The following is a 72089-nucleotide window of genomic DNA, read 5'->3' on the forward strand; positions in this document are numbered from 1 at the left end:
GGGAATTGGCCACAAGACAGGAAGAAGCTTGTTAGCTCACAGTCATGTTGGGCAGAATCACTGATATCTATTTGGCTGTCTTGTGTCTTTGATCCTTTGGAAGGGAAGGCAATTAGCCAGCAAGCTATTTCACGAATAACGGCAAGAAAAAAGCAACAAACTTTATTCTCTTATTGCTTAGATAGAGAAGTAAATGCTTATGCTGTTAATCTTGTGACATCCACATTTGCATCTTCTGTCTGGATTACAAGCAATGGTAGGATTTATGTTAGCCACGTAGTCCCATTAATGATTATATATATTTACATATGAATGCGTATTTAACTGAAAATGTTGTTTAATATCTACTTGTTGCAATAGAATCACAATCTCTGCGCCGATTTTTGGAAATCATATTCATGCTTAAAATATACAGCTATGGTTACTTGTGGCTACTTAAGGATGTAAATTATTGTATACTAATAGTTATCCATCTATGATCCCTCTGTGGACCACTTTTCAGAATATTCAAGCAATGTTTTATTTAGAAAGTTAATGACAGTGATGATATGAGGATGACAGCAGACATCATTTACGAGCTTTATACTTTGGTTATGTCATATAGCTTTTCGTTGTTTTTGTAATCTTGCTGTTCAAATCACCACAGTACAGAGCCTGACTTCCATCAAACTTGTCAAATTAGATGTCTTCATAATATATACATTAAAAGAATATTTCAAACTTTATATTTTTAAATACTTTCAAAGGCAAATAAGGATTTCTCTTTTTCTCAGAGATGGTGAAAACTTCTAATGTGATGTATGTGAAATTAACAATGACTCTACTTTAGAAAAAGTAAACCCCTGAGGGCTCACAGAGGTCACATAAAAGCTGTCAAAAAGTCATGGCAAATATATTGGCAGATGTTATGTAAATGTAAATTCTGTCATTTATGTTCTAAACATTATCTTTCCTCAGTCTAGTGTACAGGTCCTTCACACAGTCTGCAGATTATTGGAACTATTAATGAAGCAATGATTCTGCTAGAGCTTCCTCAGTGAACTAGCTTTGGTTCTTCAAATGGGAAAATCAGCAGGCCTCTAATGCAATTAAGGGAAAAAAAACTTTTTTTATGAGTTTACATTCACTCAACTTCTATTCACACTCCCTTTTGCTCCTGCAGTTCTCATACAATTCCCTCGTCTCAGCAACAATAGGTGGAGGAAGGCAAAAAATATTTTTTCCTTGTGTTGAATGGATTGTAATGTTTACCATTATGCTCTGTGAGATATGCAGTATTTATTCAACCCACTGTCTATTTATTGAAGTACCATAACATTCATTATAAATTCATCAGTATTTCTGTGTCAATAGTGTCTCAATTGCTTCTGTGTTTTACACAAAATGCCTGCATGCCGTTGTCTTCTATGCTTCTAACAAATTTCAAGGAAAAATGTTTTCATTGTATTCCTCATGAAAAAAAAAAACATTTCTTTAAATAGAATGTCACTTACAACATAAAAATGAGTCAAAGGGAGCCAAATTCTGGCTCCAAACAGGAGTTCCCATGTAGGGACTCCAGACGTGAAACCCTAGTATGTTTCTGGAAAAGATCCCGCATGCAGCTCAGAGTAAACTTATCAATTTATGACTAACAGGGGAGTTCTGGATAAATTTTCGGCCTGGGTGACTTGAGGCCACTTGCAGCTAAAACCCTGGATAGCACTCCCCAACTGGCTTGCCTTGCCCCAGCCAGCCACTGTGATGACGTAAAAGGGCCATTGACAGGCTTCCAACAGATGGAGGAGGTGTCACCTCTGGTAGAGCGCTGGCAGGATGCAGATGTCCTGTCTGCTGATCTGTGGTCTAATCTTAGCATGCTTCTGAGAGATACGTTCACTCTCTGAGCTGTGCATGATGCATGTGCAAAACTGTTATTTTCCAACAATGTTTTTTTATTTGATACTTTGAATTTATTAAACCTAAGAATTGCTGAGAATGAAGGAAAGTTTAATTTCACAGGAAATGTTTTCCCCTCATGTGAGTCCTGAGTCCAGAGAAGTTCCTTGGAAAGAAACGTTTTCAAACTTTATGAGAACCAGAGAAAGTAGATACTAGTCAGCTGCTGATAATTATTCATTCCTAACAGTCACATTTAATTGAATAAACAATGCTTCCTAGTCATGCATTTTTCGGGTCATCAGGTCAAAGTAAAGAAGTCAGAACATATTTACATTTAACAAGCTGTAATCAGAATTTTAACTATTTCTTTCGGCCCTGAAGTTTCTTCTCCTCCTAATAGAGGACGTGCACAAAAATCAGAAAACAACAATGACCAGTGACCTGAGCTGAAAGGTAAAGAATATGTAGGACTGAATGTCTAAGCCTGGAAACGTATACCAAGAAACTATAGTATATATGAAGAGCTATGCACTCCAGATTAACAAATGAAGATGTACATAACAACAAGAAAACAAATTACAAATTATTGCTAAACACAATACAGAAAAAACATTCACACTGTATTTGACTTCTATTAAGGACAAACAGTAATAAAATTAGTATATGCTTAAAACTGAATGAATGAACTAATGAATTTATTTATATTGCTCAAACTACCCAAAGGTTATACAAATCTCTGGGACAGGATTTGTCTAATGTAAGGGAAATAAATTAGGGGCTGTCTCACCCTTTGAGCCCAAATACTTGAATTTTTTAGTCTCATTGGATTATGGAGAAAAAGTCGTAGCCACCACAATTTTAGAGTGCACCTTTGAGGGAGCTTTAAGGGCTAATGTTTCTGTCTGCATTTTCCACTTTGTCCAAAATGTTCCTAACTACATGAAATGTGTGGGAAATGGATCTAGAGTCAAGAGTCACAGTCCACTTTCCTGGATGGTCATGGCCTTTTTTTCCATCTATTTGGTCAGCTCAGGCACAATTTGACACTTAAGTGCAGCATCTTTTCTGTCTGTTTTGTCATATATTTTTTCAAATGGTGAAAATCACACTTTGTGTCCAAAACCACATAAATAAATTTGCATAACTCAAATCTGAATGTTTGCCTGCACGTCACTGGCTCTGCCACTACTAGATTATTACAATAGAACTAGCTCATACTCGTCAAGGTCAGTTAGGTCCATCAGATTTCCTAGTAAGACTTCCATGAGGCCTGCATAATCTCCAGGGGCCTCATAACAGAAACATTTCCTAACTGCCTGTCCTATCTCAAAAAAAAATCTCTTCCTACTACAGAATTGCTTCTGTAGTGGGAAGACTGTGTCCTATCCTATCTCAGATCTTGTATCTTAACTTAACTTAAAGCTAGAGTGTGGGACTTTTGTTTAAAGTGTAGCCTACATGACACTGCCCATATCCTTGACAATGGCTGTCTTACTTCACTTGTCACTGGCTAAGTAGCTTGCTGTAATGGACAAGAAAAGACAGGAATTAAATTTTAGCTTAAATTTTAGCTATAAGTCAGAGTATTACTGTAATCGTGTTATGGAGTAAAGAAAACTCCACCTTTTGGGGATGTTTTCTTCCAAATTATCAGCCCAGGATAAAGATTTGAACAGATGTGTAGCACGTCCATCAAATTCAAAATAAAAAGTCTTGGCAACCATTAATACATGGTCAGGGAAATCTAAAGCCTTCATATGGTTTTCATTCATAAGATTTTGGTGCTCATTTTGTTCCCCATTTTCATTTTAATTGCCATATGGACCTAACAACAGTGGTGCTGCCATAGGTAGTTATTATGAACATAGGACCATGTCAAACCTAAATTAGGATTCCTGACTGAGGAAATTCTTTAGTTACTGGCACTGCTTCTAGTAGTAGTAGCCTGGCAGTGTTTATAGCCCTTATTCCAACTAAGAAACTTGAATGACACCACAACTCCTTTTCCTTACACTATCACTCTTATTTCAACACCTTTCATTGCTTACTTACACTATACCCCCCAACACACACACACACACTCCCCCTTTCCTTATTTCAACTCTTCATACTCCTTCCTTCACACAAAGTTGAGCCAGCAATGCAGTTTAGCTCCCAGTCGTTTATTAAGCAATGTTGCTCATCTCATAGCTACACATGAAAAAATACAGTCTGTACCCTTTATCTATGTCTTTACATTTTCCTACATGCCTTGGACAATTGAAAAGTGAGGAGAAGATTTTCCTCAACACCATAGTGTTAGTTAAATACTCAACTGTGAACTGACTTCATGGAAATAGACGATGAAATGTGAACATGCTGTTCTCTTGCTGGAAGGATCTTGTTTGTGAGATATCCACATGCTCTGATTTACTAGAAGCAGAATGTTCAGCCTTTGCTTATTTGCACAGAAAAATATAAAACATTATTAAAAAACAGTGCAGGAGAAGTATTAAATATACTCATATACAACTTATACAGGAAGATTTATTCTATTAATTATTAAAAAACAGTCTGTGCAGGAGAATTGTCATATATAGCCTACTCATATAAATATGCTGTTCTCTTGCTGGGAGGATCTTGTCTGTCAGAAGCAGAAGCAGAATGCTCAGCCTTCATTTATTTGCACAGAAAAATATAAGAAATTATTAAAAAACAATGCAGGAGAAGTATTAAATATACTCATATACAACTTATACATTAGAATTTATTCTAAGATTAAAAATTATAAGTCATAAGGGACGGAGAAGCAAGGAACATACAAATTATTATTATTAGTAGTGTTAGAAAATATAGCACAATGGATAATAGCAAAGGTTCTTCTTCCTGTGAGCTAAACGTTTTAACTGGGAAGATGCATAGACCTGCACTGCCCCCAAGTGAATAATCGAGGGAATTAACACATTTTTTGTGTGTCACAAACAAGGCCAAATAGTTATAGCTATTGTTTTTGTGTGTTTTAGTTATTATTATTATTTGTTGTCTGCCCCGCCGGCTCAAATTCCCGTGAGCTGGAATGAGCTAGAAACATGAAACTTTGGGGAATAACTGTAAATGGTGTGCATCAGCTTCCATAGAAATATGAACTCAATCGGCCACATAGTGGCGCTGTAAATAACGCTTAAAAATGCAAACTTTGAAAGACCACAGCCCTTACACCGTAAGTCCGATTGACTTGAAATTTCTCACACAGGTGCAGCTCAATGTGCTCTACAAAAAAGCCTCAAGAACTATTAAGGTCCGCCTAGAGTTTTTGTCCGCCATTTTGAATTTTTTGAAAATCACATTTTTGACATCTCCTCCTAGACCGTAGCTCCGATTGCCACCAAATTTTCAGTGAATCATCATTGGATCAAGCTTATTAAAAGTTGTATAAAGCATGTCGATATCTCAATTACTTTCCAAGATATGGACCAATGAACTTTGAAAGGGGCGTGGCTCTGGACATAAGTGACCACAAATCAGCAACCTTAGAGCCGATCATCACAAAACTCACAGGATATGTTCAGATAGGTGCCTCGGATATACCCGGACAGTTTGATGTACATACCTCACTAGGGGGCGCTACAAGCGCAAGACAGGTGCTTAGCACACAAATTACACTATAAATCCCATATTCATTCTCCAATCATCACGAATCGCTCAGGATATGTCCTCATAAGTAAATGAAACATGTCCTGAAAGTTTCATTCAAATCGAACACCCGGGGGCGCTATAAATGCAAACAAACTGCAGGGGATAAAACGCAAATCAGGCTAAAGCTTGTTGATAGCTCCTTTCCTTTTCAAGATGTTGACCAATAAACGTGTAAAGGGGCGTGGTGAAGGACATAAATAGACAAAGATCCACAACCGTTCGTCCAATCATCACGAAACTCACAGGATATGTCCACATGAGTGCCGGAAATATGCCTTGAAAGTTTCATTCAAATCGACCACTAGGGGGCGCTTTAAATGAATCTTATCTGGACGTGGAATGGTAAATCAAGCCATAGATCAAAAAAATGCTTGTCCAGTTGTTACAAAACTTGCAGGATATGTTTTATAACAATGTTGAACCACATGTGTGAACTTATTTTGAAGGCGATATGAACCCGGGAATCGTGGTTATATTCTTTGTTATTTTTTACATCTTCAAAATCAGGGCTGTAAATCATGTGAGCCAGGCCCGGATACCTGGATGTCAGCCTAGTTTAGAATATGTAATGGTGGATATTAGTATGAAGTTGTGATGAAGTAGGGAAACACTAGAAGACAATGACAAATAAACTCACGCCAGCTGCTTCCTCTGGGTCATCTTCCTCTCAGGTGCATTCAGATCTAGTCCATTACACCAAAAGTTGTGTGAAAGTAACTACATTTTTTAAGTACAATACTTAAGTACGATTCTGACGTACTTGTTTTTTTTTAAAACTATTTTCTGCTACTTTGTACTTTTAGTTAGAATTTATTTTGCAGTACAGATTATGAACACAAACTACAATTCGACAGCGAATACATTTTGATTAACTTTAATAGGTTGTTACCTGTAAATAGCCCAATCTTTGGTGGCTGCCACATAAAAATGAGGCTTACACATGAATGTACTTATATGTCATTATAATCCAACAATAGAATATTATTCTAAAATAGGCCATGACTTTTACTTTACTTGTTTTAAGTATATTTTGATGCAAATACATTTTAAATTCTTAATATGTTTACTTAAGTACTGTGCTATTGTTACTTTTACGTAAGATCTGAGTACTTCTTCCACCACTGTCCACCACCTTTCCCTCCACCAGCCACAGATGACTTTGAGGAGGCCCCTTCGAACGGTGTTACATGTGTTATACTATTTTGGCCTGTAAACATTAATTCAAATCCATCCAAAGTCATATCTGACCAATCTGAAACGATCATTTAACATTCCCACTTGAATACATAATCCTTTGAACAAAATACAAACTAAACAAAAGTGATTAATTGCACACATCTGTGCATCTTCATTGCAAAAGAACTCAGTTTTAATTTCCAGCACAACATACTGTGCTACAGACCATACTGCACCCCTTTGCGCCATTATGGTTGCGTTGTTAAGATCTGACCCATGTAGTGTTTATTCTCTGCATTCACTGAGAAAGTAAAATGCTTCAAAAACATATTATATATAAGTGGAACAGTTATTTATAACTTCTTGCTAAATTTGATTGCAAGTTTGTCCGAGTTTTGCCGGTATCATTGTAAATTGTTGATATGATCCAGCAGCAAAGGTTTGCAATTTCTCATTGTGTATAATTTATTCATTCTGATTCAACAGCTACATTTCATCATACAGAGATTTGTAATATTCAGCCCTGTGCCTGGGGATCCTTAACACCAAGGTTCTCATATTCATGTCAATCAAAGCTGTGGTCTCAATAGAGACTTGTGAGAGATGCCTGCATGGGCCATGGGTCCCATTAGCATCCATTTTATCACATATATTCATGGAACCAAGTTGACTTTGAAGTTAAGTCTTGCTTTATATCAGAGATACATTCATTATATAGCCACTAGGTGGTAGGCTTTAATTGATGATAGTAAAAGGATTGAACTCGCTCTGTATAGGCTACCTTCAACTAAGTACGTTTATTTTGTGCAGATGTTCAAATTAAACTATATACTCTTGGATGTCACATTCACATCTAAATCGTAATCATGAAGTGACACTTATGCATACTTGATGAGTGACTTAAATACATCCACTGAGACAGAGGAAGCATCTGTCGTGAGCATAGACTGTAGGTCGTGAGCACCAATCAAGAATGATTGACATAAAGTAAGAGCAATACAGGTGCATAACTGTCGACAGAGACGCATATTTCAGAAAAAACACAGTGCAAAATAACGTTGATGTACATTTTGGGATCGGTTATAGATTCCAGACAACCCTGAATCGGGGGTGTTTTTGTTACGGCAACGTCATCGATGTATGCCATGGTTAAAATCCTAAATTCACCTTTACGGAAACGGAACACATGGGGCTCCAAACCAAGCGCATCTAACGTGCTCTAAAACAAACGTAGTGACGTAACGTCTTTGTGTTGGCAAATCACGGTGTACGCTGGGCGGGCATTGTGAAGCTGTAGTTGAGTGTTAGCAGCTAACTAGAGAAAGAAAGCTAACTAATCGTGAGAGTGGAAGTGGAGCTAACGTTAAAGGAAAAGGCAACTGTCAAAACAGCAAGGGGAGCAGAATTTTTTTTGTTGTTAAGTGATAATTCTGTTAGACGACTACATGAACAGATTTGTAGTTTGTTAATCAAAGACCGTGTTTGTCAGATGCCCGAGGAGCATTTTGGATACTACATCGATTGTCCCATTTCCAAACGGAAACCATTTGGACAGACAGTTCGTGCTAGCTATTTAGCTAGCTAGCTAAGTGAATAATCCAGGAGACTTTTCATTGTCACCTATAAACCCAAACTGAATGTTTTGTCTGTCATGAGTCCGGCCGGGTGCTCCCATGTGAACGGTTATAAGGTGGATAATTGGAAACAAAATCTTCGAGTCATATACCAATGCTTTGTTTGGAGTGGTACTGCTGAGACGAGGAGACGCAAGGTAAAAACACAGCAACTGCAACGTTAGCTTTAGAAACAAAAGTGAAATAATTTTAACGTGGCACAGACAGACATAGAACCGGGGTGCAAATGATGCCCCGCATGAAGCACAATCACTGAACGGGGGGGAACAACCTTACGGTCTTGATGAAACTGTACTCTTGCAGCAGTAATGTTGCTAGTGCAGGGTTAGGGTTAGCCAGCTAGGTTATCACCGGTATGTTAGCTAGCAAGACTGCTTGGGGAACTGCGGAGACTGGTTGCTTCCTTGCAATCTTAACAGCAACATTTAATGTGTCTTGATTAGCGCAATCAGTCATTATTCAACCCTTTTTGTTGGGAGTCAGTTGACGAGGTTGGCTGAGCGGTTCAGTTTGGTATATGACGAACAGTTAGCTGGATGGCTAAACTTGGGTTTGAATAGAGTTGTGGCCATGGGCTAACACATTACCACACCAAATGGTCCCATTGTGTGCGCACACACTGGGTCCACCGCTTTGCGGTTCTCACCAGGGTGTCCCAGGGCAGTGTATTTTTTTCTGCTCTGGTCAACCACTCACGAGTTTGGATGTTGGGACGTAAGCTGATTCATTTATTTGCCGATTTCTTTTTGGGCTCATCCCACACCTGCTCGGCCTCCACTGCTCCGAATAGCTCTCTACAATATGATGTCATCAGTTTCTCTCACTTCCCCACCCGTTCTCCTGCTTTAAAAAAAAAATGACCATAAACTTTTTTTTGCGCTCTGATGTTCAATTTTAAAAGCCTAGAATCGTCTATTTTACTGTGGATTAGCAACAATTTGTAGGTTGCTTGACTGTTGTCACAAGAAATCCATGCTTCTCTTATGTATGTCATACATTTTTATGTCGTTGTGATTAAAATAGGTGCTTCAGGGTGATGCGGGATGGACAGAGCTGGTGAGTTGACGCTTATCCCCTCCTCATCTTCACTGACATACTTCACATGAATTACAGCTGGCTTGTTTTCTCCCCTCTTGCTCACATACCCGTGTGCCTCAGTGTCTTTTCATTTAATGGACTGAATATTAGATGTAAACCTACTTAGCGGAAGAATTCGGCCCCATCCCTGAATCTGCTGTGATACACTCTTACAGCCAGAAATATTACTAAGTTGTGAGGGTGGACAATGAGCGGAACAACCATAGCTCAGTTACACTGCCAGCATGTCAAAGCAAATAACTAGTAACTTACAAAATGGTCAATGACCCTTTTGTTTATACACTATATACAGTGACATGCTTTGGTTGGATGCAGTGTTAACATTGTTTTTATTGATGCTTTAAATACCCTCATGTATGCAGAATTGAATAGTGCAAGAGAGCATCTGAAAATGTAGGAGACAAATGTAAAAGGTTATCAGGCAGTGCAGTGGGTGGCACTGCAACAATTTTACCAGCCATTTACTGAATGTTGATTTTGACTGTGTAGTTTCTTTCTCACACTCTACGTGACAAGAATGAGATCAACCGGAGCTCACTCTCTCTGTCTGTCTGTCACGTAAATAAGACTGGCCATGGGTACTTTCTATTGCTCACCTCTAAGCAATTCACAATGCTCTGCACAACCCCCTAGATGTGTTTAGCAGTTGCAAACCTGGCCTGCTTACTTTTGGAAGAACTATTTCTGTATCACTTTCAAAGCCTCACTGTCTCAGTACCACCGCTACCAACCTCACAACCGCAACCCTTTTTGCCAAGATGATGTCTTCCACAACCAGTGGGTCAGCAGCAACCACCACTTTTTGCCAAAGGTTTACCTCTGACACAAACACTCTTTGTGTCTCTGCCATATTGAGATAAACACAATGACAATACATGAGGGGTATGGTAAAATTTCTCCACACTAGGCCTTGCTATGTGTCATTGAAAAATAGCTGTGTATAACTGGTAGTGTGTGAAATAGAGACATTTTAACTGTAACTTGGACAGGTATATTTTTGGCTGTAATGCATGTGGAAAGAGAAGGGACATGCCTCTTATTTTATTGAATTATGCTAGAAATGCAGCTGTGTATATATTTTCTCCATTTTCTGTGCTTTAAAAGATTGTTCCTAGAAAGTGGTCGTGCTGTTGCATTACTAAAAACAGTTGTTGACAAATGAAGTTCATTGACAAATAGCATTTATAGTCAGTTGAACTTATAAGAGCCATCCTTTTTAGCGTTGCGCATGATGATGTCGTTTAACAGCTGTCTAACATCTGTTATGGTGTGTACCTAGTGGTTCCGCTCTGCCCATCTTGACCCTGATGCTGATGGGACAGGTGACTGTTACAGAGAGAAGGGAGACTACAGTGGCTCCTGAATGAAGTGTTCTCTCTACTGCCTAATTGCACTCCATGATGGCTATATGGGAGTATGATCCTTGTGTCTCACACCCCCTTCCCTAAGGCTCTTTTCCCAACCTACCCAATCAGACATGCAGAGCAGACTGCTGCTTCAGTGGTACACAGGCAGTGCAGTCTCCTGAGGTGAGGCACGCTTGGTTTTTGTTCAGCGCTGAATTATGAGCTAGAAGACTAGGTCCTGGTATCTTAACATTGTGGAATATAAAATACATGTAACAAATACTGCAGCGGCAGTGATGTTGAGGGGTACTCTGAATGTTAGGATGGCTGATAAATTAAGAGCTTATCACTGCACTGCTAACCTCATATTTGTCTTACAATAGTATATTAGTGGAAAATACACGGCAAGCACGGTAGTAAAATAGGCACCTTCTGCATAGAGGAAGCTGAAAGACATTAGCAATCAGAGACTGGGGGGTGGGGGGGGCAAGATGCGTTTTGACATTGTATTCAGACTTGGTTTCATTAGCCAGTGCCTTTCAGCCTAAATTGCTGTTTTTCACCACCTCTTTGTTTCCTCATTTCTTTTTCCTTTTCTGTAGTCTGTCCTCAGCAGCCTCCCCGCAAGCTGTCATCCTCTCTACCTCGAGCTAAAATCAATTCCCAGGCAATGTGCAGGGACATGAGTGGAAAATCTGTCACCTGCTCTGCATGCGCAATCTAAAACCCACGTGGGTAACAAACGGCAGAATGAATGTCAGGGAGTGAGAGAGGGTTTGCAGGGATGACATCAGACATCAGCAGGCTTGGGATCTGCTATCTTTTATTAGGAAACATTAGCATAAGAATTTATTTGGCATGTTGGTCCTAGATGAATTGCCCCATTAGCTTGGGATGAGCATGTAGGTTTACATCAACACAGTGTGAGAGAGTGTGTACTTTCACGCCTTCACCCACTGTCAGTTTGTGTCATGTAATAAAAATCAGCTCCATTTCAGATTGGAGGAACTATTTTACTGATGTACTTCCCCCTTCTATCTTCTGAGCAGATTTCTTGTGTTTCCTCTGTTAATTGAGATTCGTGTTCCACCAGATTGCCATGTGCCATTGAAGCAGACTTGCAGAGGGATGTCAGCACCGCTCGTAGATAGAAACCTGCCTTTGCTTTTTTAACAGTTGAATTCATTCATCTGTAGGCCCAACTCCCGTCATATTCAAAATGTAAAGTTTCTGAATGGCTATGGTGGTGGAGGGGTAGTATGAATATTCATGAAGGTCATGTTTTATTTTGTGAGTGTGTGTGTTGCTGCTCCAACCAGCAGCACACACTCTTTATTATCTGTAAGGGGAGGTTTTATGTCAGCTAAAACACTGCAACCATGAAGGAATCTGTCATGCAGTTAAACCAGAGCTATTCTCTTAGGCTGAGTGAAAACTAGATGAGATGGAAGCAGGGAGGGTGGGGTTGGCAGAATTTTTACAGCTTTGAAGAATTTGCTTTCATTTTGATTAAAGGGTTAAGGGTGGTGATTAGAGAGCTGTCTCAACCTAACTTTTTATTTGTGATAAATCATATATGATCAGATGAACCATATCCCCCTTCCCCGGCTTCTGCATGTGATGAGGGAAGAAATAATTCGCTTGATGTTACTGGGAATGACAGAGTTAGGAAAATGGACATTTTTAAAGGATGACACATTTACTTCCTTCTGTCACTCTCTTCTCCCTCCTGTTAAACCCCCACCCCACACACCCCACAGACACACACACACACACACACACACACACACACACACACACACACACACACACACACAGACAGACAAAATGCACTGAGGCACAGCTAATCCCGGAGAGCGGCTGATTCCTGTGCTGTGAGCAGATCTCTTTGTCAGATCGGTCTCCCATCACATCAGAGGCCTGCGCCCTGACTCATCAGCATACGTTTGTAGCATCAGGATCTATTCCTCCAGCCTCTTCATAGCCCTTGCTTGTTCCTCTTCTGAGCTCACTCCCACGCTTTTTCTTCCTCCTTTTCCTTGCTTTCGTTTTTTTTTCTATTTGCAAACCTGGTTCAGCCCACTGTTCTCATTGCCTTTTGATTATCCCATTAAATGTGTGCCAAACATGCTTGTATTGTTTATCATTTAATAATAGTTATAAATAATTTAATTAAAAAACACTGTAGTTGTTGGAACAAAATATTCACTGCATTCTGTTTTGTTTAACTGCCATACTAAAATATAATTTTCTTTTCACAGAGGTTTTCATCTAAATTTTTTGATCCTTTTGAAATTCATAGCCAAGCCTCTAATCCTCTCATTTCCCCCTCTTCTCATCCTGTCCTTCTCCCCTCATCCCTCGTCCTCATAGACAACACTCACAGTGGGTTTGGTGATGTCAGAAGTTGTCCCCCATCCTGACCTATTTCTTCCGTGTCTGTGCGCTCCCTGTCACTCCCTGGTCTTGTCTAATGTGGCTTTCAGCCTGTCAGTCACTGTGGCTGTGGCTCAGTGACTCAGACTAAACAAATGGCACGAGGTCTTTAACCTCCGCCCAGAGTAATCGTAGGCCTGGCGTGTCACCTTGTGGCGTCCCTTTCACATGTTATTTTCTCCCAATCTTTCAGCTTCAGAGAATCTAGCCTCCCATAGCCATTCAGCATGTTATTTAACAGTACGAAGGTGCTATAACGTACTTGGAGTCGTAGTCATTGCACTGACTGCACTGGGTGTGCTCTGCCACTGTGCTTTCATCCTTGCAGTTTATTTCAGATTGGACATACTAAATGAGAGAAAATGCTTCAGTACAGCAGCGTTTTTACCAATGACTGAGAGCTTTGTCTCTTACTATACTTTAGCAGTTTCCCACTAGGGAGAGCAACCCTGGTCAAGAAGATACATCGTTGACATAGGCACATAAGGGAAATTAGTGGTAAAAGAGGTGGGTGGGATGCTGGTAATCGACAGTGTTAAATTTTTGTCTTCAGAGCAGCAATGGAGAAGACTCATGAAAAATACACTGACATGGCAAACAATGGTTTTTGGGAGTATTATAGCTTATACTATAATATAAGCTATAATAACCCTGTGGTCACCATGCAACCCTAATAAGGCTTGGTAATGGTTAGTTTAAAATTTGAAAATGTGTGTGTGCGTCTGAGGACGGGCATGACTTTGCATTTTGATTAAACTCTGCGTAATCTGCATCCATCTCTCCTTTTAGCCCCTCCTCCCTTGACAAGTTCACTGTGACTGAGTCCCTCTTCCATCTCTCCCACTGACTGATTTCTTGTCCTTTGCCATCGCTTCAACTAGAGACAGTACTTCTCATTTGATTGTCCAACAGACTCTGGAAGGACATCACTGCCACAAAGCGTGCCGATCATGGCCTGAGCCAGCCAATGAGGCTGCTGTCCGGCCCTCCCTTAGTACCACCATCTGGCTAATGAGCTGTCTGTCACTCTCCTGGTGCCGGCCAAGCCCCAAACCAAGAGGCAATCAATCTATTCTAGTGTGGACACTCAATTATTCCCTATTGTTAAAACTGTGGGCCCAAGTGACAACTTTTCCCGGGACTAGGCATTTGGTGTGGAAATGGTTCTGTCCTTTGCAAGATAATTTATTACTTGGATCTGTTCTGTATATACTCACTTTTAAAGACTCTGTAGTACACTAATAGCCCCACTTTTCTGGAGGGTAATGTTCAAGGCACTGAGAATCATGATTGGTGCTATGGGGGATAAGGAAGAAATCAACTTGTCATCTGATGAGCTTTGTGTCCAAGGAGACCATTCAGAAGCTCTGTGCTATGGGTGTCAGTTACATCAATGGTCCCTCGGGTGTGTGTGTGTGTGTGTGTGTGTGTGTGTGTGTTTCGGTGGAGCAGGGTGGTTGTGGGCATCTGGTAGCTGCAAGGTTTGACAAATGATCACGGAGCCTTTTGTTAAGCTGGAGCTTAACTGTTAACCATCTGTGCAGACAAACACACTGCCGTCTGCATGATCTTCCCTCTTGCCGTTCATGTTTGTCAATGTTTGTACTTTTTTTTTGTCACCCTTAGTGAGTCAACACACTAGTGAATTGGAAATGCGTGTTGGCTTGGTGCTATTGTACGAGGGGGCTGTACTGGACAGCCAGAATGGGACCAAATGATTATTGCACCCCATAATATTAGTACCAGATTGTAGTATAAACCATCATTTGTCGTTGGATTTTTGTGAGTGGAAACCTTTTCTTTTTTTCTCTTAAACCCTCTGATCTCTGGAAATCAAGACAAAAGCACCGCCAGTCTCTCCCCTATCAGGTGATCTGAATCAGATTGACACATGCATGCAAACCCTTCTTTATTCCACCAACTTACACAACTTGCACAAACCCCTAAGAAGCATTAGGCTACCTTATTTATTTATTTATTTTAATCACAGCATCAAAGCTACTCCAATGTGAGTATCTCAGTTTCCATCTGCATTTTCTTTTGTTTTATTTCTTTTCCTGGAGATGGCAAGAAGCCAGACTCCATAGGGTGGGCTCCGGGTTTAGCTATAATGTCTTATAGCTGTGTGTGAGCGTGTGAGGCCAAGCTACACAGTCCAACAATCCCTCATCTCACCGACAACTCGGATTAATTTGGATGAGGTGGGAATACATTCTCGTGCAAAGACCACACAGCATGTCCTTGTCAACAGAGGTTACGATGAGCTGATGGGGGACAGAAGTGAAAAGAGAATAGAGTAAGATTCATATTGTGTGTGTGTGTGTGTGTGTGTGTGTGTGTGTGTGTGTCTCTCTCTCTAGGGCTGCTTAGTGAGAATGCGTTTTGTAGACCAGGCATTGTCATGTGGAGATAGTGGAGAGTGGACGTAATAACATCATCTTGCCAAGACACTGAGAGGCTGCAGGGCAGCCCCACGGGGTCAGTCGGCAGCACGGTTCTGGAGCATCACCATCAGTCTCCTTCCCTAGCCTCCTTCGGCTTGCACACATTAGACATTGAATCAGAAAGGACTGTGTATGGAAGGGTGTTTGAGTACTCATAGCAAATGTCTCGTGTCTTTTTAAGAATATTTATAATGTGAAGTACGCATTTCAGCCATTGTTAATTTTGTTGATGTATGAGCGTGTGTGTGTGTGTGTGTGTGTGTGTGTGCGCGCGCGTGTGTGTGTTAAGGAGCATGCTCAGGCTTATGAGTGTGAGGCAGCACGGTGAGTCACTGCTCTCATATAGCTATGCCCTCTCCTCTGTATTGACTTGCTCTCCCCTCCCCTCCGCAGTCTGTCCTTTGCAGCAGCAGGAGCGTGCTCAGTAGAGCCAGACCTGTGTCCACATCATAATTGACGTCGTCATTCTCCTTCTCAGTTACAGCTCATCACATTACTGGCTCTGTTTGAATATATGAAAGCATTAACCTAAGTGCTGTGGGTGGAATAATGCAGTCCGAGTGAGAGAATGCAGGAGGAGATGGAGAAGCGGAGTATGGGTGTTACTTTATTTAGATTTATATGTATGCAGGAAGATTCATTCTGTAGTTGTCGGGCGTGGGTCAGTGTTAGCTGACGGCCGCTCACAGACTCGGTGGACCCACAAAGCATTATCTTCACTTGAAAGATGTACAGGAGATCTGTTCATCCAGCTAATACCTTTCTTCATCTGTTCTTTCATCAATCAAAGCTTTGCACATTAGTGTGTCAATTCCCTAGACGTGGAGCCCAGCCTAACTTGCCCCAAAGAGCGCATCCCAGATGGGAGATGCAAACTTCTGCAGCGCGAACGTGAGCCCGCTACCTGTACGACACTTGTTCCAGTCATCCGAGCCAGCGGCTGATCAATAGCTGATCTGATAGAAGCCCTGGGCGCCGAGAAATAAGGGGCTGCTGACTGCTGAGGGAAAAGACAGCCCATGGTGTGCGAAGGAGAGAGCACAGAGAAGCTGTGGTGGGCTGGGGCAGGAATAGATTTTCTGCCTGCTAAAGAGGTGTTGAGGCAGGGGAGGGTAAGGAGGAGGACAAGGCGTGGCATTGGCAGGGTTTCTTGTTTTTAACTTGGAGTCCTGGTGCAATGCAACATCCGTGCTTAGGTAGGATAGGCCTAAAGAGGCACATGTGGCCTGTCTTTTTACCTTTTGCAAGTACATGTAGGGTTTCATTTATACAAGTCCTGCTTCACACAGTCTCTTTTTATCTCCTCTGTGCCCTTCTTTTCTCAGCATGTCAGTGACACAAGCTCTACCGTAGAAGTTCCAAGAGTCTGCTATAAATGTCTTTAACAGTCAATGTAACAGTGAATCCCTTTGTGTCTTCCCATTACTCATCATATATCCCTGTTGAAAAAGCACCCCTCGCTGATCTGGTGCTGCCCCTTCTCTCACACACCCATTCAGAGCTGGCTGGCAAACAGACAATATGAATAAAAACAGAGCTTAGGGTCTGCCACCCTGAATATCCCAGCTACTGCAATGTCATCACAATCTAGCACACGGCTAACTAATGCTCAGCCAAAACACAGACCTGACTGTGAGTTTTGCGGCCTGTCTCTGCAGCAGCGCACAGTGGCATATGTGTGGTGTTTCATGTAAAACCCATATCCCTAGCAATATTGAATTACCCTCTGTCAACCCGTCCGTACAAACAGAGGTCTGCATGGGACTGGTCTAATCAATCTTGTACCCACCTGCTGGTGCAGAATTTCCAACCATTTCCGCCCACTCCCACAGAAGAAATATCCTAATTTTGCAGAGATTCAGATCTGTAATCATCGCAACATTTCTTTGGTCTATTTATTTATTTTGGTCAAAAATCTGTCGTTTTCCTCTACAGATATGTTTTTTTAAATCTAAAAAAGTTTAATATTATATGTATATAACAGTTTATTAATCCACATTTGGAACTTTTTAAAAGGTACATGAATTGATTCTATATTTGTGCTGTTTCCCATAGAGATACCAGATGTTTATGATTAATTGGTGTTGTTGTATTGTTATATAGAAAAATGATGTGGATTAGGGATGGAAAGTTTGTTTAATTTATGCGTCAAATCGACGGCGTAGCCCCCTACCCTACACCGTAGCCTGACGTGCACCTCCTCAAAAATGTAAATACACGTCGAGTTGACGCGACTGTAAGCTCTGTGATTGGTCGGCTGGGTAGCCTCGCAATGCCTCCGAGCCGACCGGAAGTTCCCGTGCTTTGAAGTAACTTTTACTAGTGGCCAAAGCGGCGGCTGTAACACAGTGGATCGATATATTTGGCCGTCACAACTCGAGCGAAATGACTCGTCTCACTATCAGAATGAGATCCATTCGGTCGATAACATTTGGAAAGGCTATACCAGCCGCACGTTTACAATTTTACCCCCATTCATGTTGGCGGAGCGCTAAACCGGAAGTTAGCCTGCTCGGCCGGTAAAAGTTAACACAGTGGATGCTGTGGCGCTACTGCCTACTAGCGTTTGGGGGTGTTATTGCAGAATGACGGACACGCGGACGCACAAGTATAAATGCCTCCTGCGTAGGGTCTACGTGCGAAGCTACATAGGCTACGCACGTAGACCCTATGCAGGAGTATAAATCAAGCTTAATTCAGGGTGATTCAATTACAAATTGAAATGGGCCAGATTTTAAAATCAATCAGCACTCTATTTAAAACCTTTTTTTATTAGCTTTTGGTAGTGACTAATTTTAAATGCAGATAAATATAGTAAAAGTATCAATGTATATTGTTGTTGAATAAAATATTTTTGGTCACATCTGACTCAGGCATATCACAAAGTACAGAAACAGAGTAAAGAGCTATCAGTGCTATCATTGGACAGAACCATGGAAAGTGGCAATAACACTAACCAATAACTAATGCGTTGTGTGATTAGAGAAATTAGGGCTGCACAATTAATCTAATCGTAATCACAATTGCGATGTCATGTGCAGTTACATAAGCGCAAAAAGTGTGCGATTTAATAAACAAAAAAAGTGTGTGAGACACTTGTCTCTGAGTATGCTGCAGTCTGCTCATTATCCCGCCCACACCGGGCTCTCGCATATGCCCCTAAAAACAGATAAGCCTACCTGCAATGAGAAAAATGTTTTATGAGCAGTGTGTGATTAACTTTAAAGACAACAACCTACCGTAGCCCCCCCTCCCCGCCACCGGAGCACCGAGAGAAATGCAGAGACGGAGAGACGTCGGTAGCAGCTGAAGCGGTCAGACAGAAGAAAACTGGGATAAGAGAAGGAAGGTTTGGATTTAGCTAGCAGACCATTTAACATTAGCTGTATCTCTGCCTTTTCCGACATGCTTGTCAGTCACTTTTCGTCAACCGACCAATCACAGCCTGGATGGAGCGGGACATTAAAAAAGGTTTCACTTGCTACAGCAAATAATTAAATGTTGAACAATATGATTCTTGACAAGTTAGTAAGCTACTTAGCATTAACAAATTAGAGACCAGTGTAGAGCCTTTAGCTTCCAGAAAAATTTAATGAATAAAAACATCCCACAGAAATGAAACTGCTGTAACTGGATATAATATTCAACTAGTGGTAAAAAAGTATACTATTATATGAAATTCAAATGAATGTAGTATTTAATATATTATTATCATAGTAACGATAAATTAACTAAACATTATGCTCTTTATTTAATGCACTCATGTATTGTTCCTCCTCCAGAGACTCTGCATTAGAAAGATGTGCATTTAGCCGGTGCCAGGTTGCCGGTGTGCCAGTTTGTGCTGCTTCTTGCCACCTCCTTTGTAGAGCAACTTCCTCCCCTTGTTCTGTTGTACATCTGTTTTACTAGTTATTGTTATAAATACAATTTAACTTCATTCAAGTTGAGAAATACACATTTGAAAATGTCAATATTTCGCGCATTCCTTGATAATTAAGCAAGTAGACTCTTAGTACCATTTGTTCCATTATAATCAAATCGCAATATTGTCCACAATAATGGCAATATGACTTACCCTAATAATGATTGCACGATAAGTTCAAGTAGGAATTTCTCCTGATCAATGAAGGGACCGCTTCCTTTGCTTTGGAGGAAAAGTCCCCTTCTGTTGCCACAGAAATGAAATCTGTCACCACATCAGTGATTTGTGCTTTTAATGCAGTGCATTTCAGAAAATGCAGCATTCTGCTTGTGCTCAAGTCAGTCGTGAGAAGACCCAATTTAACTCGGAATGCAGGCATCTGTTCCAGAAGATCAGTGACCTGCCCTGTAGTCCAAAATTTAGGCCATTCATGTGTTGGAGGATGGCGCTCAGAAAGTAGACTTTCGGCCATGAAGTTGTCGTTCAGCATTTCATTCAAGTGCGTTTCTGTCTTTTTGCACTTGCTACTGCAGCGGGAAGTTATTAAGTCCTCTCTGAGACTCAGTGCTTTGCCATTGCTCAGCCACCTAACATCACTATACTAAAGCAGATGGTCACAAAGGAAAGCTGTTGTAGCTCTCTCTTGGTCCGTGGATGTCCGCATCACCAGGGTAATACAGCCATCAAACTCTACTCTACTTTAGTGTCCCGCTCCTGTGATCCCATGGGAAAGTTTGTCCGAAAAGTTGGGTTTTCTCAATGTGGGGTTCCCGTATCTTATATTCTTTAACGAACACTAAGCACTCACTGCAAATTAAACTCACTGGTTTACCATTTGAAAAGTACTTGCCAGTCCAGGCAGGGTTAAACTGATGAAGTTTAATTATTTTGTCATATCAGATTTTTGTATGCTGGGCCACTTTTACGTTGCTTCTGGGCCTGATGGGCCGCTGCTTGACTAGGTCTGGTTTAATCGTTTTAAATTTTGAACAAAAATGTACGTTACAGACTAAAGAAAGAGAAAGAAAGATTTATTTGGCAGTTAAGTTGGATGTACACAGTTTATTGGAGCACAAAGCATATATGCATAGTAATATCCTACTATTAAACTGAATGCCTACTTCCAACCGTATAAGTTTGGTATATGGTACAAACTAAAGCAACATTCAGTGTTTCCCACACATAGGCTTTACTTTGGCGGGCCTTTGAGGGAGATTAATAGCTGCCCAAGTAAATTTGGCGAACCATTTTAAAATCGTTTTTGATTGCAGCGCATATTCGCTCCGCACATCCACTCACTCACTCACTCACTCACTCACTCACTCACTCACTCACTCAAACACGGACAACAGACCCGTCTGTGAATTGAATGGTTGGTATCCCATTTTTAAAACAGTTCTTAGCAAGCATGTAAGGAGCCTAGCTAATAAGGATAGCTATGTTAACTTTGGAAAACAGCTGTCAAAGTTAGCACGCTGTGTAACTGGTAGTCTACAGGTGCGTTCGAGATAACTGGCTGACTTTCGCCGACTTGATAGATGGGGGAATAAAAACAGCGCCGTCAAGTCAGTGACGTTTTGCAGCGCAGGTGTTGTGCCGAATTCTGCATGTCTGCCATGAATTGCAACGCTCTTTCATACTGAGAAAAGAGGTGGATGCAAATTTCAGCAGGTATCCTACAACATCCGTTTTGCCGAATTATGCATTCAATTATTAAGTTCCTTTTCAGACACTTTGCTGTTCACATTGTTTGAACGCGGTTAACACCACATATTTTTGCTGAATCTCAAGAAATGGTAGCCTCTATTTACTAAGTATAATAATACGTTAGCGAATGTTAACGTTCATTAAATATATGCAGATCATTTATCAGTATTGATGAACCCCACAAAGAATAGTATAGTGTTTAAAAGCCCCCCTCCCTCCCCCCCGCTGCCACAGTCATGCTGTCAATCTGTGGGAAACACTGACATTTGTGTTGGTTCATGTGGGAACCACAAGCTCCCAAACAAAGTTTCTTTAGAAGATTAATCTAATCTTTTATGGCCTTGGATGTTGCGGTTGTGAGTCATCCTGTGAGTTATGTTATGAGCTAGTCATTGCTTTGTTATATCGCATAATGTATTAGTTTTTTAGTTAAGTAGTCGACTCATTTCACAGACAGAGTTCGCGTTATGTGTTATCCAGAGAGAAGAAGGAGGACAAACTGACTGGCACAAACTCGTTTATTCCTCTGCAACAATACGCTTTAAAGTTGTTCAGATGGTGTCAGGTAATACCATTGTTTCTAGTCAAAATATAGCAAAAGGCAGACAATACAGTACTGGGCCTTTGAGTTCATGTCAAGTAGCTTAAGCTAGGTGTGTAGGAGTGTGTTTGTGTGTCTTATGAGCTAGTGTCACACAGTGTACCAGAAACTGAAAAGTGAAATATCTCTCCAGCCAATTGTTTCTTTCTCATTTAGTTTCTCTTTACCTTCATGCCTTCCTTTCCCTCTGTCTTCCCTCTATGAGTGGGTGTCTCATTGCGGCAGGTGTGCACCCTGAAAGGCTTTGAATTCGATCACTCTCTTTTGGCTTTTATTCAATTTCTCCCTTTCAAAGCAGGCTTGTGGACTACTTTCTGCCGCACTTCCTTTCACATTACCAAAATAAATGGTCAGTGAAAGCACCGAGTGCAAAAGATTTTGCATTTGCTGATGGACTAATGTTTTTTAAAATGACCCAATTTATGGCAATTTAGTATACAATCTGCAGTGTCAGAAGTGAAATGGCACTTTGAGTATTCCTTAAACTACCTTATCACATCTTCAGATGCTCGTGCCGGGCATCACGTCCATCATCTCTTTATTCCTTAAAGCAGCTAGTGAAACGCTCTACTCTCGTATTCTCCATCACGGTGTCATCTGAGACAGCTCCACCACAATTTAGGCTCCACGTTTAACAGCCTGTACACAGCTATACAACCATATTGCCTGTATGTCTGTGAGGCCTATGCTGCTGTGTTCATTAGCTTGAGTGTTATCAGATGCCTTCACAGTGAAACCTGTTAGAGAGGGATGGGGGTTGTGTGTTAAATGTTAGAGCTCTGAGACCGCTGTGCTCTTGAGACCTTCACAATGCAGGTATCAAGAGTCAAACTTATGTAGACGTGCGCCTGCGCTTGCACATAGCACCCAGAATTTGTGACAGTGTTCATGGTATCCACACTTGCCTGTAACTCCTCTACCCTGACTTCCTTAAATGCCCCTACTTCTAGACTAAAAACCCTTCTGGGCTCCCCTTTTTTCTGTTTGTTGTACATTTGTTTCATATGTACAGTGTACACACAAGGGCTGCAGCTAACAATGATTTTAGTACTCAAAGCTTCTATAGAGTATTTCATCGATACACCCCCCTCTCTCTTTTATTAGTCCTTTCGTAGTGTGTCATATAGCAAACATCAGGCGTACATCGACGTACTGTAACATTACAGAGTTGTTGTTGTCTTTTAGTTTAAAATAATCCCATACTTTAGACACTTTCTTTTTCATCCCTCGCTATTTTCTCTCTCTTCCTCCACTTTGCAAACAGCGCCATCATAATCACGTCGTGTCCAAACAGCATAAGCGCGATGTGCAACAGTAATAAATGTCTGTGCAGAACAGTACACTATATAGTTATATGGATTAAACGCATCAGCCATTTAAACAATATTCAATTTGAATATTTGTTTCTTCTGTATTTACATTACATTGCATGTTTTCTTAATGTACAAATAAACCTTTCACAAAGCATTTTCATTTGTTATTTAACATTTCATGTTGCCTTGTTGTAAGCTATTTCTCAGAACATTTTTAACAAATGCTTTCAAAAAGTGATGGGGACAAAATCAGCCATTTAAAACGGTTGGGTACATGTCCCCAGTGTAAATGACACTTATGGAATTGTGCACGGGGGGGATGTGTGTCCTGGTGCAGGCCCTGCAATTCTAATATTCAATTTCTCCACTTACCTCTGGGTGCTGTAGTCAAACCAATTACCTAAACTCCAGCCGCTGTTAGTGTGCTTCAGACAGATTCTGCTCGCCTTCTCTAGTGTGCCTGCCAAGCATTAAATCCCATCATGCCCTTCATGTGTTAGAGGGTGAAAGATTCAGTGTGGAAATATGTTGCTATTTAACTGCGCTGGATTTGTCAACAGTCCCAGCAATCTTTCGTCTGTCTTCATATCAGGTCTATTCGCGCACCGTGTCCTCTGAAGTGTTTGTGTGACTGACTGGAAGATGGAAATCAAATTCAACTGGCAGGGAGTTCCACTCTGTCTGCCACTCTGCATTATATCTCAGGGCTCTGTCTTGCTGCAGAGGATTTTCTCACTACACTACTGACTGTCCTCTCCTTTCCCCAACCCCCTTTCTCCCCTGGGTCTTTCCCTCCAGGCCAAGTCGTGCATCTGTCACATGTGTGGCGCCCACCTGAACCGGCTACACTCTTGTCTCTACTGTGTCTTTTTCGGCTGTTTTACGAAGAAACACATCCACGAGCACGCGAAAAACAAGAGACACAATCTAGGTAAGCCACACTCTCACTCCCAGAAGTTTAAGAAATCATTCTGGAGCAAGCCTAAATTAACAAACTGCTTTGTGGTATTAATTAAAACAGCATATCATAAATCTCCAAATAAAAAAAAAACAACACGATTTTATGAGTTGATAAATGATAATATTAATATTTTGTCCCTCCCTACAGGTAAGGCTCAGTCCCATCACGTCAGTCCTCACATTCACATGCACCCTTATGGCCCACTGCAGCATCAGCTATTATCAGTGAAGGATTATAGCATTACTTTGGGCAACTTCCTCCTCTGAGCAGACAGGGAGCTGAACCTCTAAACGCAGCACATTACAATCCTGGTGGGGAGCGCCTTATCCAGTCAAATGTCATGGGTTTAACACCCCACTTTGTACAGCAGCAGGGGAGGGGTAGACATTGCTAATCCACAGCTACCAGAAAGCCCAGCTTCAGCCTTACATTCTAATTATGCTAAATAAGACAATGACACTAATGAGCAAGATTTTGATACTACCCTGACGAGGACAACTAAACATGGAAGCAGGGGAGACGGGAGGGTGGCGTGGTAGTTGTCTGAATGGCTTTAATTGATTTAATGCATTTCAACAGTTGGGTTACACACACACACACACACACACACACACACACACACCCCAAATGCAGTGTTAATTAGCTTTGAGCTTTCCACAGGAGCCTCTCTGACACAGGCACTCTGTTCTTCTCCACCTCTAATCAAATTACTCCAAACTCCCCTGTCTCCCAGACCGCAAGCTCCCTCCTCAAGACGCCTTTTTTTACATCTTTTTCATCTCCTTTTCCTAACAACCTCACTGCTCAGGACTCCTTTCGTATCTTCTCCTTTTCTTCCACCACCCCTTCCTCTCATTCTTTGCTCTCATCCTTCACTTAAATTACCAAGATTTATCTCTGCCTTGTGAAGTACTTAGAGTCCACATCTTCTTCCTCTCGCTGCCACTTGCACTGCTCTCATTTTTCTCTCTTAACCGGGTTTGCTTTTGTTGCTTTCTTGAGAGGGAGAATCCTATTTAGTGCACAAATGTGACCGTGGTTTACCAGAGAAAAGAACGACGACATGGAAAGATGATCATGCTTTTCAAATGTATTTGTTATTCCACCCCACATGATGTATTTCTTTGTGTGTTCTCCTATCTCACACACATGCAGACTCAACGTAACAACATAACGTACACCAGTCAGGTTTTGTACATGATGGATGTATTAGATCACTTTCTCAATGTGGATAGCACCAAAATGCGAAAAAAAAAAAAGTCCTGTTAAGCTAAAAATAGGTTGTCACGGCAACAGAGCTGAGGTATTGTTGCGGTGGAGTTTGACAATGGAAGAGGATGGTGTGTTAGTTGAAAGCCCAGGTGGGGGTGGGAGACAAATGCATGTATTTCATCACTGCTCCCCTTCACATCTCTTATAATTCTTCAGCGCATGCAATGAGATAGATACGTATTGCTGCGAGCGGGAAATGCAGGGGCAGAGAAAGCACTTGTCCTGAGGCTGGCTGTGTCAGTGAGGTCGGGCAGTGAAATAAAACCCAATGTGTGTTACTGTGGTGGAAAAATCTATTTGTAATTATGGTTCCAACTCTCTTTTTTTCCCTCCTTCCAGCGATAGACTTATTATACGGTGGAATATATTGTTTTGTGTGTCAAGACTACATATACGACAAAGACATGGAGCAGATTGCCAAAGAGGAACAGAGGAAAGCCTGGAAATTGCAAGGTATAGCGTTTTGTTTTCCGTCAGAGAACTTTGCAGCTTTTGAAACAAGGCCGCTTAAATTTCTCAGTGCTGTCACATTTGTGTTTCTTTGTATCCACAGGCATAGGGGAGAAATACACAACGTGGGAGCCGACCAAGAGGGAGCTAGAGTTATTACGACACAATCCAAAGCGGAGGAAAATCACTACAAACTGTACCATAGGTGGGCAATAGACTGCACTGATCCGTCTGTGCAGCTATTCATCTCTATATACTGTGTGTGCGCGTGTGTGTGTGTCTCTACAAGTGCCTATGGCGCAAGTGTACTTGGGGTCACTCTTGCATTTAAGTGTGATACCAAACGACAACAGGACCGGGCAGCCCCACAAGCAGCACACTGCGAGCGGCAGAACACAGTGTTCCCTCTCTGATAGATGCACATCACAGCGGGCCTGAATTTGTCTCTGTCTCCTCAGAACTTGTTTTCTCTCTGAGCTGTTTTCTGTTACTGTGGTTTCTTCCTGCTATCTCTCTCGTGTCTCTGATTTAGTACATGTACCTTTAGCTGTTTGTATCTTTCCCTCTGCAACTGTCTCCTGCCATCCTTCACCCCCTTGTAAATTTAAAGAGCTTGGTTGGCGGCCCTGATTGAGCAGTATACTGTGTGCGTTTGTGTGTGCGCACACCAGGACCAGTCTGAAGTGTTACAGCGCTTGCTGAGCGCTCTCTTCCAGAACCAAACCCTGCTCAATTGGATTAAACCCAAGACTTGACTGTGTCTCACCTGGTCTACTGGCCATCGCTGGAGGACTGTAGCTTTACTTTCACTCTAAATGAATCCATTCACAGCTTTGGGATCTGCTCCAGGATACATGCGGTTTTGCTGGCAGACGTGACCCAACACCATATTGTCAACTTTCCAGCCACACACACACAAAAAAAAAATCTGTGTGCCTGTGGCTTTTAATTAAACAGACACATTGCAATGACTGTACTACCAAATCCTCACATTATCAATTAAGCTACCAGTTCTTTTTCTGATTAATGGATTAAAGGTTGAGTATGTAAGTTTTAGTGGCATCTAGTGGTGAGGGTTGCACATTCACGTGCTCCTGGGATGGTTCCCTTTCCCGAGTTCTGAAGACGTTCTTCCGACTTTGGTGTGTTCATGTGCTCTTTAAGTTGCGATGTGGAATCAACATGGACGCTACTACAAAGATGTGTTGCATTATCAGAGCGTATAAACAACAAGCAAACATCTATGAGATCTTACATCAATTTAATGTCTAAATTCAACAACTAAAAGGCTGTGAAAATTTTCAACATATGTTCCTCTTTTAATATCTTTATAATATTTTAATATCCAGACTACGCCTGGCAAAGTAGTATTTGTTATTTTATTATTATTTATCAGATTATTCCGACATCACATGAATGCACCATCAGTCACCGCTCACCCCTCCCTTTCTAAGCGTGTAGGAGGAGCTATGGTGGCTGGTCGACTCTTATGCTAAATCATACATGTGGACCTCTATTTATCCAACATGATGACTACTACTATCGTTACTTCTTCTTGTACGTATTCAATGTAGTGACAAAACATGTTCTGTAGAGCAGTTTTTCCATTTGGGCTACAGTAGAAACATTGTGGCCAACATGGTGATGTCCATGTAAGTGGACCCACGGTGTATGTAGATTGAGAAATTTCTTTCTAAGGTAATAAAAACATAACTGTTCATTATGTAAGGTCTTTATACAGCTCTGGAAACATAGTTATGTATATTATATTGCATATCTGTCAATTGATCCTTCTAAATACACTGCTCAAAAAAATAAAGGGAACACTTAAACAACACAATGTAACTCCAAGTCAATCACACTCCTGTGAAATCAGACTGTCCACTTAGGAAGAAACACTGATTGACAATCAATTTCACATGCTGTTGTGCAAATGGAATAGACAACAGGTGGAAATTATAGGCAATTAGCGAGACACCCCAGTAAAGGAGTGGTTCTGCAGGTGGTGACCACAGACCACTTCTCAGTTCCTATGCTTCTGGGCTGATGTTTTGGTCACTTTTAAATGCTGGCGGTGCTTTCACTCTAGTGGTAGCATGAGACGGAGTCTACAACCCACACAAGTGGCACAGGTAGTGCAGCTCATCCAGGATGGCACATCAATGCGAGCTGTGGCAAGAAGGTTTGCTGTGTCTGTCAGCGTAGTGTCCAGAGCATGGAGGCGCTACCAGGAGACAGGCCAGTACATCAGGAGACGTGGAGGAGGCCGTAGGAGGGCAACAACCCTGCAGCAGGACCGCTACCTCCGCCTTTGTGAAAGGAGGAGCAGGAGGAGCACTGCCAGAGCCCTGCAAAATGACCTCCAGGAGGCCACAAATATGCATGTGTCTGCTCAAACGATCAGAAGCAGACTCCATGAAGGTGGTATGAGGGCCCGACGTCCACAGGTGGGGGTTGTGCTTACAGCCCAACACCGTGCTGGATGTATGGCATTTGCCAGAGAACACCAAGATTGGTAAATTCGCCACTGGCGCCCTGTGCTCTTCACAGATGAAAGCAGGTTCACGCTGAGCATATGTGACAGACGTGACAGAGTCTGGAGACGCCGTGGAGAACGTTCTGCTGCCTGCAACATCCTCCAGCATGACCGGTTTGGCGGTGGGTAGTGGTTGGTGTGGGGTGGCATTGATGCTATGGACTGGCCCGCCCGTTCCCCAGACCTGAACCCAATTGAGCACATCTGGGACATCATGTCTCGCTCCATCCACCAACGCCACGTTGCACCACAGACTGTCCAGGAGTTGGCGGGTGCTTTAGTTCAGGTCTGGGAGGAGATCCTTCAGGAGACCATCCGCCACCTCATCAGGAGCATGCCCAGGCGTTGTAGGGAGGTCATACAGGCACGTGGAGGCCACACACACCACTGAGCCTCATTTTGACTTGTTTTAAGGACATTACATCAAAGTTGGATCGGCCTGTAGTGTGGTTTTCCACTTTGATTTTGAGTGTGACTCCAAATCCAGACCTCCATGGGTTGATAAATTTGATTTCCATTGATAATTTTTGTGTGATTTTGTGGTCAGCATTCAACTATGTAAAGAAAGGAGTATTTAATGAGATTATTTCATTCATTCAGATTTAGGATGTGTTATTTTAGTGTTCCCTTTATTTTTTTTGAGCAGTGTATTACACTGAACCTTTAAATGGTTTCACTTAAAAATGCCCATTTAAATTTTCTGAAGCCCAAGGTGACATCTTCAGATGCTTTTTTTTTCCTAACCACTTATCAAAACCCAAAGATATCAAATCTACTATCACATAATACAAAGAAAAGTGGCAAATTCTCTTTATTGAGAATCTGTAACTAGGTTATATTTGGCATCTTTGCTTCATATATGATTAAATAATTATCTAAATATCGATACTGTATGTTTGGTTCTTTTTGCTACCACTTCATTTATGCTCTCTAATTTTGTTGAGCGCAGCTAAAATTTAGTCAGCCCATAGAAACAGATCTTTTTTAGTGCAGATTCCTATTCCCTCCACTGCCAGAAGGGTGAATGATGTCATGTTTTATCTTCGCTGCCATGTTGTCCTGACACTTTTCTTTGTCTCCTCTTATCCTGCAGGTTTACGAGGGTTAATAAACCTGGGCAACACGTGTTTCATGAACTGTATTGTTCAGGCCCTAACACACACACCGCTGCTGCGAGACTTCTTCCTCTCCGACAGACACAAATGCGAGATGCAATCTAACTCCTGTCTTGTGTGCGAGATGTCGCAGCTCTTTCAGGAGGTACGATCCCCAGTGTGCCTGTGTGAACTTGTTACATAGGTTTGTATAATCCCGCAAAGAGAAGAAGAACTTGTGATTTAAAGATTAACCATAATTTGAGGTTTTATTTAACGATATAATACAAAATGTTCTCTCGCAGTGTAACCCACTGCAGAAGGCTGAGTCACTGTTGTGCTCTTTTGTTGAGTCCAAAGAGAGAGGCAGAGAGGAGGGGAAAAAATCCTGCTTGAAAGGAATGTACAGAGCCACATACAAATGAATGAGCAGAGCGCAGTAATTATACTTTTATTGAACCTGATCAGTCCATGCCAATTATGTTGCACTGCCATTTTTAGCCTTTTTAATCCCTGTTCTTTGACATAAAAGCTAGCGTTTTACATCTAACAAACTCATCGGCCCTGAATGTTATGTAATTTCTGCCTGGTCTGCTCCCACACTGCCTCGCTTTTTTTTTTCTTACACCCTCTCACTTCCCAGTATATATGGGCCCACAGATGGCAAGTGGTGCTATAATGAGTTGAGTCATCCCCCCCCCACAACACACACACACACACACACACACACAGAGCCCTGCCCTGTCTCACTTGGCTGAACCGTTCAGCTACATAACACACAAAGGAGGTAATCGCTCACCTCTATCACCCAGGGAGGCAGACATTGATTGAGTATTCAGCTGTGCGAGTGAGAGAAAATTCAGGGTCAGTCATACAAGAAAAATTAATCTATTTAAACACTCCCTAACACACATTATCATTCCAAAGTCTTTCTCCCGCCACACCTTTCCCCATTCTCGAATTTCATCGCTTACTTGCACCCTCTACCTTTTTTAACCCGCCTCCATATTGTCATCAAAAGCTGTCTTTAGACTTTGCAGACGCACGCAAACACACACACACACACACACACACAAACACACACAAACACACATACACACACAGCTTTTTAGATGTGAAGGTGAGAGACGCGGCACTCTTTGATCAGCCACTCTCTCTGTCTCTCTCTCCCCTCGTTTCTTCCTCTTCTTGTAGCGTTGTTCGTTTGTCAACCACCTTCAAACTGCCGAAAAGGAGTTTGCAAGATGCAGGATATGTCAGCGTGGCATGTCCCCCACCTGCCACCCCCACTCACAGCTCAATCCGATTTCAGAGAGAGCTGTGGAGAATAAAGCGAGGAATGCACGACATCTACATGTAGAGAAATGAGAGCCCTCTCTGGCGTTAATGAGCTCTGGTTGGAACTTCAGATGTTTGCGCCCTGCCAACTCTGGCGCTCTGCTCAGATGTTACTTTTCTTATGCACATCTCCTGACCCTGACCTGGATTGTCACTCACTAGATTTCCCATGGCAACCCAAAGACCACAACACTTCACAGATGGATGTTTTTTTTTTTTTTTGCTCCAAACGCTCCCACTGTCAGCCACTTTATCTTCTCTCTCTTGTATCTTACAGCTGTCCTCTCTACGGATGCGCTTAGAGCTGGTGCTGTTAGGTGACATGCTGGAATTCATTCATATCTGATGAAAAGTAGCAGTTAAAAGAGTCAGAAAATCGCCTTGACTGAGAAAACGTTTGTGTTACGGTTTCAGTAGTGAATCATAGATGGCGGTGAGCAATGTAGCTGTGAGAAATTGGCAAAGAGGTGATAAAATATAATGCTCCCAGTAACACCTGGGAAAAATAGGCTAACCCTCCTCTCCTCCTCCTCCTCACCCCCACCACCTCTCCCATCTTTCTTTCTTGCTCTCAGTTCTACTCGGGCCACCGTTCGCCCCACATTCCCTTCCGGCTGCTGCACCTGGTGTGGACTCATGCGCGTCACCTCGCAGGCTACGAGCAGCAAGACGCCCACGAGTTCCTCATCGCAGCATTGGATGTACTACACAGGCACTGCAAAGGGGACACCATCAGTAAGCTATATAACAAAATATCACTCCCAGAGTTAAAACATCCTAGTATGTTGTCTATAAATCTAGTAAGTTTAAAGGGTTTACTCTAGATTTTTTTTTTTTTTTTTTTTTTTTTTTTTTTGCATGTGCATCTTTTTTATATTTTCTGTCAGGCCAGATTGAGAGGAGTGTTTCTGGGACTGGGCCACCTACTGTCTCTGATCCAGCATGTGGGGGTCGCACCTTAGATCCACCCACAGAGCACAGTGCCTTACTTCACTGGAAACATACTGAAGGAGAGTGACAATGGTGTGTACCAGGGGAAGGCAAGCAAGCAGTGTGAGGAATGTCAATAGGCCCTGCTGCAGTGCAATAACTGGCTGATTCACCCACAGACCCAGCAGTGAGGCTTGCTTTGGTTCGATGTAGGGAATCCAGAGAGTTGTGAAGGGGCAGGGAGGGTCCGCTGCAGGGGAATGGTGAAGTGAGAAAGGGGGCCAGACAGTCCTTCAGAGGTGCTAAAGAGGTCGTTGGTGTTGGCTGTGCGTGTATTTATACTTTCTGCTCTTTGTGCAGGAGACGACAATGGGAAGAAGGCCAACAATCCAAACCACTGTAACTGCATCATTGACCAAATCTTCACTGGGGGCCTGCAATCAGATGTTACCTGTCAAGTTTGCCAGTAAGTTTGTGTGTCTGTCAATTGTGTTTGAGAATTTAAAAAAGTCTAAAGAAACAAAGGACAATTCAAAAAGTGGAAAGTCCCACCTGAGGTGTTTGCTGTATATTCATTTAGATGGAGCATTACATCACCACCTATAGCCCTCCTCCCTCTTTTCCTACATGTACTCATCCATCCATCCATCCTTGTTGTCCTCTGATGCCGTAGTCACCTCTCACAGCTGGGATGATCAATGTGGACCCCACTCGTCCTCCCAGAGTGGGTGAACCACTGGTTGCGTCCTCCCACTGCTCTTATTTAAAGGCCTGGCCCCTGCAGAGCTGCTGTAAGGGGGGTTGTCTAGACAGCAGCACAACCCAAGCGTTGCCTGCCTGCCCCCTAGAGCTGTCCTGTCACATTAACACTAGCACGCTGCACTGAACTGCAAAAGCACCTCGCCCAAACTAGCAGACAAGCCGAACTCAGCTTAGTGTGATGTTTACCTGGCCTCTCACTGAAAAGAGACTGCTGATGTAGAAGTTGTGATGCTGTCTTCGGAATCATTAAACAAATCTCCTGTCGTCTGCAGATTACTTATGGGTAAGGCATTTAGCAACAGAAAATGCATTCCCAGTGAATCCCAAAGGCCTTTTTAAACAGAAATGGTACCATACTGGTGCCATATAACTGCAGGGTTGCTCTCTCACCATCATAAATGAGTGCCCACGTGCCTTAATAGCCACCTGCTAATACCATTGGTTATGTAGACTCATCTAATAAACAGTGATCATGTGCGGCATACTGCATGCATTCTACACTGAAAGCCTCCATTTTGCCCGGGCTGCAGTCCATCAAAGTCATCGGGTTGTAATAATAAAAATTCCTTATGTAAAGCCAATTTTCTCTGATGTAACACTTCATTGAATTGCAAATGGACCTGGAAGAACAGTGTAGACATTATGCACATGCACACACTCCATCTTCCAGCAGAAAACATGATCAGAATCTCCAGAGGTTGTGTGAATGTAAGTGTATGTATTGTCGTCTGTGTCATCATCATTTCATCATGACCTGTATTAAGTGACACACAAACCTATCCACAACCACGCACTTATTTGTTTATTAAATGTCATAAACTGACCTCCCCCCCCCCCCCCCCCCCCCCCCCAGTGGGGTTTCCACCACGATAGATCCATTCTGGGACATCAGTCTGGACCTTCCTGGGTCATCCACGCCTTTCTGGCCTCTCAGCCCTGGAGGGGATGGCAGCACAGTCAATGGAGAAAGCCACCTGTCAGGGTCCACAACGCTCACAGACTGCCTACGCAGGTACAACTTCCATCTCGGCACCTGGTAGCTTATCTTTTCCCTACCTGTCAGGTTGTCTTTTCTCTTTCCCTGTCTGAACTACATTCCTAATCATCTAGGTTGTAGAATATATAATAGCGCTAAATCAGAGAAGCTTCTTGCAAACCCCCCCCCCCCCCACAGATTGGCTCCCTTTCATATACAGTACTACTATTAGCTAAAACATACATTAAAAATGAATCATGTTCATAACATTTTTGAAGGAAAAAGATAATCGCCACATTTACTTTTCTTTCAATACTCCACCCCCCAAATTCACGGGTATCAGTTGTCTCCAGTTGTTGTCAAATAAATTTCATTCATGCCTCCACTTGGGGTCACATATGGTATCAGATCAGACGCAACAACCCTTTTATCCCTGGATCTCATCTTCAGCCATCACCAGGTTGGCAGAGCAGGTGTGACCTCTTCATTCTTGCAATTTCTTTTCCCTTTCTCCTTATCTTATTTCATTCCCTCTCCTCTCCACTTAACCCCCCCACCCCCCACCCCCGTGCCCTCACTATCTACTTCCTCACATTCGTCTCATCCTCATCCTCCCACTCTTTCTCTCGCCTCCTTTCCTCCTTTCCTTCTGACTTTTTTTTTATTTTTTACTGCAGCTCCTCACACACCCCTAGTTGCTGCAGCAAGTCTCTTAAAGGTACAGAGCTGGTTGGTGCTGTTGCCGTGGTGATAGAGGCGTTGGCAAGACCAGCAGGGCTCTGGGTTGGGTGGGCTGACATACAAAGTGGCTGCACCAAATTTAAGTCAGTCATGGAACTAGAACTAGATGTAGAAGAATACGTTTCACTTCCTATCTTGTTTGCCCACATGTTCTCTACCCTTACTGGGATTGGACGATATGGCCAAAAATGTTATCACAATAATGTTTTTTTTACATCATTCGATATTGATAATTATCTCAATAAATGTCAAATCCTTATTTTGTTCAAATTTAAAGGCTAATTTTTGCTCCTGAGTGAAAATTGAAGAAACCAGATGGTTATTTGTGGTTTTAAACTATTTTTTTAATGGTCAGAACGTGACAAACACTTGATACCAAACAGTGGATCACTTAACAAATCGGAGGTAGACATTGAAAACAATTATGATAAAATCTTTTATCAACATATATGTCTTTTTTTCAGTCCCTTTTCCTCAACAAAATAAATATCTTAATAGAAAAATTAAGTGGTAATTTGTTCATGATTGAATGAATGAATGAAATCAAACATTTAATGAACATTTACTATATTATTATTATTGAGGAAAATTTTATTGTTATAATTATCATTATTTTTTTATTTCCCAGCCCTAGCTCTTACACAAACCCTCTCTTCTTCTCTTTTATTCCAACCCTCTCATTTTCTCTGCAGGTTTACGCGTCCCGAGCATCTAGGAAGCAGTGCCAAAATTAAGTGCGGTGGTTGCCATAGTTACCAGGAGTCCACCAAACAGCTGACAATGAAGAAGCTCCCCATCGTAGCATGTTTCCATCTCAAAGTGAGTCAGCCAGTGACAGCGTGTTGCCAGCTATCACTTGTTACGTTATCTGTCACCGTCTGACAATTTGATTATTTAAGGCTACATTGAGCTCTTATCATTCACACGTCTAATTTTGTCCTTACTCTAAAACAGCTGATACAGTGGTGTTCTGTAAATAGGGCTGTGTGATGCGGTTTAAACAGCCATGCAAATATAGATGCTTTATTAATTTATTTTTTTTCCTATTTAGTTTAATTGCATAGCGCGCTCTCTCTCTCTCTCTCTCTCTCTCTCTCTCTCTCTCTCTCTCTCTCTCTCTCTCTCTCTCTCTCTCTAAAAATGAATGAATGAATGATTAATTGATTGATTGATCCATTTTACCTTGTGTGTATGCAGCCTTACATCTTATGGAGGCAAAGTTTTGCAGTGACTTAGTTGTCAGGTACATTGCTTGTGCATAGATTCGAGTCAGTTGTTGGTGCATTTGCTCCTATTGTGTAGCCCTTTCACACAGTGTCCCAGGACACCTCTGATTTTAATGGCTAGTACAGTTCTCCACTGTCTATGTTTTATTTATCATAACAGCATTGGAGGCCCATAATGTATTTATGATATTCATAGGAAAAGACTGCATGATTGTCTTAGATCAATCCAAGCCTGTGATTATCTTGTTGTGAATGCGTAAATGTATGGCAGCCAGGGTGGAAAACATGCATTTTCAATTTTCACTAGCTGCGTTTTTGTTTTGTAATGATGCTGTTATTTCTAAATATGTTTCTTCTCCCCTCCCCCCACGCTCTCTTTTTCCATTTTTCTGCCCCTTCCCCCTCTCTCTCCTCTTCCATCCTCCCTTTCTGGCCATCCCCAGCGGTTTGAGCACTCTGCTAAACTGCGGAGGAAGATCACTACATATGTTTCCTTCCCTTTAGAGTTGGACATGACGCCCTTCATGGCATCCAGGTAGGCCTCCACCTCTGGTCCTGCCAGTGTTCACATCCAGACAGAAATACACTGATGTTTAAAAAAACAAAAAAAACAAAAGAAAACCCTGGAGCAGCTCATTTAACTGGTTTATTTGTAGTTGATTTATTTTATTATGTTTGCACTTGTATGATACACTATACATACTGCACACATCTGCATCAATGCCAAAATATCATTATTAAATGCTCCCTATGAATATGTACTAGTGTCAGTAGAGCATGCAGCAGCAGTCTTGCCCCACCCGTGACTGTAGCATCCATTCAGCTCTGTTCAGAGACAGAAAGATCATTAGAGGAACAGGCAGGCAGGATATCAGCTTTCATAGATGGGGTAATTCTGCCACCTAGTGGATTGATGTGCCGGTGTAGCATGTTTACACACACACACACATGCAGCATTATAAATGCTAACATCTTGGTGTGCCTCTTCTGTCCCCCGCAGTAAAGAGAGCAGAATGAACGGGCAGTATCAACAGACTGTTGATGTATTAAACAACGACAATAAGTGAGTACCTTGGGAAACGTGTGTTAACAACAAACTGATTTGTTAACACTCTGCCACTTCACAGCAGCACTGCAAATGGGACATAGTAAAAATTTCTCCTTCAGCACAGCACCACATCCTAATGACCTGAAGCATCCGACTGTGACTTCCCCAAATTAAATCAATTTGAAGCCTATTAAAAGCTGCTTAGTTTTCTTCATCCATGGCAGTTACAGTAGCTTTCATATTCCGGGACATTTACGTGGGAATTTACTGTCTTAAACACCATGACACATTGCTTGTAGTAGACACAAGAGTCAGTATGCTCTTTGGTGAGGCTGCTAATACACACAAAAAGATCCCAAAAGAGCAACAGTGTGGGGCTTAAGACAAACGAAGGCACCCATGTGTGGGGAGGATAATAGGGGTTTATGATATACTTGTGTTAAAGTGAAGTCGTCATTGTCTTTTTATTTCCAGGTATTCCTTGTTTGCGGTGGTCAACCATCAAGGCACATTAGAGAGTGGCCACTACACCAGCTTCATCCGCCAGCACAAAGACCAGTGGTTCAAATGTGATGATGCCATAATCACTAAGGCCAGCATTAAGGATGTACTCGATAGTGAAGGGTAAGAATGGAAACAGCACATTAGCAGTACAGCAACATTTTATACAGTATGAAATCTAAATCCAAATTTTCTCTTCCCGTCCCCGCAGGTATCTCTTATTCTACCATAAACAGTTCCTTGAGTATGAGTAGTCTTTGTGACCACTGACCATGAAGAACCACTGCTTCTAATGAAAGAGTCAAGGGACTGGGGGACAAGATGAAACAAACACACAAACCTACCTGAAACTCTTTGACTACCAGTCTTCTCCTCCGCCTCCGGAGGACAAAAGGAAAAAGACGTGTGAAATCATGCAACCTTTCAAAAGGAAAAAAACAAAACAAAAACAAGCACTGAGCTACTTCTTGGCATCTACTTGACAAAACTGAATGAAGAGGAGAGAAGGAGGAGGAAGCATCGGGCGTCGCCAATTCCAGACTTGGGCAGAGGGAAGAGGCCCCACACCCCTCTCTCTCTCCCCCCTTTCCCTTCCTGCTGCAGGGGCAGAGTCTGAGCGTGACCGTCCGTCACGTTGATTGGGCACATCTGGATTTTTCTTACAGTATTCTGACCCCCTCCACCCATCCATCCACCCACCACTCCTCCATTTCTCTCCCATGGTGCTGTCGTTTCAACTGACCAAGCATTTAGTCATGATTGAGGGCAGTTTGTTGTCATATGCATATGGGACTGAACGCAAAAAAAAAAGAATAGAATCAATGTATTATGAACTTTGCAAGAACATTTTTAAAGGTATGGTTATGATTCTTTTCATTTGTGACTTTAGTTATGGAATACTGTATGGATCTAGTATACATCTATTTTTTAAGAGCATAGAAAACATGGGAGAGCTTAGAGACGCTGCCTTTGCCAGTTGCCAAGGAAGTGCTACCATGGAAACTAAGCAGATTTGGACCCGAGTGTGCTCATGTTCCATTATTTACTGTGTTGATTGTTTTATTTTTAAGTCTGGTTGAGGGCAGGGAATATCTATTTTTTTTTTTTTTTTAGAAATTCATTGAAATTTGAGTTTTGTTTACTGTTCTTTTCAGTCTATTATTTTTTTTATATATATATATATATTTTTTTTTTTACATTCTCAGTACTGTCATATGTCCCTCGCTGTCCTGGTACTGGAAATGTTTTTGGACGTATTATGCTTTCATTCTTGTGGAATTGTTGGTATAATGATGATGGTGGTGGTGATTAAATTGGCTCACCTTTTGCTGTTTATGAATTGTATGTTGAATGTGAGCTTTGGGTTTTGTATGTCATTCTGAAGAGAAAGACTACAATACATGAACTCCAGATGAGGTCCAATAATATGTGAGAATGCTCTGGTCTCTCCTCCTTGAACACCTTGAATGATCTGTGCAAAACAAAGCCTGCATGCCACTGGGCTCTCATGATCTTATAATATGTGAAAAATTGCCCTCAGTAATGCCTCAAGGCCCGCTGCCCATCATGATTATTGCCCTGTAGTTTAGGGATGGAAAGACGGTTCATGTGAGATGAGATGTATAGAGGGTAAAACAAAATATGGCCACTGTGCGACCACAGCCTGGCTCTGAATCCATCAGTGTTAATCTTCTCCATGGCAACTGTGTGGCTGGTGTAGACCGGTGTGGTTCGTGGTGTCTTACCTCTGCAGTGCAGTAAACCCAGTGCTCTATTCAATCAGTATGCTGTCAAGTCAGACTTTAGATTATGCACATACACATCAGGGTGTTGTGGTCTGTTTTTGTTTGAATATCACTGAATGTGTATGTATAAAAAAAAAAAAAAAAAATCACTCATGTATAAGATGAGGGCTCTAACCTATCACAAAATAATACCACATAAAAACCACAACCCCTGGTTGTTTAGCTGCTCTGTAATTGAAAACAAACATGCATATCCTTTGGTCTGCTGCAGGACCTCAGCTAGAGGGCAACAGTGGGTTTCTGAATAGTAAAATCAAAGACTTGTACAATGGTTGCACTATGGTTTTGATGTATCATGGAGCAGTTAAGGCCACCCAAGGACATTCAGGGACGCAGCTGAAACGAAAAGGAAGAGGAGAGCTTCATTATCCGTTTCAGTGATTAAACTCAGAACAAAACTGTAATGTGTATGTGCTTTATTTTGTCTTTATTTCTATTCCAGTTCCCTTCATAAGGACAATATATTTCCCAGAACTGAAGCGCTGTGGTCTCTGACCCATATGTCTCTATTAGTGGCGTTAGAAGCGGTCTGCTTTAATAAGAGCCCTGTCATACTGTCAGTGCGGGCCTACTCTCATGGTAGAACAAGGAAACGGAATGTTTTACTTACCAAGAGTTGATTGGCTGAATTGAGTGAGACACTGCAAACCTGTACTGTGGCCTTTCCACTAAAACTCTGTGATGGATTTTGGTCTTGGAGCAACTGTAGTTATGCATGATTTTATGGCGCCACTGTGTGGGCAAGCCAAGAAGTTCAGATGAGGTCTGAAAATAAACAACATACAAATCAAATCAGGATTGTGTGTATATAAACACATTTCAGACTGAGAAAATGTAAAGACAAGGAATTTATACATGAGTGAGCCTTGCAATAAGACTTTTTTTCTGTTATAACATACTGTACATTTCTACAGTAATTAGCAGCAGGCATTTACATTACCAAATTACATGTGACATGCTTAAATTTGTACATGTGATTCAAACAACTTGGTGAAATAATTCTCGAAGAAGATCTAAACTTTTAATTTAATGTAAACATGCAATATTTTAACATTAATATAAAAATGGCTTTTTATTTAAATGTTGTGTATCTTTTTATTTTTTCACAGAGAGTGGCATTTGACAATATTTCACTAAAAGAAAAAAAACTTAATGTAACTTATTACTGACTTTATTTAGTTTCAGCACAAGTATACACAATCTTGGTTTGCTCCATTAATCTTGATTCAGTATATTCAATAAGAACAGGAACTGGAAGAACATATTTAATGCAAACTTTCCACGGAAACAGTAAACCTTTAACATAGCATTTGAGCAATTGAAATAAGTCTCATCACTAAAATTACTCTAAACCAAAACACAGATGGAACAAATACTAGGTGGAAATGCAGCTATTCAAAAAAAAAAAAAGCTGCAAAATAAACTATTAGCATTGTTGTAAGAAAAGTCTTTGCTGGAAATGTAATTACTACAATAACTCCACAACAGTTGGTTGATATTGTATAACGTATGCGTGTCCAGTCTGGATTAACAGTAACCAATGACATTGTGTTCTCTAAAGTAAGGTGTTTGGTTTGTTTTTACATTTAATACTGCACACTAACACAAACTATACATTTTAATCAGGTTTAATGTAACTGAGGTGTTTGGTTTCACAGCGCGCTGGATGGTAGCCTTTATTTATTTATTTTTCTTAAGTCATCTGAGCAATGTCTATATTCATAATTCATGTCCAGAGTCATCTCTATATTACTGTTATCCTAATGAATGTAACCATGGGACTAACGCTCTTGGTCACTGTTGCTATGGAAACGCACTTGAGGTGTATCAAGTCTTTCAGCGGTAATGAGACATCACAGGCCAGGTAACAAATTCAGATTGAAGATTGGATAGGTGTTGAATATAAATATCATGGATGTGTGTGCTTCTGTGTATCTTGTAAGACAGACACATGAAGAAATTATATATCTCAAAACAACATGCTTAGAGTGGTTTGTATGTTTTGAATATATATATACATTTAAATATCAACAGTAACACATATACCTCACGTTTTTGAAAGATCAATGCGACACACACACACACACACACACACACACATTCAGGATTCTTTTTCACATTAATCATAATCTGTCACAGGCTTTGGTGTGTATGAGGGAACCGGCATATGTAGGGTAAAGGTCGAATAACTTATATAGATGGTAATCTGACTACGGCAACAGACAGGGAGTCACAGGATGGACTGTGGACTCCTGGAGCAGCAGAGTGATGACGATAAAGGAACACCAGAGCCTCTTGAGGATAAGTGTTCTAGCCCTTTTCAAATTCACATTTCTCAGGCACCCGGGGACAGAAACCACACTTGAAATGTGGCCGCCCAAAATGCCACAGAGGATGAGGAGGATGGGCGAGCGTCAGCATACAAAGTGTTTACAAGTAGCTCTCAATGGGAGGCAGCATAGGACATCTGAAGCCCATTGTATTCTCCAATCAGTCCAAAAAAAATTAGAGAAACAGAGAAGTAACCAAAGAGAAACAACAGACTGTAATACAACAAAGTGAAATTACAATAAAGTGAACATTTCTTAAAATCCAATTTTTTTACATCCTGCTTAAATGTCATTGCACTTCCTCAGTACGACCAGAATAGTGACCCATCCACTTTGTATACCTGTATTCAAATACAAGCAAACAGAGTCATTATTATTATTATTCTCTCTGTAGCTTATTATTAAATCATTTTATCATTTTATAGATGACTCTCAGATGACATAAAAAACATGAGCCACTACTCAGCATTCATATAGAACAATTTAGAATCATGCAGTCTGGCATTTTGTGATAAATGCAGCTACTGTGACAACTGCAAACTCACAGCAACATTATTACAAGGTATACATAAATTATGTAAATAAGCCGTTAATCCAGTAGAAGCCAGGATACAAAGACATTACTTAATATAATACAACATTATTGTAGTTACTATACATCTTAGCAGCACTTTGGTTAGAGTCTGACCCGCTATATCGACCGAGCCAATATGTAATATAAATTATGCATGTAGCTATAATGAAGCAGCGAGGAACACAGTGAAAAGATTTGCCCATTGACTGATTATTGACTGTTTACATTTGATGCACATCTATCACAAGTAAAATTGGTCACAGATCACATCAGACAGTTTTACTACAGAAGACCAGAATCAATAGCACTGACATTCATTACGTTCTGTGTCTGGGAAAAAAAAATTTCAGTCAGATTTGCAGTTCCAAAACTAAATACAACTACATATAAAATGCTCTGACTCCTTATACAGTCTCTTTGCCCATTCTCTGTACAGTCATTTACAGTCAAACCACCCTCCGTAGAAAATAACCTGCAGGCGAGACAGACACAAAAATAGAGGAATGATTAGGTTGCCAGTTTTAAGAACAGTATGTTGTTTCGCAGCGTATGTGCACACTGTTATGTTGTTATATTTGCACAATACGGGACTGTGGAAACTTGGCACAGGCCCTCTGCTGTAAACTGTGTATATAATCCTGGGTCTCCAGGGAAAATTCATGTCCACCAGGGGACCAATTGCAAGTGGGCCTTACCTCAGAGTTAATACACTGAGAACAAACAGTCAAACAGATTTCATATTCATTTAAAAGCACAGAGCAAACACCTTTGCAATTATGTTATAATGGATTTGTTTACAGCCAGGGAAACCCAACAATGTGTCAAAGGCAGACAGCGGATCAGTGTAGTTCCACATTTGTTTGTTATTCTTTTCTGCTGGTGCTTTGTCCTCCTTAACAAGGGACATGTTCCTCTCTAAACTCCTTGTTTAATATTTAATCATGTCATCTTCCTCTCTAAGAGCTGATTGTTATTTATTATTTCACAGAGAAGGCCGTCTGTCTGTGCACATGCAAGTCCTATCACCTTCCTCTCAGATGCTGGTCTGGAGGTCGCCATTCAGCAGAGTACTTTGGGTCTCCGTGGGGTCATTCATCATGCGAGACTTATCCTGCCGGCTATCGCTGCGGTCAGCCTCATCCAGCCCACCCACCTTCTTAAGACATAAAACATTCTGGAAACTCTTCTTGAAGTTCTCCGACAGGAAGGCGTAGAGGATGGGATTCGCGCAGCTGTTGGCATATCCCAGAACCACCACGAAAGCAAAGGTGCTCCTCAAGATGGGAGTGGTGCTGATGGTCCCCGTCACCGAGGTGACGTTGAAGACATAGAAAGGCAGCCAGCAGAAGACAAACACTGCCACCACGATGGACACCATCCGAGTTACCTTCCTCTCTGAGCGCTTCCTCTTGGAGGAGCCCACGCGGATACCTGAGGACTTCACCTTAATGATGATGAACAAGTAGCAAAGGCAGATGACCATGAGGGGCAGGAAGAAGCCCAGGATGAAGGTATAGAACATGAACGCTGTGTAGTAGGCCTCTTGAGGCTCAGGCCACACGATGGTGCAGAAGCAGCTGTCGTGCTTTGCGATGACGCCGCTGTAGATAACAATGGGCAGGTTAACCATTAGCGACACCCCCCACACTGTTAAGTTAATAGTCTTGGCCATGCGTGGCTTGCGCCACTTTGTGGACCTAATGGGATGCACCACAGCCAGGTAGCGGTCGATGCTCATGACCATGAGGCAGAAGATGGATGTGAACTGGTTCAGTGAGTCGACGGTCATCACCACCCTGCAGAGCACAGGACCAAACGGCCAGTGGACCAGCGCCAACTGGATGGCGATGAACGGCAGGCCAAGCATGAAGAGCACGTCAGCCACTGCCAGGTTGAGGATGTAAATGTTGGTCACTGTCTTCATCTTGGCGTAGCGCAGGATGACGTAGATGACGAGGGCGTTTCCGCAGAGTCCCACGGTGCAAACTAGAAAGTACATGCAGGTGATGACCACCGTGCTGGTTCTGTTGAAGCTGTGGTCTGTGTAGTTCCCGTGGAGGTCGGACTCATTGCCCTGCATGAAGCTATCATACATGAGGTGCTCCGACAGGTTCGGAGGAGACGATGGGAAGATCCAGGTGTCCATGATAGCTTACTGTCTCTCTCTCTTGTCTCACGTGGATTACAGCATCTCATCTGCACACATAAGGACTTCTGTCAGTAACAGTGGGAAATACTTGACCTGACAGTTTAATAGTAACAGTTTAAAAACAGTTTTAGTCTAATCAACAATCATTCCACTTGATCGGATTTTGACATTGAGTTTTTGTTTTCCAGAAGATCAGAGATATTGAATGTGATCTCCGTTCCTTCCTCTAGTCAGACCACTTGCTGAGAGATGTCTGTTGAACCAAATTATGTGAATTACAACACAGCACATGAGTGACGAGACACTAAACAGTAATCTCTGTGATGTCGGTCAGAACAAAAGGTTTTCCTTATAGCACCTTTCGATGTTACAGTATGATTATTTATGTCCTTTTGAAAAAAAAGAAAATGTTCTTTTTGTTGCGGTAACTATGGGGATTTTATAGATTTTGTATCTGAATCTTATTTTTTGAGAACAGACTGGACTGATAGCATGTGAAAAGAAGAGCACCTCAGCATCAGTGCCTTCTACATGAGGCCTGACATTCCTCGTGTGTGTCAGGCACTGCTACCAAGGGAAATCACTCTGCCTACGACACAACAGTCGTAAGTTCTCCCTTGGGAAATTCTTCACATGTTGCTAAATGATCGGCTGCGACAGCTAACACTGAATTCTCTGCTGACACGTTTCTTCTATTTATTATGGTGTGGGCACGGATGTAAATTAATCCCAGCCTAAGTAATTGAATGAGGGGCATCACTGTACTGCCAATAGCCTCGCCAAAGTCAGATTTAAGTGCTTGTCACTGCCAGTGCACAGTAGGCAAACGTGGCCTGACAACTTCATTTGGTGCCAATAACATAAGAGGTTTTATTATGCCAGTTTATCATTTTCACCATGGCAGCAGGACAGGGTGGACACTCCCTGGAGTCTTGTTTTTGTTTTGAATCAGCGACCACGTTTATAAAGGGGATCTTTGAGCTCAGTGAAAACATCGTCTGTTTGTCTATAAATGTGGATCGCCTGAGTCAGGTGGACAGACAGACTATTGTCTAATGGAATGGTTGAAATCCCATTGGCAGCAACGTATTTTGTTTGTGTTGCATATTGGTAAACAAGATAATTATTTATTCAGAGACAGACTACTGAAATAAAACATAATGCCCTCTTCAAGCATTTAGTAGCTCGGTTGAGGTGAACAATAAATGGAATCTATCAAAAGTCCACAAGATCACTGTTGGTATGAGTAATATTTTGTCAATATTATTTTGTGACCTGTTAAATTGCTGTATTTGAGGCAGTGTGCATACTGTGCAACAGGTTTTATTTCTGAAAAAAAGGCAAAACCCCTCAGCCCAGAGCCATCACAGTCAAAAGAAAGTGAAAAATGTGGTTTGCCATCAGAGCAACTGGTGAAATAATATTTTAATAAAGTGGCTATTATAAGTTATTTGTGTTTTGTCTTTTTCATGATGTATTTTTCATTTTTCCTGTTCAGGGCCATGAATTCAGCTCTAACTGTTGCTTTTAGCGGTCAAAAGGTAGGTAATGGATATTCAGTTGAATACATTATTACATGCACAGTTAATCATGCAAATTCAGATTATGAAAAGTAAAGTGAGAATGAGGTCAAGTCCAGGAATTTCATTGGAAATGTTAGCAAACTCTGCCCAGACACAGTTGAGGATTTTGTGGCATGATATCACATTTGCTTCAAAACACAACACATTAGCAATATCATTTTACCATTAAAACAGCACACTGGGAAACAATGCAACAACGCTATATAGGCTGGGGTTAGTGCTTAAACACATTTTTTCAACCCTAATTTGAGTTAAATGTTTACATTAATCTGGTAATATTATATCTGAACATCTGACATGTGCACCTGTGCCTATCAATCACTTAAGTATCGTCTTACCTGCAACTAGATTTTCACTAAACTACGCCACTTCTGAACGGATAGAAGTATTTCAGTCTTTACGGCAGATTCATCTTCTTCATCTGCAAATATTCCTCAAGTTTGTCTCAGCGGCATCGAAGAGGAGATCCTCTCTGCAACCTGATTTTTCCTTTTAATAAGCCCATAATGTAGCCTGCCTGACGCGCTTGGATGAAAAGGACAAAAAGGTTGGACAAGCAAAGCAAATTGGCTCCGCACAATGCTCCGATGTGCTCGTACAGTCTTTGCGCGCCGTGACTGCTTCCAACTGAAGAGCGCCGATATGTTAAAGGGGCGCGTGGACAGCGCTGAGGAGGTGCTGAAGAGACTCACCCCTGAGCGAAAGAGAGACTGTCACAGCTGTGATATAGCATATATCAAGTCCTGCATACAGATGGAGTCATACTTTTCATGGAGCACACATTTGAATGGCATCTTTAGAAATGCACTGACGCACGGAGTGAAAGACCTACAGCGCTTGTTGATCGTTGAAGTGGTCACTAAAACTTAAAAAGATATCAATTTAAACTGACAGCCGTTAACAATACGAAACACAGTAAGCCTTTTAGGCATGTCTGGATCAAGGCTCACTATAACTTTTGTTTCCAATAATCCAGCCAAATGCTTGTTTGTCAAAATTTACACTGACTTGTTTCTCACAAGGGGTCAGTGGTGATGGCCGAATCCAACTGACGCTGTTTTGTAAAACCCAGGAAATCCAGAATGCTATTCCGTTCGACCATGTGGACTTTCAGAATCAGACATGACAATTAAAGGTCCATTTATCAAAGTTAGATGACTGGTGTTTTTCTAAAAAAAATGCTTCAACTTAGCTTCCAGCCATCAGAGGCAGCACTGAGAGCAAAGATGAAGAGTAGCACTGAAATTACGCGCCGTGAAAATCCCACATAGGCCTACGCCATCTGAGCAAGTTTGATCGTTTCATGAATAAGCTAAAATAAGGTATGTGAGAAGGGATGCACGCGTCGACATGGTAGTCTCTCCGCGTTGTAGTGGTTGCTGCTTACTTACATTAGCTGCACCCAGACCTCGGATTTCCTGATTTTCTCCAAACAGATTATGGTGGCCAGTAAAAATCCCAAAGCCAGTCCTCTAAACATCCCTTCAGCATACTGTTTGTAATGATGCAGAGGCCATGTCCATGCTTTTCAACACTTCAGCTCCCTTCTGTATGAGTGCAGTTTAATCTGCCTCACAGGTAAGGTGCTTCTCAATATCCCTTAAACTGGTGTGTTGGTGTTATGTTACAGTCATCATGTAAATGCAATCCAAAGTTGTGTAGACAAAATTAATGTGTTTGAACTGTAAAGACAAAGCTGTGATGTAGCAGGGTGTCATGCTAAGTCGCATTTGACATTTGCTATGTGTCTGAGAGTGAATGTGTGTGTGCAGCAATTGTTCATGTAGAGATTTTTTATTTTTTAGAAGTTTTATTGGCAACTGATAAATTTAAGGGGCATTGGTTAATACTATGGCAATACAGGTGCTGTCCAAGTTTCTTTAAAACTGCATAGAGGTGAATCTGCTGCAAAGCTGTGACCACTGAGCCGACAGCAGTCGTGACTGTTTTATTATTATTTATATCTGATGACAAATGCCACATCAGTCAAGCTGGAAGTCTCATCTTTCTATGAAAGCAGCTGCTCAGCTGTCACTGCAAACTTCTCTGCGACATCAAAAGTCAAAAGGTCCTCCACACACCTCATCACCTCAGTAGGGATGCTGAAGTGTTTTGCAGATTTGCAGTTAGTTGTGAGTGCCTCCAAGAAGCCTCCATCACTCCAGTTACAACAGGTGAGGACATGTGAGGAGTGGGTTATAGTGTAGGGAAGTGAAGCCTTTATGTAAATCAGCAGACAGAAGGGTCAACTTCTTTTGACGTCTTTTGGCAAGCAGCGTCTGTTTTATACCTGACTTGTAGGTCCTTAATAAGTTGATTCATATGGTAGAATATGTGAGGTAACTTATTATTTCTCTTGTTGTTGAGGAAGATAAGATAGAGATGGGTTATACTTCTTACTTTCCAGTTCTGGGAAATTAAGGTTCTTGTATTTTCATCATAGGCTTATTACTTGTCTTTGTCTTTTATAATTCACTTGAGCCCTCTAAGCACTGAGTGATTCCACAATATTCTTCGGCCAAATAATTAAATGAGAGCTGGAAAATTAGCAAAACAAACCTCAGCAAACTCCCATAGTTTTGCACAACTGTCAGAGAGAGACAAAACAATGGGAGTTTGCTGTGGTTTCTCTCACTCTCTGTGTGGAGGTTTTGTGTTGACATGAACCCTGCGTGGTGAAGGTGAAAAGTTCACAGGGGAAATTAAACAGGAGGGGAAGCATTACAACAATCAATGATGACCCATTAACTTGATGGATAGACAAATTTTGCCGTGACATTTGAACATTGACATTTTATTATATTTTATATATATATATGCTTATTAATAACACAAACCAAAAGGAGCCTTCAGGTATTGTTTGTATCAGTATTGCTGCAGAATGAAACAAGCATGCCAATACGTATTGACATTGAATGATGTCCGGTGTGGCTTCTTCATGGCTCCCTGTCCCTGGGTTGATTAGTTCTGTGTTACTTTAACTGAAAGCTGTGATATAATGCAGTTGAGAGAATGTCAAGCTCGGGTGTTTTTTTCCTTTCTAATTACTGAGGCATGACCAAGCATCTCTCAGGTTCAGACCCTGAATTGAAAGCATTGATTATACATCCAGCCAGGGTAAATTGACAAACAATTAGTAGACTGAGGCAGCAGCAAAATATTCTCTGAATGCTACTGATGCTTTTGGCATTTTTGTAATGATTCTGCTATGAGAAAAAAATCAAATAACCAGGTGTTCTGAAAGGTATTGCTGCAATATGTTAGCACATGACAAAGGTATTATGTTCTTCAGGGGCCTCAAGCAAACCTTTTCTCATTTTCAGATTCATTGAGAGAGGAATAAGACTTGGAATTTGATCGAATGGATCAAAGTTGGTGTTGCTTTTTTACCATTGTTGGTGATTTGCCAGATACTAGGTGCAGTGCATTTAATAATGTCTGTTTTATGCTACCACAGATATAGTGATTGTCCTCTTTTTTGGAGATGCTGGATGTTTTTGTCAAGGACTGCTCCTTCCATCCACTTCATGTAATATTACTGTTGAATGAGTCACTTCATATATTTTTTTCTGTCCAATTTATTGTAATGTCACTTGTAATGACTCAAAATGTAACTTCATAACTTCCCGTCTCATCTTTTCTTGTCAGGGTGTAACGTCACTAGGCTACTGACATCCTGATCATTCACAGTTTGAAAGCTGAAGTTCGTCTTTCATTGAATTCAGATCTCTTCTATCTTATTTTTATTATTATTATTATTACTATTATTAAAACAACATATCGTTTACTCTGCTATAGGGCTGCAACTAATGATTATTGATTCATCTGCTAATTATTGTCGTGATTAATGATTTTGTAAAATGCCACATTATTATTTCCCAGAGCCTAAGACGTCACTTCAGACCAAAACCCCAAAATACAGTGGTGTGGAAAAGTGTTTGCCCCCATTCTGATTTCTTATTTTTTTGCATGTTTGTCCCACTAAAATGTTTCAAATCATCAAACAAATTGAAATATTAGACAAAGATAACACAAGTAAACACAAAATGCAGTTTTTAAATGAAGGCTTTTATTATTAAGGGGAAAAAAATCCAAACATGGATTGGATTTTTTTTGATTGACCCCTAAACCTAATAACTGGTTGGACCACCCTGTGGAGGAATTTTGGCCCACTCATCTTTATAGAATTGTTGTAAATCAGCCACACTGGAGGGTTTCTGAGCCTTAACCACTTTTTTAAGGTCATGCCACAACATCTCAATCAGATTCAGGTCAGGACTAGGCCACTCCAAAGTCTTCATTTTGTTTTTCTTAAGGTGGACTTGCTGGTGTGTTTTGGATTATTGTCCTGCTGCAGAACCCAAGTGTGCTTCAGCTTGAGGTCACAAACAGATGGCTGAGTATTCTCCTTCAGGATTTTTTGGCAGACAGCAGAATTCATGGTTCCATTTACCACAGCAAGTCTTCCAGGTCCTGAAGTAGAAAAACAGACCCAGACCATCACACTATAACACCATATTTTACTGTTGGTAGGATGTTCCTTTTGTGAAATGCTGTGTTACTTGTATGTAATGGGACACACACCTTCCAAAAAGTTCAACTTTTGTCACGTCAGTCCACAGAGTATTTTCCCAAAAGTCTTGGGGATCATCAAGATGTTTTCTGGCAAAACTGAGACGAGCCATTATGTTCTTTTTGCTCAGCAGTGGTTTTCTTCTTGAAACTCTGCCATGCAGGCCATTTTTGCCCAATCTCTTTCTTGTGGTGGAGTCATGAACACTGACCTTAACTGGGGCAAGTGAAGCCTGCAGTTCTTTGGATGTTGTTGTGGGTTTTTTTGTGACCTCTTGGATGAGTCGTTGCTGTGCTCTTGGGGTAATTTTGGTCGGCCGGCCACTCCTGGGAAGGTTCACCATTGTTCCATGTTTTTCACACCACTGTACTTAGCTAACTATATGTGAAGGAAAAGCAGAAGGAAATCCTCCCATTTAAGCTGAAACCAGTAAAAAAATTAATTTGGTTATTAAGATAGTTGCAGGTCAACACTATGTTGGGAGCTGTAGTTTGTGGTGCTGTTGAATTGTATTGCGTTATACTGATAGTTGTGTCAACACAGAGGATTTATTGCAGGACAGTTGCAGTAGACTGCATTTGTTATCATTTGGTAGATGTACCTAATAACCTGGCAACTGGGTGTCATTTGAAAAATTATTTAGAAGAGTATAACTTTTATAAGTTTAACTGTTGAACAGAGATATGTTAGAGGCATTCTAATATATATGTGTCAGCCACCCAGAGTTTTTTCTGTGGCAACAGTATGAAAGCAACAATCATCAATTTTGTTACTCTTTCATCGTGACTCTTATCAAAAAAAGCAGCCTCAGCCAACTTGTACAGTCTGCCCAATGTGTACTCTTTACACATTGCTGTTTATTTACATAAAATGTGTCTGGCTGCTATGATAAAGCCTGCTGAGGCTAACTCCCAGCTCCCAGGAGTCGCCATGTAGTCCACTGTTGATGTTTTTTCCACTTGGTCTGTTCACAACGTGAGCACTGGGAGAGGCAGAATGTTTAGTTAAAGTTAATTTAATCCTCATACCTCTGCTTTTGCAACATGCCCACAAAACACTGTCCTAACACACCTCCAGGACATATAGCGGTTTTGCCTTAGTCTTAGATTCTGACATAAACTACGGTGGTTATTCAACAATTTCTCATAAAACCTTTTTAAATAGCAGTTCTGTGAAGCTCATGACCTATAGTTTTTGACAGTGTGGTCAATTTTGAGGTACATCTGTCATTATTCACTCATAATGGAAGTTTTCTTCTTCCATATTCTTGAACACAAAGTCCACTCACAACCTTTTCCAGAGCTTTCATTTTTTTTGACATCGCTGTCTTTGAAGCCCATATGGTACATTTTGTAAGTGGTGATACCATAGTACTCTGTGTAGAACCATGTATTGAATTAGTCCAGCTGATCTGATAAGTACTGACCAGTGCAGACCGGGAACACCCCACAAGAGCTGCAGTTTTGAAGATGCTCTGACGCAGTCGTCTAGCCAACCCAATTTGGCCTCTATCAAAATGACTCATTACGCTTGCCCATTCATGGCTAGGCATCAGATTTCAGGACAAAATCTCCACTTGCTGCTTAAGATGTCCCACCCACTGACAGGTGCCATGGTAACGGGATCATAAGTGTTATTCACTTCACCTGTCAGTAGTCAAAATGTTATGGCTGATTGGTGTATATTTTGCCAATTGATTTCTGATTGATGTATATTCAAGTTTTATGTCCATTTGTCTGTTGGTATTGAAAGAGGATTGTCATGGTGGGAAAAGAGTTTGTAAATCTGTGATAGTAATTCTTTGGGTTGAAATGAACATAGTTTTAGTAGTAATGGAGGAGTGAAGTTGTTGAAATTACGTATATTGATTTTTCTTTTTTATGGTCTCTTTCAAATGCATGTCTTCATCAGCATTCATTCCATTCACATTCGATGCCAAATACCATGTGAGGGTTGAGAAATTGAAGCACGTTTTACCTTGTTTGATTAATGAAATTCCAAGTCTTATTTGCAGTTAAAACCATTGGTTTCAATTTATTTCCATCCATCTCCATTGTTTCTCCCAGACAAACTTCATTGTACATATGTGGCTTTGTACTGCTATGGTGTGTGCATTTGTCTGTGTGTGTGTGTGTGTGTGTGTGTGTGTGTGTGTGTGGTAAAAACTGTCTATGTTTCTGGGTAGCATCTGAGGAACCAAAGATTGGTTCCCATTTATGCCAAGAACGCTAATGGGCTCTTACACCATCTTTGAACACAGACAGTAGTTCCGATCGCCCCCTCATATATAACCACTTTCACAACCGATTTCATTGTCATGGAGAAGACCGTGAAGACCACGAGATGCAGCCGAAACCTCTGGAAAAAGCTAGTAAGTGTACCTTGTATTAAGATATTTTTGCTACAATGTAGCTTACTATGCGTGTCTTTGAAATACAGATAGTTGCCAAAAATCGCTTCAAAATATATAAACATACACAGTATATGTAGTGACTGTCCCATAGTACTTTTAAAGCTGGCACAGACAGTCATCTTAGTCTGATTTTGTGTGTTGTTGAAGTTATATTTTGGTAGCTGTTATTTTGCACATCTCGTGTCAGAAACTTGAGCAGGGGTGATTCCTCACATGATAACGTTACACTGACTGCATTTAGCCGAAATGACAGATCAGCTTTAGCTCGCCTGTCTGCCTTTTAGTAACAATTTGTGTATCTTTCACTGAAGGCTGCGCAATGTCAAATCAGCTTAATCTATTGGATGATAACGAAAATGGTTAGTGAAATAGACTAAATATTATAAATTAGATTTTTGCCACACTTTACAACACAACCGCAGTAAGTAACGTTACTGTAGTGAAAGGTCCGTGCTTATGCTACATTAGCTGGATGCCCCTGCCTTGTTTACTAAAGGATAGTGCTTAAAGTGGAAAAAAATAGGTGCTAGTACTCACGTCACAGAAAAAGCAACTTACAATTGCTATTTATGTCAGAGGTCTCACACCTCTGGAGCGAATGAAGGGTTAAGTGTCTTGCTCAGAGACACTTTGGTGTCTCGCAGTGGATTTGAACCCAGGTCTCTCACAGCAAAGGTATGTGTCGTATCCACTACGCCATCACCACCCTCTGAATGTCCTTAGCTGTAGTTGGAGAGAGGCTCAGGAGCGCGCATGTAGCCAGAACCCGATTCCTTTACATAAGAAGTAGAATAGTGGCTGTTGCAAGCAACAGAGAAAACTGCCGTGTTGTTCATTATTAAGTGAGTCACAGCCTGTTGACAAAAAGGCAGAAAAAAAGTGATTTATTAATAAGTGATTTGATTAAAAAGCTACATATCGCCTCTTTGGTAGGGGTTCCACATTTCCCCCAATAGATGTACCCATGACATTTGACAATGTAAATGTCATGGGTACATCTGCATGTAAAATCCAAATGAATTAAACATTAATCTGTATGATTGTACTGCTTTGTGTACAATTGGATTATAAATTAGTTTATGATTGAATTTGGGGTTAAAGGGATGATGCTTCAATAATAGGAATGCTGGAGGAAGTACAAATAAATACCCATCAGTTGTCTTGTGTTGTGAAAACTGTTAAATGGCTATTTAGTAATATGAATGTTGCCTGTGGTGTGATGGACTAATTCAAACTTTCACAGGATTTTGATTGCGGTTGGTTTTTATATTATTTTGCACATATAGCTCCGATGTAATGAGTAACTTGTTTTGTAATTGAGCATGCACCGTAATAACAGGAACAGTGAAGAGAGTTGTCGCTGTTCTACCTCTTGTCAACTGTTTGTGTATAATAGCTGACAGCTGGTCAGTTCCTGGTATAGCTGTACCTGTGTTCTCTGAGACTCAGAGGCTTGTCACAACTTGTTATCTGGGACACAAAGCAGCCGCTACTCACTTTTTTTTGTTGTTTACGGTGCAGGGGAGCTAAAGAGCTTCTCGTTTCAAGGCTGTTAAGTGTGATTGATTGCTGCAGATCGTGCCTTAAGACTTCTTAAGGCTCTCAGGTTCAATCCCAAACTCTCTTTAATTCCCTTTTTTTTTTTAAACAATTGCAGGCAGTAAATCTCTTTCATTACATTCATTCTGAAAGCATTAAAGATCAAAATGAAAACAGGCTTTGCGTGTAAAACAACACATTAGAGGCCAGAGCATCTAAAGGCTTGACATGAAATCAATTTTTATTTGGTGCCATGTGGCCTCTGTATTTCTATTTTGGATGACACCTTGTGTTTTCCTTTTTGAGTTTCGTGTTAATTTAATTTTCCTTAATTATCCTTAGTTATGCATACACGTTTTATTTCCAGTGGAACATAACTAATTAAAATGTAAATGAAGCCTTTGAATACTCGATACTATTTTCAGACTTCAAGATCGGTGCCATGTCTGAGGCAGCTCACAGCCTTTAGATGTATGTGTGTTGGCATCTCAAAGCCTTGATTGCAGTATGTTTTCAGGTTAGCGACAGCACAGAGCACTGAATGTTGCCCTGTTACCAGATTTTTTATTTGAAAGCTTTAGTTATTAGTTGCTTCAAAATATTTTACATAAAAAACACACAGTATGATGCATGTATAAAATATGATGCACTGTTATAGAATAAATTTATACTGCTCAAATAAATAAAGGGAACACTTAAATCACACATCAGATCTTGATGAACAAAAAAGTAACAAGTTGAAAGTCTTGACTGTACATTGTATAATTTGTTGTGAACAAAATGACGCAACACCAGTCAATGGAAACCAAAATCAGCAACAGATTGAGGGCTGGATTCAAAATCATACTGAAAATTCAAGTCAAACATTGAAATCACAAGCTGATCCAATTTGCGTGGCTTTCATCACAGCAACTCATAATGTGATTCAGTAGTGTGTATGGCCCCCACGTGCCTGTATGCACTCCCAATAATGTCTGGGCATGCTCCTGTCCTGGGGGATCTCGTCCCATCAGTGAGATCCTGGACAGTCTGTGGCGCTACTTGGTGGCGTCGGATGCACCAACATTGTCCTGCACCAGGAGGAACCCAGGGCCCACTGCAGCAGCGTATGGTCTGAAATGGCCCTGAGGTTTTCATCCCAGTACCTAACAGCAGTCAGGGAACCATTGGCTAGCACGTGGAGGTCTGTCCAAGGATATACCTCCCCAGACCATCATTGGATCACTGCCAAACCGGTCATGCTGGATGATGTTGCAGGCAACATAAAGTTCCCCACAGCATCTCCAGGCTCTGTCACATCTGTCACATGTGCTCAATGTGAACCTACTCTCATCTGTGAAGAGAACAGGGTGCCAATGGTGGACCTGCCAATTCCGGTGCACCGTGCTGGGCTGTGACCACACATCCCACTAGAGGACGTCAGGGCCTCATGCACAGGGACACACGCACAGCAGTAGCCGTCTAGAGTTCATTTAGTTATTATTTTGTATTTCATTTAACCAGGCAGCACTGAAGAACAACTTCTGAGCAAGAGCAGATTAGCCTCTTTAAGGCACGGGGGAGGGGACAGGGGGTATTCTGCTGCTGTTCTACTAGCTAATGTCACTCATGTTCCACTGTTTTATACCACTTCTCGCATTTTTATTGACAAATACCACTGCAGATTATGATATGGCGCTGTCACTCTTACACTCCTGTTTCATCGGCAGATATCCCTTTTAACTGGCCTACCAGTGGTGTGCTGCTGAGTAGTGGAGCTCCTTGCCCACTATGTGCAGCTTCCTAATCTGATGAAACCAAAATTGTTTTTCAGTCTTCTTTTCGGAGCCTAGAGATGATAGATAATATTGCTTATGGAGGGAGGCAGGCGTCAGCTCAGATTTCTCAGGTTGGCTCTGCCTGAATGAGCTGTCAGTGGCACCGACCACCTTGCTTAGCCATCTGTGACTCACTGTGTGGTGTCTGGTAACATCCCCCCTCAGGAGTTATAATCTTCAAATCAGCACTCACTGAGGATACACATAGGCTCTTCATTCATACAGTGGCTGTTTTGATTTCACTGCCAGCTCCACTGAGTCCAAGCATCACATTATGTGGTTTCCAGAGCATACTTCAAACAATAAAAATTGCAGCTGCACCTTCTTAAGTACGCTTCCATTGTTCCACACTGAACAAAATTATAAACGCAAGACTTTTGTCTTTACCCCCATTCATCATGAGCTGAACTCAAAGATCTAAGACTTTCGCTATATACACAAAAGGCCTATTTCTCTCAGTTATTGTTCACAAATCTGTCAAAATCTGTGTTAGTGAGCACTTCTCCTTTGCTGCGATAATCCATCCACCTCGCAGGTGTGGCATATCAAGATGCTGATCAGACAGCATGGGTAGTGATGTTACGTCTGACACCGAATCTCCGATGCTTGCTTCAATCTCGTTAAGTCCTTTCAATGAACCACTGCTTCGGAGCTTGTATCGTTACGTCACTAGTGACGTTAAAATGACTTCTGAAGCAAACACACTGGTTCACTCAGGTAGTGAAACACATGACTGCTTTGACAGGCCACTCCAGGTTTGACAGATTTGAATCTTAGAGGGTGTTATTCTCATAAAACTGAAGCCAAACCATGGAGAAACCATTGGCCACTCCTCTTGATGTGGCCAGGGACACATCAGGAGGACACAAAGTGCTAATTGTCTCACAAAATACAATTGTTTTCACTTTAAAGATTCTGTTCTAACCAATGTTGTGAATTGTACCACATTAAGATATATGCCTGTTGCTGGGCTGAAAAAGATATGTGATTGAGAGTATGTTGTATTTATAATTTGCCTTTGGGTTGTAGAGAAATCAATGGAGTGAATAACAACACTTAAAGCCACAGTTCTGTTCCTGCTTCATAGATTAAAACGAGGCCCACAAGAGCTCAATATTATTAAAGCAACAAATTGATGAAGTATGCCAGACTGCTAATGTTGTGCACAACATATTTAACTCCAAACATATGAAGAAAAGAAATCTTGATAAATCTCACATTGGAATAATAAATGTTCAGATAAATCGACACTTAGCTACTATTACGACAGTGCTCCTGGCATAATAATGGTACTGTAGCATCCCAACCAAACATGCAATGGAAGTCAACAGTCACCGAGTTAAGATGTATATACACTGTAGTTTATTTTTACATATTATTGTGCTTCTAATCCAATATAGTTTTCCACTATGACAAAATTTGAAAACTCCTTACTTAGGACCATGAGACTGTTGTGAGAAATGATTTGTGCAAAACCATGGACAGGGAGTGGAAGTAAAAAGTAATAGTTTGGAATGAGCATCAGGAACGCAGGTGATCACAGGTGCAGAGAGCTACAGTGCCACGCCCAGACACATACACGCAGAGAAGACAGATGGGGGATTGGGGATTCCATTAAATTTAAACTGCTAAATGTAAAAGAAAAAATATTTCCTAGATTAATCATGGGTGACAATAACTGTAAAAACTGTAGCCTTAAAATGGAATTGCTTGATATGTGGATGTAAACAGTGTAATGAGCTAACTTTAAAAAAAGTGTGAAGACTTCACTTGATTTGATCAATTATTTTCTTCCGAAGGCCATCTGGAATGGTGTGTGTGTGTGTGTGTGTGTGTGTGTGTGTGTGTGTTTGTGTGTGTGTGTGTGGCTGTGGTACACTTAATGTATTAGCATTTAGACTGGGGGCAGGAGAGGCAGATCTGGCTACAGCCCTGTTCTTGAGGAGAGGTGTAAACAGAATGCACAGCCATCTGCACAACACAGACCTCTCATCTAGCAACTACAACTGAAACACCTGCCAGCGTTCAGATTTCTTGTAAAGATAAATTATCACTTAAAGTAGCCTTAACTCTGATTTTATGTCTCTCTCTCTCTCTCTGGGCCCTTCATTTATTAAACATGCTCTACAAAGATTTGTTTGTATTTAAAACAAGCTATTTGGCAATGGGCTTGAATCAATACAAGCCTGTGTAGTTATGTCTGTTATCTTGATTTAAATTGTACACTATTTCTTCTTCTCTGAACTTAACTCATAATAATAAAATGTCATACATAAATTAAACACATTCATTAAAATGTGTAATATTGTATACCACAGGGTATCTCAGTCAGCTGTATTTTGATGGTATTTAAAAGGTTAAAACACACCTTCTGGGAACTAATTAATCCGTTCAGCTTCATCTGCTAATAGCGGTGTGCCATATTTTGTTAACTTTTTAAAATTTTTTATTTTTACGCAACTAAAACCTTCCAAGCTTCATATTGTAGGTCAATCACTGTTGCGTCTCTTGCACAACAGCAGCCATTGCAAGTCCTTGTGGGTTTTTTTTATTGGTTCTGAAGACAGTGTTAAGGGTTAACAGTTCATTTGACATGAGCTGCTACAGCATCACGTATAAAGTACAGTAGACCAAGAGTGTAAGAAGCACCTGAGATAATCTAACAGAACATAAATCTTATCTTTCTCTCCTCATATCTCTTCAGTTGTTGATAATTGATAGTAGAGCTGTTTTTGACCAGTTGTGCAACCTGCACTTAAATCATGAAAATTGCCACATTATGTTTCTGCAAACTGTCCCTGAAACTGCTATAAATACACATCAGCCTTCTGCCTTTGAAAACTGAGCCAGGTGTGAAAGCAGTTTAGCGACAGAAAAGCAGAAACAGGTGCAAAAGCTAATGTATAATCTACATATATGCAGGTTTATCAGTTTTAGAGAAACACAAAATTCAGTTACTAGACCAGGGATGTTAAGAAACGTTAAGAAAAGTGTTTCTCACACCTTGCGTGTATTCTGAAAATGTCCCATTTTCCCAATTACATTAAACTATTTTACCTCGCTGCTTCTTATCTCGTCTCTTCTTCTTTTGAAGCCTTTTATGTGTATTCTGTGGTTTGAACTTATCATCAACTCATAATGAATAAAATGACAAATCTCTTTTTAAACCTAATTGGCTGTTATCGGGGTGAAATTCTAACTTTGTCAGTGTTTCAAAGCCTTGTGTGTATGTATTAGTATGGTCTGTTAACTAGAAAATGGTCTGTTGAAAATGGATTGGTGCCATCTTTGTTGGAGTATAACACACACTCTCACTTTATTAGCACATCACAGATGTTACAGATGCACAGAGGAGCAAGGTGGTGGAGAAAGAGTCGGTGAGCCAAACAAAAGGCTTATTTGAATGAATAAGACAGAAAAGTGATGGTCTCTGTCCGTCCACCCATCTGTCTGCGTGTCTTGTTGCCTGGGATGAGTTGTTTTTCAGCTCTGGCCTTATTCATGCTTACAATGTGAACACCCTGGCCCTGTGGGGATTATCTCTGGTGCATGGATGTGCATATTTATCTTGCTTAAATGCTGCTGCCTTGAGTCCCTCAAACACACAAGCGCAAATCTGTTTGAAGATATGGTATATCATGTGGCTGCTCCATCAAACAATTGTTAATGAAACTGGTTTTGCTGGAGGCGCATGGCTTGACTATTTAGTATATTAATATGAGTTAGTAGAAAACAGACTAGGAGATAATATATTAGGAACATTTGGTAATGATTATTTCAGAATCATTAGTTAGTTCAGAAGTTGTGAATCAGAATAACGACCACCTTCTTTACGACACCGAGTGGCAAAATAGTTATAGGCTCATTAGTTACCAATTACTTTATCATTAGCTATCCTTTTTGTGCCCCAAAAAGTAAGATGGTACATACGGATTAGTTATTTAGTAGTAGTCCCTCATTATTTCATGATTATAACAAGTAGCTAGGGAGTTTGTGCTGGGGATAATAATAATAATAGTACTGTTATTATTATTATTATTATTATTATTAAGACAGCAGGAATTTTTAATCATCACATTCAGACCACATATTAATATTCACAAGTCAAATTCTGTAGCATTTGTGATACCTTAAAAATAAATGTAGATAAATGTAATATTTGACTATAAGCTGTGTGGAAAGGCCATAACTAGAGGAGGAAAACAGAAAAGGAATAGTTATTCAATAAAAGGGCAATGACCTGATGATTGTTACATTGGATTTATCAAGTGTGTAGGAGGGCACAAGGAGGAGAGATGGATGGGGGAAAAAAACAGAGTCTTTAGCAAAGGTCTTTAGGTCCTTATGTTGTAAGCTGAAAGGTCCAGCAAGTGTTCCTTCATCTTTTCTTTCCCTCCTGTGGTCCATGGGGGCATGCCAGAGTTGTTTAGGCAAAAAATGCAAAGGTTAAACATAATTATCTTACGCTTTTATTGACATGGATATTCAACAAAATGAATAAAACGATCACTGTTAACCAAAGGTCAACAATGCCTTATTTCTTCACTGCTTTACATCTGTGGTCGCTTTAGTACCAGGATGAGTGACAGTTACCTTCACGCAGGTTAGCTGTAGCATGTTTGTTGTTAGTAAAAAATATGTGAAACTGTTGGTGTTGAGATATGGTTTCTGACTTAAGGACCTGCAGCTCCCAATGACACCGCTTATGGAGAATTAGCATAGTGAAGCCTTAGCATATTGTCTAACTGTATATCATTTGACATGTGGATGTGATGAATGTTTGTGCTGTGAATATGATCGAATGATTATCGGTAAAATCAGAGAAACCGGGCGTGCTGTTAAGGACATAATTATGAATTCCTCAGTAAAATCATAAAGTGAGTAACATCTCAGATTTTCATCGAAAGCTGTATCCATGAGGCCTGTGTAATGTTTGCTTAGCAACACAAGTCACAAAACACACAAGGCCGGGGACAGATGGCTGTGTAAGGAGATACAGAAACACAGCAAGTGGAAAACGGAGAGAGGGAGCGCGAGAAAACGAGAAGGTTGCTTTCCTGTAGCAGAGGAGGTGTGCTGTAATACACAAAGAGAGACGCAGTGACAGAGATGGAGAGCTCTGCTGCCTCCGACTGCAGAAACAAACCCTGTTTCAGCAAAGCATTGCCTGCCTGGTAATGAATCTTTAATATTGAAACCAAGAGGTTCGTCGCTATTGGAACCCGACATGTGTTTTGGGCTGTGTAACTGGGGAGGAGATTTGTAAATGGTGCAGTAATGAAATATAAATAACCCCGAGTTATATTAAACTAAACTGATTACAGACATTATGCTGTCAGCCATTGTAGCTAATAGTGTTTAGTGCATAGCCCTAGTGTCTTTACTTTCCCCATGTCATTAAAATACAGTGCATTGGTTGCAGTATGTGACATCAAACAACTTTCTATGAAAATAGTGACAAATCAATACAGGAAACTGAGCTGTATGTTGTAGTGGTGAGTGCTTTCTGTCTTACACCGAAAACAATCCTTGAGAGAATAGTCTGCCCCCTCCTTTATTACACTAAATGTTACCCAATAAAAGTCGTCTCACATCACTGTCACATTACGCTACCAAGAGCGAGAATCCACAGCTCATTGCTTATTTTCACATAACTCTCTGTGAAAGTTTTTGAGCTCTGACACTTGTACCTGCCTCTGTCGAGGTGAACTGATGTGGATGGGTGGGCCTTAAGGAGAGTAAATTGAGAGAAGAAAACAACTGTTGCAACTCTGTTACATTCATTAGGTCTGCCTAGTGCAGAAGACCTTGGTGCCTCCAGAGGAAACAGTGCCCATCGATGCCCGTCAGGACAAGTTGTGATCATAGACTGTATAAAACATGGGCATAGTCTCTGTGACGTCACCCGTAGGTTTCTGAAGAACGACTGTGAAGCTCCATGTGGTGGCTCAGCCGTCACCATCTTGTCAATGCCTAACTAATGTAAAAATGGGCAAAGACGTGGAGCTAGTTGACAGCTAGCCACCTGTGATGGCATCCACCTGCCGCTCAAAGTGACTATAGTAACCAAAACCGTTTCTTCTACTTGGCCGTGAACATGTTTATTTCTGCTGTAAATGTGGGCTTTTAACTTACGGGTCTATGGGTATTGACTTGCTTTTGCAGCCTCAAGTGGCCATTCAAAGAACAACAATGTTTGGCACTTCAACGTTGCCTTCATTTTTCAACCCCGGAGGTTGCTGCCTGGATGTGATATTTAGCTTGAGGAGAAGGAGACGGCATCCTCTCTTATTCTGTTTAAAGCACTGCATCACAGAACCACAGGTCATGACAAATTAAACAATACTGTAAGATGTTCCGAGGATTTAAAAATATTCGGAATAGCTGAACATTGCTTTCATCCTGCAATCAATTTTAAAAACTATTACTCTTTGTAAGCCAAGAAAATCCAAACAGGGAGCAATATAAGCTTTGTAATGTCCTGCATTTCATCCTAATATGTTCCTCTTGATTACAGTTGGGGTCACTTTAACATGGACCTGTGTGATCTCCATCCTCTGTGGTTAATCTTTTGTATGACTGCTCCACTGTAATTGTGTATGGATTACATGCAACTCAAATGGGCTGTTTTTGGTATTCTACCATGATGAAAGATGGGGGATTTATTTATATGTCCCAACAATCATAATATCATTTCTGCATTGTTTTTCTTTTAGCATGCAACCATTTACACATTTTCAGTTTGCATTTAATCATTAAAAATATAAAAAATGCTTCTGAAACCGCCATGCAAATAGCTGAATGCGTATGATTTTTGATAGCCATGATGTTGTCATGCTCTTGAGTTCACACATTTAAAAATGTATCTATAACTTTGCAGGCTGTGTTGGAACGCCGCTCTGCACAATTCGCATCTGCAGGGTTCGTGGATTTTTAAAGAGGATTCATTTGACTGGGATGCAGAACTGGAACATTTAATTGTGTCAGTGTGGATTTGACATCAATGCAGATCACTACTGTGCCATGACCTAGTTAACCACAGCAGGTCTCAAGACACATTTAAAACGTGTACCAAGCGCACATCCAGTCCCACCTTGGTCATTTCTCCAAGGATCCTTACTTTCAGCAAAGTAACAGAGCACATATGGTGATAAATGGATCGAAGCAGCTCTGAAGCCACTGAGCAGAGGGATGAATCTTATTTAAATCAGACACATAAAGCTGTGACATGGAGATGAGTGATTGCAGCCATCATGGAGCCATATGACCAAAACTGCCAAAATCACTGGGATACATTTGTATCTTACCAGCACAAATGAGAGTGGAAGCTGTGTGCAGGACACATTGTGCAAAGGGAGATCGAGGAAATATATATTGTTTTTTTTTTTGATGGGCTGTAGATGTCACAGGAAATAAAGCTTCAACCCCCACCATATCAAGGCAAAAATGAAATTGTTTCATTGCCAAGAGAGTTGCGGTGGTGAAGATTTGCAAGGTTTAGTGAGCATCTGTGGCTTTAGTAGGGGGTTTAGATGGACTCTGTTAAAGGCTTAGAGATAAACGGGGTAGCATGATGAGATGAAGGGCTCCTGGGACTGAGAGCAGTGAGACAAAGAACAGGACTCATGCCTTTCTTTCATTTTATTTTGGCAGGTAAATTCATTCTCAGATTGGAGCCTGATGAAATTCTTCCTCCATGCCCAACACTCGTGAAACAATTAATTCTACTTTGAGCAATCAAATTAGATGTAGTTACACACTCCAGCTGTTATGATAAACAGTATCTACAACACAAATTCATTTCATCCTTTATACAACTATTTATCATCAGCATCAATTTTGCTGCTTTCATTACTCATATTCTTAGATATTTTTTAACACAATGTCTTTTTGCAAGTCAGTGGTAAGGCCTGACTAGAGGCAGTGTCATGGGGGGTAATTGTTGGTGATGGTTCATCATTAATGTCAGAAATGTAATCAAATATAGCCGAGGGCGTTAATGGCTGTGCTTGCTTCAAGTGATACTCCATCCCAGATAATTCTGTTATCAAGTGGCTGTAAAGGAGTTTTAGGGTTTTCTTTTTCATAAAGAACAGGAACTCATGTCATTTACAATAAATTTAAATTGCTCACTATGTTCCTAACAAACAAACGACACTAAAATATGACTAAATGCATTGCTTCTGTGACTTATGGCTGCCTTGAAGAGCTTCTTGCTCTTCTTATTTTTCCATTGACTGAAAACTGAAAAAAGATTGTTGGTGTTGGAATCAGACAGGTGTTGGCTTTGGCTCTCAAAGAATGCGCAAACCTTTGAAACACTTTGTTCATTAAAGATGCGAGAACACATGGAGCTTGGTGAGGCGGTATGAGTAACAGGCGAATCGCAGCTAAAAACAATGCATCTGTGGTCAGATATGGTCATGTCCACCAATTCCACAGAGGAAATGCTGACACCCAGGGTAAAAACCAAGTCCAGTGTATGACCACGGTTATGTGTTTGCCCTTTGACATGTTGTCTGAAGTTAAAAGAAGTGGCCATATTTAAAAAGTCAGTTGCATTAACATTGGTGGGGTCATCAACATGAATAGTAAAATCGCCACAAAGAACAATTCTGTCATAATTTAAAACCAGAGTAGATAAAAATTCAGGAAGTTCTGATAAAAATCCTCCAGGCGGTTTTGGTGGGCGATAAATTATAACAAATATGATACGTTTTAGCCCTCCAACTTTAAGAGTGAGAACTTCAAAGGAGTTAAATTCATCACAGCGTACTTGATGACATTTTAAATTTTTCCTATACACGCTCACTAGCCCACCACCACGACCACTGACCCTCGGTTGACTAAAACAATCCTATTGAGGCGGACACAGTTCAGCTAGCTGGCTATAGTCATTCATTTGCAGCCAGGATTCAGTTAAAAACTTAAAATCTAGATTTGCAGACAAGATAAAATCATTTAAGATAAAAGTCTTACTTGACAGAGATCTCACATTGAAGACAGCCATTTGAAATGGCAAATAAAAATTTGTTCTGGGAGCTGGAGTTGGTTAGAAAGTGGTACCAAAAGATTTAAGTGTATAATTGTGTGGTTGCCTTTATTTATTTGCGTTCAAAAAAAGGTATGCTTGGATAAAGTATTTACTGAATATAGATAACAAATGCACTGTGCAATTCTACAGAGCATAGGGCTAATTTACATGACTAACATGACTTCATCAGATGATCCTTCTGGCTCTTGAAATCAGTTTCATTTGTTTTCCCACTGCTGTATGTTCTTGTAATCAAGCTTACCTCCATGAAACCTCTCATCATATGACCCAACCTCTGATCCCCATTACCTCTCAACAGCTACAGCAACAGCAACAGAAACTTATTTTGAACATTTCACACTCACCCATGACTCCAGATAGATGCTCTATTTTTCCCTGTATAAGAATTTTGTGTGCGACCTTTTTTGGTGGCATGTTCTGATAAATTTTGAACATGTTACTGCCAATTAGGTTGCCCCTGCTGGGAGGAAAATCTTGCTGCAGTTTCCTTTTTATATGTGCATCCATGTGTCTGCATGTGTCCGCATGTGTTTGTGTTAAGGTTTATTAAGGTGTCAGAAGAAATGGGCTCTGGCTCACTGGAGAGTGTCCAGCAGACTGAGTCGCCAAAAGGCCAGACTTAATTCAACGAATAATTCCTAAAGACAGTGGGTTGGTTTGGTAGAAAAGATGGATAGTCCATTTTGAGGGTACATGGTTTTATGAATCATCTTGTAATATTAAAGGTATCCCGTGGAGTTTTCATTGTAAACAAAGTTTTACTTCTAACATTTGTCATCAAAATATATTGTGTGCATCCCGACAAATCCTCATACCTAACCAACAAAGCAGGTCGTTTTTCACTTTGTATCTCACAAATTAAATGGTAACTCCCGCTGGCAATGGCCAGAGGATTGATTAATGTGGCAAATAAAGGTGGAAGGGGACATCCTTGATGAGTTGCTCTCAGGACTGAGAGACAGCATTATTTTTTCATTCATCATCGCTAGATATCACCTTGCGGTCTTCCTTTCTTCACTGATAGCCTAATGCAGTTGACAGAAATGTTACTCCCTTTCTAATGGGGTGCATAGTGGTCAAACACAAGCTATTAAAGATCAAGATGTGATGCGTCTACTCAGAAAACAGAGGCTAGTCTCTTCATCTGCACTAGATCTCTGATCAGATAGTGATACGGGAACAGGGATCTCAGCTTCCTTAGGTCTGTAATGCCATAGATAAACAGTGAACTAATCTTGAACAGTCATATCGTCTCTGAAATTATGAATCAATCGGCCTACAAGACAAATAAATGAGTCAGTACACAATGAGCACTGAGTTAGAATGGCTAACCACTGCAAATTACTATCAACTTGCAGATGTTTTCATTTATATGCTAGAGTAATAACATTAACATAAAGATATTGGCATACACATACTAGCGTTAGCGGTTAGCCTTATAATAATGGTTGAATGGTTTGACAAATTACATGTTTTATCCATGAACTTATATTTGCTCATTCACACATACTCTGTTTCGATGCTGATCAAATCAGATAAAACAAATGCTTCTGCAGAGGCACATGTGAAGTACCCCTTATAGAGCTTACTCATTGCAGGTACCAGATCAACTCGCCTTCTCACCTCTACTTGACTCGCTTTTGGTGCCCTGTCCTCCGTTTTCCATTGCAGATGTAGTACCCCCTCAATGTTGCTGGTCGTCATGCAGCATGAAACTGCCGTGACGTAATTTACAATGCAACGGACACCCTCGACCCATTTGACCACGGTGTGGTTTTGTGGGTTTGACATAATAATAATGAAGTACAGAGAGTACCGTTACATTTACTATCTTCCAATCTCTGGTGAAACTATTTAAAAATGGCCGGTTAGGGTTCAGGATCCCCGTCTGATGGCCACAATAATGATGCAGTGAATAGTGATGATTGTCTCTGACCAATCAGATTTGCCCAGTGGAGTACCATAAAAGTAGAGTTGAGGCAAGTTTAGCTGTTACCATCCGATGGAAAAGGAACTTTAGTCGTCTTACTCACTGCCTGATTGAATTACCAGAGGATACCTTATCCAACACACCTGCTGGTGAAAGATGGGGAATTCAGAACACAAACTGTTCCTGTGTGTGAGTGTGTGTGTCATATACTGTGTAAAAGAAGTGGTGCTAATTAGCAGAGTTTCAGGAGCGGGACCACACATCAACCACGTTATCGCCAGCATTTCCATAAATACCCACACGTCCTAACTCCTCCCCTTCGCTCTCGTATCCTGCACAGCTCTTGCATTCAGCACCCGAACCGAGACCAAGCAACAGCTTGTCAAGCACGCTATGCTAACGCTGCTACCCCATAATACGAATCATCACAAGCTACTCCATCCATCCACTTATCTCTTTGACAAGTGTCGGTATATCGGCATCGGACGAAGAATTATTCAGATGAACCACAATCGTAAAGCCGTCCAGGAAGAGGGTGAGTCCAGCCTTAACTCCATCTCTTCCATGGTCTGCTTCATCGCAACAATCGTGAACTTTCACCCGAGAATCCTCCGCCTCACAAGAACAGCTGATCACAGCGTTACCCCGCTCCAGCGAGACCCCATGTCAAACAGTCTTCATAAACGATTTCGAAATAGACTGTAGCCAATCTTTAGAAAACTGTTAAAGATGAAAGAATCCCGTTTTCAGAACAGATAATACAGCAACTTTTTGTCAGATGTTCGAGCTCAGTCATTTAAGTCAACAACATTTTCTAGTTAAGGTGTTCCGAGTCGTCTTGTAGCTAAATTGGTATAATCATTTCAAGCAAACAGTAGTTTCTAGTTAAGTCATCTTCAAGGTAAGTAGTTTAGAGCGAACGTCAAGCTAACAGTCGCCTTGAGCGAACGTCGAGTCCTTCAACCCAACTGTTGTTAAACTAAAATAGTTTCGAGCCTACAGTCATTTCAGGTAACATCCGGCTCCCAGTCGTTTCGAGCCCACAGTTATCTCGAGCTAAACATCCGGCTCAGTTGTTCTGAGCTCACAGTTGTTTTGAGCCAATATTGGCTAACCGTCGTTTCCAAATTGTTTCGAGCTCAGTTGCTTAAACTCGCTTGTTCAAGCTCACATCAAGCTAACAGTCGTTTCGAGCTTAGGTTAAGCTAACAGTCGCCTTCACCAAATTCAACCTAAGCTAGGTCATTCACATCGCGCTAAAGTTGCTTTGCATGCTCAGTCGCTTCGAGCTCACGTCGAGCATACAGTTGTTTCGAGCAAACATCAAACAGCTTTTCGAGTTATCACCAAGCCACCAGTCATTTCATCCGGACCGTTGTTTCAATCCAAAATCATTCGAGCAAACAGTCTTTCAAGCTGACAAGCGTTTCGAACCAACATTCGAGCTAAAGTCGTTTCAAGCTAAAGTCGTTTCGAGCGAAGTCGTTTTTAGCTTAAATTTGTCTCGAGCAAACAGACCTTCGACAGTCGTTTCCGGCTAAAATCATTTCAAGCAAATCAGTTGTTCGAACTAAAAGGGGCTTCGGCACTGGGATGCCATAGCCAACCTGACCGTGCCACTGGTCAAGCGGACAGAAGTTTTAAACTAAAGTTGTTTTGAGGGAACTGTCGTTACAAATTAGAATTGGCTTCGGCACCGGGAGCCAAAGCCTCCCGTTGCTTGCTCCCAGTCCAGGCCTATAAGGATAGATGGTTCGCAGCGGAATGTTCGCCAAAACCTTAACATTAACAGCATAGCTCTCTCTCGTGCTACAGGCCACCTTGAAGAGCTCCCGCCACCGTCATAACTAGTACAACGTAATTGCATAACTCAGTCGTCCCGAACCTAAGAAGCTACGTTCACACCCACTCGGGTTAATTTCCCTTTATCTCCCCTTCGCCTTGACCGTTGGCGTCATACTCGCAATTCAGACTCATTCCCCAAACACTGCGTTCTACTCAAAGCAACCGTATAAATTGGATCAGTTTACACTCGTCTTTTCTCTGGAGTCCATGACCCTGAACCCTCGCAAGACCCTTGTGAACCAACTGCAACTCTGGGATCCCAGAGTACAACACGTCAGATCGTCTCTGAGTCTGTTCCAGTGGCCTTTCGATTCCTGGTGCCACCGCCCCTTCTGCCAAGCACTCTTTCTCGTCATGCTTTTCTTCCATCCATTACCCTGGTTACTCCTTCAGTATCAGAGCTACCCTTTCAGCCTCCCACGTCATTCGCCAGCACCTGATACATATCACGCGCCGCTGGTCCTCCCAAACGTACTATCATCACAATCATTCAGATCCCAAAGATCTCAGATCTGCCAATGCTTATAGGGATATTTCATCTTCTATGTGGATGTCCAGTCAGTGTTGGTGGTAAATGTAGTCAATTGAAACAATAAATTCCTCAGTGTGCGCTATATTGACTGAGAAAGCTGAGTTCTCCTGCTCAAGGAGCTGTGTTTGCAGTGCCTACATGTGCTGGGATCCATTGCGTGCAAACATCTGACACTCAGTGGGCTTCCGTATAATAACAAAGCTAATGCTAGCTGAGCTAGCACTGCAGTATAAAGTTCCAGAAAATGCAACATGAAAAAACTGTTACTGGCAACTTCTGCCCTCATATTTTGGGATGCCATTTGCAATACAAGCTAAGAGCTGAAGTAGCCAATAGTTCTTCCTTGCCTCCAAATACGTCACTTTCATGTCAAATGGCTAGATGCAGCAAAAACTGGCAAACTCAGCTTTCTCGGTCAATTTAGCATGCACTGAGAAATTTATTGTTTCAATTGACTGCATTTACCATCAACACTGATTGGACAGCCACATATAAGGTGCAGAGTTTACTATTTTATTAAATTAAATCTTTCAGTTCTTTGTTTTTATTGAGTGATGTTTTGCAGTGGATGAAGTGCAAGCATCAAACCAAAGGCAATATCATACTGATTACCCTCTCTCTTGCAATAGAAAAGTAGAACAAAAGACTCATTTGTCAGCATACTGCCTTTTAATACTTGCTATAACAACTCACTGATGACTCTGCAGTCTAACTGCAGTAAAGTTTGAAAAGTATATTTGATGAAGCTCTTCATATTAAGTGTAGTGCTATTAAAAGCCCACTAAAATTAAACCCAGTTTGAGTGCTGTTTGAAACACAAATGTGTTGTCTTCACCAGAGTCCATTATAATTCTCATTACCATCGTTCTAATGGCCTGATAAATTATATATTTCATGCAGATATTTTGCATTGCTCTGCGTGACCAAACTCGAGAGCCAGAGGGCTTATCCAGTACATACCTGTTGAGAAAGATTGAAATCATTAGATCCCAAATGGAATGTATAGTGGTCAGACTTGTTCTATTATATTGCTAACTGCATGTTCTTACTGCATGCTGGGCTGCTAAGCGCCTGTGGTGCAGACAGATGGAAATGTGATCTGTAACAATGTGCCCTTAAATCCAAAGGCTGACTCTGTGGGTATCTGTCTCACATTGCAAAGGTATACATTATGTCTAACCTAAATCATTTACTTATGGTTCAAATGGTAATGAGAGGCAGGACACCAAGGATACCAAAACAAACAATATTTGACAATAAAAAATGGCTTATAAAATTACAGAATATGTACAAGTTTTCTTGGCTAGCATTTCTCAAATTTGGTTTGTAAAGAGATGTGAGAAAGATAAAGTATATATTTGGATATTTTACAAATTAATAAAAGATATTAAATGTATGTATCAGTCTCATATCTAAAGGGTCAATTCTCTTGGCATGGACGTGGAAATAGGCAACACACACAGTTTCCTGATTACAGTGAATTTATTAATAACTAAAGTTAACTAAAGCGATATAAACGGGTGGTTAAATACAGGGAAAATGAACAATGAGAAATGGAGGTTCGATTGTGGGAAGCATTTCACTCATACGGCAGAGGAGAACTAATGAAAGTAAGCTATGAGTTTAGGAGTTAAAAGGAAATTTTAACATTACGGGACATCTCTGACCACAGAATGTTTGTTAGGTCTTACGGCTTGTCGATGGCCTGCTTTGGCCTGTTGCACGGGTCCCACGCTAGCTGCCCGATCCTGGCTTTTTGCTAGGGATTCTCCGGGGTTCTCCGTGTCTTAAGAAAACGCCGTCCTCCGTCTGGCAATTCGGCTGTTTTCAGGTTTCCACGTGGCTTGGTCTAACCTCGTTGAAGTTGGCTCGACGAACAAGCTTAAAAGGGAACTTGGTCGTTCCTGAATTAGTCCAGTGTAACTTAACGGACTGATAACTTTAACAAAACAAAAGAAAGAAAGAAAATAAAACAAACTGAGGGGCAGATCGATGTCGCGGCACTTTGCGTGTGTAGCTTCAAGTGAACAAAGGCCTGTTGCGCTGGCCGAACTCTTAGGGCGTTGCCAGGAGAGGCATGCCAGACACGTGCCAAAGCGTACAGTGAGCAGAGCGGAGTACCAGGGCACGAGGGGAAGAGCAGAGCAGAGAGAGCGAACAACGTCGCGTGTCGCTCTTTTGTTGCCTGGGGCGTGGTTCCCCAGAGGGCATTTCAGGTTTCCCGAGGGACTGCCTTTCTAAACTTTTAATGTCTAAAAGAAAGTCTATTTGCGTGTATTATAATCAAATATTTTCCACAATCAAACCTCAATGGTCAAACAGTTGTACCGATCTAAGTTAAGCATTTGGTAACAGGAAAACAATTGTCACATTATTGGTCAGGATATTTATACATTTAACGGTATTTCCAACGATGGTATGTAATACTTATTTCGTCCACTTGGGGGAGCTCAGGTTACAAGAGGAAAGCTTAGATTAATCCAATACCATCTTTCCTTAGGAAATGGGGAATTTAGTTATTCAGCCTTAAATTCAAGCTGGAGATTAAGAGTATATTATGACATTTCTTTATCATCATTTCTAAAGGAATTTTGTGAGAAAGTATTGTGAACAAGCACCGATTACACATTAGATGAAGGAGTGTCATGCTGATGATAAAAACACTGCAAAAGTAACTTATTTAGATTCTTTTCCGCACTAATATCAGCAACAGATAACAACATGGTAACATAACTACTCAAATAGAGGCAAACGTAATCAAGTAACTATTAGATTTAATTAAACTTAATTAAATGCTTTGAGTTTTTGGAGACTGCAGTCTTTGGTTATTTAAAGTTCGGCTTCCTGGGTTATGTCACACTTTGGTGAGACAA

At 41.1% G+C, this 72089-nt stretch overlaps 2 protein-coding genes across 3 annotated transcripts; one reads left to right on the forward strand and one right to left on the reverse strand.

The window, feature by feature from the left end:
* Positions 1–8036: 8036 nt before the first annotated feature.
* On the forward strand, positions 8037–39280 carry LOC119890043 (ubiquitin carboxyl-terminal hydrolase 22). Of its 2 annotated transcripts, XM_038701058.1 has the most exons (14): positions 8037–8503; positions 9390–9422; positions 24035–24167; positions 25809–25922; positions 26023–26124; positions 29549–29715; positions 31463–31622; positions 32178–32283; positions 33433–33591; positions 34989–35115; positions 35966–36057; positions 36523–36585; positions 37045–37194; positions 37283–39280. In XM_038701058.1, the coding sequence occupies exons 1-14, from the start codon at positions 8384–8386 to the stop codon at positions 37323–37325; spliced, it is 1569 nt and encodes a 522-aa protein (XP_038556986.1). In that variant the 5' UTR covers positions 8037–8383; the 3' UTR covers positions 37326–39280. The 2 variants fall into 2 exon arrangements, with proteins under 2 accessions (XP_038556986.1, XP_038556995.1); XM_038701067.1 differs by lacking the exon at positions 9390–9422 and having other exon boundaries at positions 8038–8503.
* Positions 39281–39708: 428 nt separating this feature from the next.
* LOC119890052 (somatostatin receptor type 2-like) lies at positions 39709–46683 on the reverse strand. Its single transcript, XM_038701080.1, has 2 exons — positions 45851–46683; positions 39709–43976 (listed from the first exon to the last, which is right to left on the reverse strand). Exon 2 carries the CDS (start codon positions 43924–43926, stop codon positions 42814–42816), a length of 1113 nt encoding a protein of 370 aa, XP_038557008.1. The 5' UTR covers positions 43927–43976; positions 45851–46683; the 3' UTR covers positions 39709–42813.
* Between the last annotated feature and the right edge of the window lie 25406 nt (positions 46684–72089).

This window comes from Micropterus salmoides, unplaced genomic scaffold, assembly GCF_014851395.1.
Source record: "Micropterus salmoides isolate LMB-PRFRI ecotype aquatic unplaced genomic scaffold, ASM1485139v1 Ms_hic_scaffold_10, whole genome shotgun sequence".
NCBI lineage: Eukaryota > Metazoa > Chordata > Actinopteri > Centrarchiformes > Centrarchidae > Micropterus > Micropterus salmoides.

Excerpts from the sequence above, each read along its gene's own strand:
- LOC119890043 (XM_038701058.1), top strand. The coding sequence starts at position 8,384 with ATGAGTCCGGCCGGGTGCTCCCATGTGAACGGTTATAAGGTGGATAAT. Across the intron at positions 26,125-29,548 it reads CACTACAAACTGTACCATAG|GTTTACGAGGGTTAATAAAC; the intron begins GTGGGCAATAGA and ends CTTATCCTGCAG. Across the intron at positions 33,592-34,988 it reads CTCACAGACTGCCTACGCAG|GTTTACGCGTCCCGAGCATC; the intron begins GTACAACTTCCA and ends TTTTCTCTGCAG.
- LOC119890052 (XM_038701080.1), bottom strand. The coding sequence starts at position 43,926 with ATGGACACCTGGATCTTCCCATCGTCTCCTCCGAACCTGTCGGAGCAC.